Here is a 68,549-nt window from a genome sequence, read left to right on the forward strand (position 1 = left end):
TCCTGGACCAGTAACACCAAATCAGTGACAAAAAGAGCTCGGCAGTGACTGCATTTCAAGAGACGACTGAAGAAGGTGCGCCTCCCCAAACCCATCCTTAACATCTTCTACAGGGGTACCATACAGTCTCATCCTGATGTACGGTCTGCCACATATTTCTGCAGAGCAGTTAAGCTCTGCAGCGCTTCATAGATGTCTCCTCCAGTCGTGTAGCCACCTGGAATAACGTGCAACGTGTCTCCAATCAGCTTACAGACTCCTCCTTGTGATGCTGTTATGAAGTCCAGGTTCAGCCAAACACAAAATACAGACGAGTCCTTGGTCCCCAGACCGTGACAAAGTCAGTTCATTCTTGAATAAAGACACTAATCAGACAGTTGTAAAATGTAGCCAATTGTGTTTATTAAAATATGGAGGAAATGGAGTGGGGGGGGAGGGGGGGTGTTGTAGAGAAGAGGGTAATGGAAAGGGATAGAAAGGAGCAAAGAGAAAGAGGAGAGAAAAGCCCAACAATCCCCTCTGAGCAAGCACTATGCGGAGAGGAGAGGGGAAAATTAAGCTGGAGCAGAGGTGGAGGAAGACGAGGTGACATCAGCAGTAGTTAAAGCAGGAGTGTCCCTCCTCCGGAAGAAGCAGAAGCGTTTTTTCTTCTTTTGCAGCAGCTTTTCGACGAGCACTTTTTTTTCTAGGATCAGGGTACTCAGCTCATCGATTGTTTCTCTATTTTGCTGCTCAAGTTTCTTGCAAGTTTTGTCCACTGCTTCTAATTTGGCGTCTTTTTCGTCCAACCTTTCTTTCAGTTGTTTAGATGTTGCCTCCTCTTTTTCCTTTTCTGCTGCCAGTTCTGTTGTTTTGTTTTTCATGTTGTTATAAAGTTCTTGCAGGCTTTTGTTTTTCCTCTCAAAGTCCTGGAGAAGAAGTTTCTCTTTTTTCTGCTTTATGACCAGCTGTTCTTTCTCTTCAAAGATTTCTTGATGTTTCTGCAGAGCTTCGGCAAGCTTTTCTTGCAAGCCTTCGCTGTGTTTCTTAGCGCTCTGAAGCTTGCAGTCCATTTCTTTATCTTTGATCTCCTGTTGCTTTTTTGCTTGAAGCAACTCCTCAGATTTTAGGAGTGTGTTATTAAGCATTGCCCGCAGCATCCTTTCTTCTCCCTGCATCTGTTGGAGTTGGTACTGTGTGTCTTTCTGCTTCCTTTCCAGCTGTTTTTTGTCTTGGATGATTTCTTCATTTTTTTGCAGCGCTTCGTCAAGCTTTCCTTGCAAGTCTTGGTGTTTTTTCTCGGTGGTCTGAAGCTTGAAATCCATTTCTTGTTGTTGGATCTCATGTTGCCTTTTCTCTTGCAGCAACTCCTCATAGTTGTGCAGTGTCTTATCAAGCCTTGGCTGCAGCATCCTGTCTTTTTCCTGTATTTGTTGGAGTTGGCACTCCATGTCTTTCTGCTTGCAAGCCATTTCTTTTTGCTTGATCTCATGTTGCCTCTTCTCTTGACGAAGATCTTCATTTGCTTTCAGGTGGTAATCAAGCCTTGCTTTTAGCACTCTGTGTTGTATCTGCGTGTTTTGGAGTTGAAACTTCATGTCTTTCTGCTTTCTGTCCTCTTGTTTCTTCTGTTGGAGGATTTCTGTATTTTTCTGCAGAGCTTCATCAAGCTTTGCTTGGAGCTCTTGGATCTTTTTGTCCTTATCTAGGAGTTCCCATTGTTTCTCATCAATAACAGCTTCCTTATCTTGAAGCTGGTAGGACAGCTTTTTAAATTCGGCTCTTTTTTTCTCATTTTCTTGTGTCAATAACACAATCTTCTCTCTGTTGAGGAGATTTTCATTCTCTAATTCTTCCAAGCGCTTGTCCTCTACTTCTAACTGTTCACACCAAGGAAGAGAGGAGAGGTAAGGGTCTAGTGGTTGATCCCAGGGAAGAGCGTAAGGGTCAACTTCTTGTCCGTTTGGATCTTCTCTTTGAGACATGTTGAGGTCTGGATGCACTGACTTTGCAAAGGATCCAAGAGTTTTTGACCAAAAGCTCCTTTGACCAAAAGTTTTGAAATGCTTCTCTGGCAAAGATTCGAATGCTGCGAACTTAAATGCTGCCAATAACGGACTAAAAGTGGTTGCACTTCACCCCTAATTATGGGTTTTAAGGATCAAAGGATCAAAGGATCAGAATGGTGGTATGATTCTAAATGTGTGTGATGTCATCATTCTTTTAGCCAATGAGTGTGTCACATGACATTTGGTATGATTCTAAATGTGTGTGATGTCATCATTCTTTTAGCCAATGAGTGTGTCACATGACATTTGTGGAAGAGGGCATTTTTTAACTTGGACAAATTATCAGAAAAGTTTCAATCTCTGTTATTTACCATAGAGTCTGCACAGTATGGTGACATATTAAAACTGAAGAATATGTTGTACTTGTAGTGTTTCATCATGGGTCCAGTTTTTACCCAGGTGCTTAAAGCCCTCCTTTACCCTCATGTAACACAACAGTCATTTCCAACCACTGTTTCCTGTTCCTGTCACTCAAACAAACAGGCGACAAACATCTTCTATAAACTGGAATCATTTCAGTTTATCGGATTAGAAAACATCTAATCTAGCGTTGATATTACACTAGGGATCCACTGATACCACTTTTTTGCAAACGAGTACGAGTACTTGCCTTTCAGTACTCACCGATACCGATACCGATACTGAGTACTTAATAAAAACATGATTTAAATTTACAGGTAACAGCTTTAGTCCTATAATTTAACAAAAAAACAACAACAAGGGACTAGTTTGGAATTAAGAACATTTATTTAAAATGAAAAGCATGTTGTATGCAACAAATTACAGAATAAACAATTGTGGAAAAAAAATTAAACAGTGACAGTGCAACTCTAGTATTGTTTTCAGTTTATTGTAAACTCTGCCGCTTTCAACAACACAAGGGGCATTAATAAACATCTTTGCTATTTAGTGCACAATATTTGAATAAACTAACAACATCCACCAACATAGAACTATGGCAGTCAGTGCAACTGAGGTAGGTATTAACATCAAGTCTAAGATGACTCACTTAATGGAGAGAAAAAGTGAGTGGCAGGGTTTTTTTTTTTTTTAAAGAAAAGTAGCTTTTCTGCATTATCAGCAGTCAGACTGTTTCTGTTTTCATCTATAATGTGTGACACTGAGCTACAAAGCCTTTCACTTTCCACACTGCTACATGGGGCTGAGAGGTATTTACTCGTCTGTTTCTCTGTTTAGAAGTCTCACAAGCACAGTCACAGCTGGGATGACATCAGAGGCTAGTGCGTCGTAGCTGATCACTTTTTTAGTTAGTTCCTCAAAGGGGGCGAGGATGGCAACAGTCGTCTCTATAAGAGCCCATTGGTGAGCGGTGAGATAGTCAGGGAATTCGTGCTCGGACACATACACGCCCAGCCCTCGCTTTTGCTCAATGAGGGACTGGAGCATGTAATACGTGCTGTTCCAGCGTGTCTGTACGTCCTGCTGCAGTCTCTTTTATTGGCTGGTTGAGCTGTCCCTGAATGTCCTCGAGGCGGGAGTAGGCTAAGGCGGAATGTTTAAAGTGCCCAACTATTTTCTGTCCCACTGCTATAGCCTCAGCTATGCTCCTCTGTGCTAATAAGCGTGGGTAAATAAGCGTGGGTAAACTCTTTGTATTCGTTGTCGTGTTGGGATTTTGGTGCTTGATTAAATTACTTGTGTTAAATGCGCTACCTTTTGAGCCTCCTCTGGACAATTTCGCTGAGCACAATTTGCAGTCTGTCTTTGTTTTTGCGTCTTCGTTCACTTTGAAATAGTTCCACACGGCTGACTTGTCTCGCCTGCCCTTCTCTTAGCTCTGAGCTGCAGCCGGGGCCTGGTGGCGGGCACTCGGCGCGGGCACTCGGCGCCTGTGATTAACCCCTTACATGCCGCTCAAACATAGACAGATCTCAGACCGTGGTATCGGTCCCCGGTATCGGGGGACTTTTAATGAGTACGAGTACTTTAGAAAATGTGGTATCGAGGCCGATACCCGATATCGGTATCGGTGCATCCCTATATTACACTGCTGTTTAGTGTCTCGCTAATCTCAGTGTCACCAAAATATCCACCCTACATGTCAAACAATGAGAGAACTTGAAACAGTACCATCACCTAGCAGCTTATGTTAATTAGTGCTAACGTTTTGTTTGCTGGCTAACATTGCTATTATTGTAGTCCCAGTTAAATGACTTTGAATAGCTTTATTTCAAAAGGAACTTTGCAATTTCTCGGCCATTTAGCTGTGTTAACTGTACATGCTGTAGGTCATAAGGCATGCTGGGATCATTTTTATAATCAGCCTCTTATGTCATTGGGTGGAATTCATTTCTGTTCTGGGATTGAATAATTGGTTGATCACACCAGTACCGATGACAACCCCCTGGTCCCTTCTCTCCTAGCCTCCACCACCCAACAAACAGTCTGTCCTTCCAAGTGTTACCTAGTGTCTTTGTATGAAAACTTAATAAATTGGTATTAGTATGTACAACCTGATGTGTTTGTCTGGCGCTAGAGCATTTTTGTTGTAAAGTAGCATTTTCGTACTTTTTTCACTGTGTATATATTGTCCACTGCAGCAGCCTGGTAGGGTTGAGAAGTCATTTCTGTTGACTCAGTTTTCTCCTGTTTTTCACTTACAAGGTCAGGTAAGTAAATTGTCTTTTGGTTTAATTTTTTTTTTTAATCAGGAAGCTTGGGTACCTTTTAGGGATTTTTTTGTTTGTTATTTTTGCATTGCTCACTGGCGATGTAAATAAATGGCTGCATAGCGCTTTGAAAAGTACATTGTTTTTGCTCTTTCTTGGGTGGTGGGTTTGTGGGGGCGGGCATAACAAAAGCAAACGACATTATCAAGCTTGCAGATGACACCACAGTGGTGGTACTCATCAGGGATGATGATGATGCGGCATACAGGGAGGAGGTGCAGCGGCTGGTGCTTTGGTGGCAGGATAAGAATCTATGTCTCAATGTTGACAAGACAAAAGAGCTGATTGTTGACTTTAGGAAAACCGAGGCTGTCCATGTCTCGCTCAGCATTGCTGGTGTCACTGTAGACGGAGTGAAGAGCACCAGATTCCTCAGTGTTCACTTCATAGAGGACCTGTCCTGGACCAGTAACACCAAATCAGTGACAAAAAGAGCTCGGCAGTGACTGCATTTCAAGAGACGACTGAAGAAGGTGCGCCTCCCCAAACCCATCCTTAACACCTTCTACAGGGGTACCATACAGTCTCCTCCTGATGTATGGTCTGCCACATATTTCTGCAGAGCAGTTAAGCTCTGCAGCACGTCTCACCCAGTCGTGCAGCCACCTGGAATAACGTGCAACGTGTCTCTCCAATCAGCTTACAGACTCCTCCTTGTGATGCTGTTATGAAGTCCAGGTTCAGCCAAACACAAAATACAGACGAGTCCTTGGTCCCCAGACCGTGACAAAGATAGTTCATTCTTAAATAAAGACACTAATCAGACAGTTGTAAAATGTAACCAATTGTGTTTATTAAAATACGGAGGAAATGGAAAGGGGGGGGGGGGGGGGTGTTGTAGAGAAGAGGGTAATGGAAAGGGATAAAAGGAGCAAAGAGAAAGAGGAGAGAAAAGCCCAACAATCCCCTCTGAGCAAGCACTATGCGGAGAGGAGAGGGGAAAATTAAGCTGGAGCAGAGGTGGAGGAAGACGAGGTGACATCAGCAGTAGTAAAAGCAGGAGTGTCCCTCCTCCGGAAGAAGCAGAAGCGTTTTTTCTTCTTTTGCAGCAGCTTTTCGACGAGCACTTTTTTTTCTAGGATCAGGGTACTCAGCTCATCGATTGTTTCTCTATTTTGCTGCTCAAGTTTCTTGCAAGTTTTGTCCACTGCTTCTAATTTGGCGTCTTTTTCGTCCAACCTTTCTTTCAGTTGTTTAGATGTTGCCTCCTCTTTTTCCTTTTCTGCTGCCAGTTCTGTTGTTTTGTTTTTCATTTTGTTATAAAGTTCTTGCAGGCTTTTGTTTTTCCTCTCAAAGTCCTGGAGAAGAAGTTTCTCTTCTTTCTGCTTTATGACCAGCTGTTCTTTCTCTTCAAAGATTTCTTGATGTTTCTGCAGAGCTTTGGCAAGTTTTCCTTGCAAGCCTTCGCTGTGTTTCTTAGCGCTCTGAAGCTTGCAGTCCATTTCTTTTTCTTTGATCTCCTGTTGCTTTTTTGCTTGAAGCAACTCCTCAGATTTTAGGAGTGTGTTATTAAGCGTTGCCCGCAGCATCCTTTCTTCTCCCTGCATCTGTTGGAGTTGGTACTGTGTGTCGTTCTGCTTCCTTTCCAGCTGTTTTTTGTCTTGGATGATTTCTTCATTTTTTTGCAGCGCTTCGTCAAGCTTTCCTTGCAAGTCTTGGTGTTTTTTCTCGGTGGTCTGAAGCTTGAAATCCATTTCTTGTTGTTGGATCTCATGTTGCCTTTTCTCTTGCAGCAACTCCTCATAGTTGTGCAGTGTCTTATCAAGCCTTGCCTGCAGCATCCTGTCTTTTTCCTGTATTTGTTGGAGTTGGCACTCCATGTCTTTCTGCTTGCAAGCCATTTCTTTTTGCTTGATCTCATATTGCCTCTTCTCTTGACGAAGATCTTCATTTGCTTTCAGGTGGTAATCAAGCCTTGCTTTTAGCACTCTGTGTTGTATCTGCGTGTTTTGGAGTTGAAACTTCATGTCTTTCTGCTTTCTGTCCTCTTGTTTCTTCTGTTGGAGGATTTCTGTATTTTTATGCAGAGCTTCATCAAGCTTTGCTTGGAGCTCTTGGATCTTTTTGTCCTTATCTAGGAGTTCCCATTGTTTCTCATCAATAACAGCTTCCTTATCTTGAAGCTGGTAGGACAGCTTTTTCAATTCGGCGCTCTTTTTCTCATTTTCTTGTGTCAATAACACAATCTTCTCTCTGTTGAGGAGATTTTCATTCTCTAATTCTTCCAAGCGCTTGTCCTCTACTTCTAACTGTTCACACCAAGGAAGAGAGGAGAGGTAAGGGTCTAGTGGTTGATCCCAGGGAAGAGCGTAGGGGTCAACTTCTTGTCCGTTTGGATCTTCTCTTTGAGACATGTTGAGGTCTGGATGCACTGACTTTGCAAAGGATCCAAGAGTTTTTGACCAAAAGCTCCTTTGACCAAAAGTTTTGAAATGCTTCTCTGGCGAAGATTCGAATGCTGCGAACTTAAATGCTGCCAATAACGGACTAAAAGTGGTTGCTTTTCACCCCTATTTATGGGTTTTAAGGATCAAAGGATCAAAGGATCAGAATGGTGGTATGATTCTAAATGTGTGTGATGTCATCATTCTTTTAGCCAATGAGTGTGTCACATGACATTTGTGGAAGAGGGCATTTTTTAACTTGGACAAATTATCAGTAAAGTTTCAATCTCTGTTATTTACCATAGAGTCTGCACAGTATGGTGACATATTAAAACTGAAGAATATGTTGTACCTGTTGTAGTGTTTCATCATGGGTCCAGTTTTTACCCAGGTGCTTAAAGCCCTTCTTTACCCTCATGTAACACAACAGTCATTTCCAACCACTGTTTCCTGTTCCTGTCACTCAAACAAACAGGCGACAAACATCTTCTATAAAGTGGAATCATTTCAGTTTATCGGATTAGAAAACATCTAATCTAGCGTTGATATTACACTGCTGTTTAGTGTCTCACTAATCTCAGTGTCACCAAAATATCCACCCTACATGTCAAACAATGAGAGAACTTGAAACAGTACCATCACCTAGCAGCTTATGTTAATTAGTGCTAACGTTTTGTTTGCTGGCTAACATTGCTATTATTGTAGTCCCAGTTAAATGACTTTGAATAGCTTTATTTCAAAAGGAACTTTGCAATTTCTCGGCCATTTAGCTGTGTTAACTGTACATGCTGTAGGTCATAAGGCATGCTTGCATCATTTTTATAATCAGCCTCTTATGTCATTGGGTGGAATTCATTTCTGTTCTGGGATTGAATAATTGGTTGATCACACCAGTACCGATGACAACCCCCTGGTCCCTTCTCTCCTACCCTCCACCACCCAACAAATAGTCTGTCCTTCCAAGTGTTACCTAGTGTCTTTGTATGAAAACTTAATAAATTGGTATTAGTATGTACAACCTGATGTGTTTGTCTGGCGCTAGAGCATTTTTGTTGTAAAGTAGCATTTTCGTACTTTTTTCACTGTGTATATATTGTCCACTGCAGCAGCCTGGTAGGGTTGAGAAGTCATTTCTGTTGACTCAGTTTTCTCCTGTTTTTCACTTACAAGGTCAGGTAAGTAAATTGTCTTTTGGTTGGATTTTTTATTGTATTTTTTAATCGGGAAGCTTGGGTACCTTTAGGGATTTTTTTGTTTGTTATTTTTGCATTGCTCACTGGCGATGTAAATAAATGGCTGCATAACGCTTTGAAAAGTACATTGTTTTTGCTCTTTCTTGGGTGGTGGGTTTGGGGGGGGACAAAAGCAAACGACATTATTAAGCTTGCAGATGACACCACAGTGGTGGTACTCATAAGGGATGATGATGATGCGGCATACAGGGAGAAGGTGCAGCGGCTGGTGCTTTGGTGGCAGGACAAGAATCTATGTCTCAGTGTTGACAAGACAAAAGAGCTGATTGTTGACTTTAGGAAAACCGAGACTGTCCATGTCTCGCTCAGCATTGCTGGTGTCACTGTAGACGGAGTGAAGAGCACCAGATTCCTCAGTGTTCACTTCATAGAGGACCTGTCCTGGACCAGTAACACCAAATCAGTGACAAAAACAGCTCGGCAGTGACTGCATTTCAAGAGACGACTGAAGAAGGTGCGCCTCCCCAAACCCATCCTTAACACCTTCTACAGGGGTACCATACAGTCTCCTCCTGATCTACAGTCCGCCACATATTTCTGCAGAGCAGTCAAGCTCTGCAGCGCTTCATAGATGTCTCCTCCAGTTGTGTAGCCACCTGGAATAACATGCAACGTGTCTCTCCAATCAGCTTACAGACTCCTCCTTGTGATGCTGTTATGAAGTCCAGGGTCAGCCAAACACAAAATACAGACGAGTCTTTGGTCCCCAGACAGTGACAAAGACAGTTCATTCTTGAATGAAGACACTAACCAGACAGTTGTAAAATGTAGCCAATTGTGTTTATTAAAATATGGAGGAAATGGACGGGGGGTGTTGTAGAGAAGAGGGTAATGGTAAGCGATAGAAAGGAGAAAAACCTCAGGAAAGCAAAGAATCACGGGCCCAGAGTTAATTCATGTACATGGACGATTGCCTGACACGTTCCGTCGACTACAGAAACGTGTAGGCAAAGCGCGCCAGGCATCTGGTCAGACTTTATTATATACTGCTTACTCATGTAACACTCATGGGTGGAGTACAAGTTAGGAAAAAACAACTTCTTATCTGCTGCTTGCATACGAGGCTGCACAGGATGCAGCCTTGCAAGACGAAGAGGAACAAGTTGATTAACGATCTTGTAGTGGGTTAAAACAATACATGTGGGTGTTGTCTAAACTTGAGCAGACACTTTGTTCCAGCTAAAGAATTTGCTGACACGCTATATACAGGCATTACTGTGCAATTCAAATAAAGCTAAACATAAACAATTATCACAGTTGAATAAAGATAATAAAGTAATATAATTCAAAATCTTTCAACATTCCCTTCTGTTTTTAGCAATTTGAATTGTGCAGCAAAACACATATCATTTATCAGGACATAACTTCTTACAACATGTATTTTCAGTTAGTTCGTCATAAAATGCATTTGCTGATTTTTATTGGCAACTTAGACACTTGTATCAGAGTCTACATCATAGTCATCAGTAAGTAACTACTTGTCTTTCACATTTTCAGTTACTACATAATTAGTTGCACTTCATCTTCATTTAACAAATAGAAAAAGAAGTCTTCATGATCTTCATCGGTTTGTGGTACATCTGCGTATGTTGTGAGTGATAAACTCATCATCTGTGAAATTACAGCCTTTAAACAAGGTATAACACAAGTAAAGAAAAGCAAAATAAAATAAAATATAATAAAGTAAAATAAAACCAGGAAAACTCCAACGCCGATCAACAGTCTCTTTAGAATCTGAAGCCATGTTTAAAGAATGTACATTATCTGGTATGTAGGTGCAGCACATGGTGTTGAATAAGACACACAATCCTCCTTTCTCAGCCAGGATCATGTCCAGTGCTACACGATATTGCATTACAGCAATTCAGAGAGCGTCCATTTCTTGGTTATGTCCCTCGTTGACCTTGCAGGATGCATTGAGGAACAAGCCGAATCTATAGTCCAGTGTCTCACTTCCGAGAGCATGTTTTCCAGTCCCTACCCATGGGAATAGGGCGTGGAGAACTTTCTGTCCTGTGATAGGAATACTTATGACTCTTCTACTGCAGAAAAAACCCCTCTGTGGAAAGGGTGCTGGGTCCAGTTATCTTACTGCTGTTATGATCCCAGCAGTCTTCAGAGTGTCATCGTATGCACAGTACAGTGACACAGCATTAGGTGATGTTCATAGGAAACTGCTGTCATCACCACCATAGCTTCTGGTTCCTGTGCTTTTCACAGAATCATGATGTCATCCTCGGACTCCCCCTGCGCTGTCGATGGAGCTTGGCACGCTCCCCTCATCCTTCAGGTGCCCGTCTGTTGTCCAAAATCTCCTCTGTTGGCCTCTGGAAATCCCCCTCGGCACAGTTCTCATTCCAACGCAGCTTCGTGGTCCTTGCTGCGGCTCCAAAGTCTAATTTCATGATGGGCCCCAATCAGCTCGACCTTTGACCTCAACCACTGCCTGGGCTGTCAGCTATGCCTGGAATGGTTCTTGCTTCTCACCGGGCCTCTGAAGATTTCTCAGGAGATGACTGCTGCACCTGTATTTCCTTGCTAGGAGGAAAAACTTCTATTTGGAGAGCATGTCAACAATCATCAAACCACATTCTTTAGTTCAGTGAACCTCACTTATAGGCCATCAAAGCCTCATCTGAACATGGATGCACCACATGCATAGGTTTGATACCCGTTGAATGAACTGTTAATCACACAAATCGCTGCAAAAATCATATAAAATATAGTTTAATGTTAATTCATTGTTTCATGTTAATCCTGGGCCCCTCCTCTTGACGCATGGACACTCCCATGAGTCAACTCATCAAAACCAAACCTGTCTTAAAGAAAAAGGTTAGCTAGATCACGTCCCTGGCAACATCAGGGCATCTCCTACTCTGGAGCAGCACCACCTCGGACCTATAATCCTGCAGTAAAAGATGTTAGTGTGATTTGCATATTAAGTTTGCTTAAAAACTGGCTCCGCCAGGAGCCTGCATACACACCATCATGGCCTGAAAAACAAGATCTGGAAGTGAAATCAAAATAACCTTCACATTTTTCCCAAAACACAGTGTAACAGCATCACCAACTCATAACCTGTAAACACAGTTTCTTCACACATAAACCCAGAAATCCTGTAGTAGAAAAACATTAACTAGTTGTTCTGGTATAAATCACATGATCAAATCACAAGAAGAACTGTAATGCTGTAGAAAAGAAATATAAATGTTAGCGCTGCGCAGGTGTATACACTCTTTCTCACAGTAATCTCTGTGAACAACACAAACCCATGAATAACACACCCCTGGTAGATTCATAAACACAGAAAGTGGCATTTAAAAGTTAAATCGGTATGCAACCTCGAATGTTGCTGTCATCTTTCTGCTCCTGTAAAAGAAACACATAAATTCATCCACCCTTTTGGCCTGTCTAGGTGGAGGTTAACTTTGAGTCGTGGTCAAGTCTTGTCAGCTTTTACCAGTCAGTCAGTTTGTTTTTATTTCCATTCATTCATTCATCCATTTTTTCTTTGCTGATAGTGGAAACTATCGCCGCATTTGATTTCCACCCTCAGCAAAATGACGTCATTTCAAAAGAAAAAAGAAGAATTTTAGATTGGATTACCTCGCTGAATCCTTTTTAGGCAGGGACTCTCATTTTCTAATCGTCCCATATAAGTGGCTTTCTCCTGAGCCCATTTTAATGTGGAGAAACTCACTTGTAACAATTTTCTTGACGACGTATCGTATAGCGCTTCTAATCGTGCAGATCTGCTCAAACAGAGATTATCGAACAAAACTTTCAGTGCACTGTGAAAGTATCAAAATAAAAAGGCCTTGTTACGTCATGACACAAGCTCCTCATCTCAGGAGGGTAAATCATACCATTAGCATGGTTTATCATACTATCATACTAATTGGCAGGCTCAACTTCACAACAAAAGAAAAATCATCAGCTAGATTCACTCCGAACCAACCATCAGCTGCACAACACACAACATAACCCTAATATGTTATTAGCTATGAGTTTAATCCCCAGATCTGTGCTTCTCACTCATTTAGGCCACACGCACCCATTTTATTCAGTTTTCCTTTTTTCCCGTCATCATAAAACATGTGACATGTTGTCATGCACTTCACAAAAGAAGTTTGTTCTGACGTATTCAGAGTTGTGTATCTAGGTACAGGATACACTCGCACATCAAAACAGGAAACTCAGTGTTTTAGAGTCTCCACTCTAACAAACTCCAACACATCTCATTCACTCATGCTAGAATTCAGTCACCTTTCATTAATCTAAGAACGATAAACTAATTTGCATATCAGCTATTAACCCACTAAGATAACAGGACAACAGAAATGCATGTTCAAAATGTTATCACAAAAATAGAATTTCCCTCATACAGTAAATTACTTGTGCTGCATCAATCAAGCAGGAAGCATCTCCCAATTTACTGTATTAACAACTAAATTTATTGTCTGATCACTGGTTGGTCAAACCAGAATCTTTTTTCCCACAAAAGTTAAACTGTTGTCCTGCAACCTAGAGAGTCAAATTTTTTGCATTGGATAAATTCAGCATTTGATAACAAGTGTCTGTTAAATTCACACTATTTTAACACTGATGAGAGATAACAAGCTAATTTTCATTGCATGTGTGTTTGTGTTATTAGGCAGGTTTAATGCATGTCTGTGGAGCTGCATCTCCAGCAGGGCATGTTCTTAAAGCTGCCTGTCCTACACATTTCTCTGCTATTATTTAATCATTTTGTAACTGATGTGCTATGAGTCCATTGATCTTTGCATCACTTCTCATCACACTAAGTGACTTGGACAAGATGGTAAACAGACTCACATGCTTAAGATATTGTCTAATCTTCATGAGTACTCTTGTATTTGGAGGTGTTAGTAGGGTTAATGCATGTTCTGCTTGTGTGTGTGTGATTTTGTATGTTTCTTTTTGCAGTGTTTCAGACTCCTTCACAATTTTCCCACTTAAGCAGTCAGTTTTGTTTTTCCCAGGTTTGCTAACCCAAATTTTGATTTCCCACATTAAACACCAGCTTTCTCACTTACTCTCACTGTTGTCCTCTCCCACTTCAACAGTCCAATAGCAGGCAGTTCTCTTTCAGCTTTGTCCTTTGTCCTTGTTTCACTGTCTCTTCTTGCCATTTTCTCCAAAGGTGGCAAATGTCAAACTCCAACAGTCTCCTCAGTTCTCCTCAAACGTTCTTTTCACCTGCACAGTGAATTTGCAGCTTGTTGGGAACACAGTGCCATTCATCCAATCAGGCAGGATGATGGGTTTGCTCTTCTTCTCTGATGCTGTTTGTCCACACTGCTGCTGCTTGCTGGGACTCTTTGCTCAGGACTTTGCTGCTGTCTCTTTATCTGCCATGTTATTGCTCTTTGGAGCTGCATTCCTTGTCTTCAGGGAGGAGTGAGAGCTCGCTTGTGAGTTTGAGAGACACATGGTGCTGTAAATAAGTTAGCCAGAAACTTGGCCTGAATGTTTCTAATGATGTTAAACTATAACTTTCTTCCGACCGCTGCATGTGGAAAATTGATTCAGGTCTGCTTGTCACCTGAAAGTGACAAACTAAGACATTTTCATTATTATTATCACTGCTTAATCAACACACATCTCTCTCTCTCTGTTTTTGTGAACAGTCCTTTCTTAAAAGCAGAAAATGAGATTGTAGTTGTTCTTGGCTGATCAACACAAAACCTTTTTCCTATGATTGTTTTTCATCTACAATATAAATTTTGTCTCTTTTTCACTCTTTTTTTTTTCTTTACAATAGCTGGTGACCTGCAGAATCACCGCTCTCACAATCAGATGCAATTACTTTTACACAGCGCACAAAAACACTGTGACGTCAGACACATTCACACTCACTTTTTTCATCTGCGTAAATAAATCATTTGGCCAATGGCATGTGCCATCGTGATCCATAAATATGATCACAAGTTTATTTAACTATTTTTCAACCCACCAAAACAAATAAACAAAAACATGATGCTGATGCTATGAACACTCCACACACATGAGTCAAGATGCAGGAAAACTGCTCACGGAAACTCTGCACATTCCAGTTATCACAGTTATCACAGTTATCATAGTTCTGTTTCCCTCTCTTTGAAGAGTTCTCAGCCAGCTCCTGATCTGATAATGTGTAGCTTGCTCATCAGCTCAGAAGAGACCTTAACGTAACCTCGCAGTGGTTTCATATTCAATTCAGCTTCTCCATCATGTAGTTTTCAGCTGTGTCATACAGGGTTCAGCATATTAGTTGTTTTCATAGGTGTGCTCTATATCTCAACAATGGCTCATATTAGGATGACAGTTTTTCAAACAGGTCAAGTGCCTCTATACACGTAATTAGTTAAAATATTTACCTATTTTACTTCATATGTCATTGTACTGAATTTGAGCAACCCTAAGCTTAATGCAGATTGCTTTCAACAATTATCCACCTCACATCATAACTGACTGAGGTGCCTCTTCATATTAATATTATTTCATCATTAATACCAGTTTACAGGTTGTTATCCTTGCTATTATTAGTATGAATACATTAAAGATAAGTTGTAATTTAGCCTTTTGTTTATTTTACTTTATTCCTCTTGTATTTATATCTATTCAGTCGGGTCTGTTTCCAACCCTTTTTAAACTACTTTAAACTACTTTGATCTCTAATTTTCACTTGGTGAGGGATTATTACGTTCTTCCTTGTCTGAACTGCTCTCTTCACCTGAGCTGCTATCCTATTCTGAGTTACTGTCTTCTTTGTTTCTTACAGTCACGTACAAAATGTCCCTCTTTTCCACACCTCCAGCATGCAGTGCTAAAGCCACTGTTTGGTGTGTGTGTAGCTCTGCCTCTACCTCTTGCTCTTCCACTATGCATTCCTCTCCCTTTCTTTTGCATTATTCCTGCTCCGGCTTGTTGTTTTTCTAAACATTTCTCATCAGGTGTTAATTTCGCTTGTTTATTCTCCATTTTCAAAGATTTTGCTGGGCCGTCGCTGGCACGCTTGACTTCAGAGTGGTTTACTGATACGGCCTTCGACTTCACCCTAACAGTGAAGCGGTATCAGTTTTATGAGATGAAACTCAACCGTTCTCCTTTGTCACCAGTACTTGAGCCTCAGCAAAGAAAACAAAAATGGAAGTAGTTCAGCAGCTTATTGTGCTGTAAAATCAATTATTACTTCCAGACACACACACACATATAGACATTTGCGCGCTAATTTGTCACGAAGTATTTCACGGCTACCTCTAAACCCAGTCTAAACACAGTTCCTTTTGGCGAACTTAAACCTATTTTAATTTCTCTGTCTCAACGTGTTTTCATTTGCTTAAACGTATTTTAATTTGTCACGAAGTAATTTCAGCTACCTCTAAAACTAGTCTAAACACAGTTCCTTTTGGCGAACTCAACCTATTTTATCACGTGACTTTTAAACCTTTGCGGCCGTTTTATATACCAAAATAGTGTTTCTCACCCTCAGACATCTCACTGGTGGTTCGGATCATCAGACTGAATCCCAGTGCCGTGGACCAGGCCACTGGCCCAGACCCGAATTCACGTCCTGGGGCTCTCTCCTCGTCTAAGAGGGCTGTGCACAGGCTTCAGTGCTGGCTCCACACGGCGTCAGGAATCAGTGCTGGATCTTGGAACAGAGTCACAGATAACAGTTCTGATGTTTTCTGCTCCGGCTACGAAGGACCAAATAATGTTAAGAGATATATTCTAAAACACTTCTTCAGCAGAGAATCAGAGAGGAGAAACACACAGATTTTCTTGCTAGCAAGGGCAGCCTAGAGTGAGACTCAGAGACCCGCCCTGAGGACTTGCCCTGGTCCTTTATTTATGCACTTCAGTGAGCGTTTGTTCCATACATTGAAATGTGGAGGTGTATGTGTGTGTGTGTGTGTGGGTGTGTGGCCAGAGTGTGACCCCATGAATGACTTCCCTAAAACTGCTGGTCTGGAAAGTCCAGCAGTCCACCTAAACAAAAAGCACTTAAACTAGAAACAGATATAACTACGTTAATCCTACCGTAAAACAATAAAACAAGGTACGAACTTTCCCATGCTCCTAGGATGTGGTGGTGAAAGCCAGAACACCCTGGAATGTTACAGACTTCCTAGGATGAGACATCCTTTCAATAAACACAAATGGTTACATGTAGTATTCTACCATATACAAACTTATATCATTAAAAGATTATACTGACTACTAAGTACAATTTTCCATTGACAGTGACAAAGACAGTTCATTCTTGAATAAAGACACTAATCAGACAGTTGTAAAATGTAGCAAATTGTGTTTATTAAAATATGGAGGAAATGGAAAGGGGGGGGGGGGGTTGTAGAGAAGAGGGTAATGGAAAGGGATAGAAAGGAGCAAAGAGAAAGAGGAGAGAAAAGCCCAACAATCCCCTCTGAGCAAGCACTATGCGGAGAGGAGAGGGGAAAATTAAGCTGGAGCAGAGGTGGAGGAAGACGAGGTGACATCAGCAGTAGTAAAAGCAGGAGTGTCCCTCCTCCGGAAGAAGCAGAAGCGTTTTTTCTTCTTTTGCAGCAGCTTCTCGACGAGCACTTTTTTTTCTAGGATCAGGGTACTCAGCTCATCGATTGTTTCTCTATTTTGCTGCTCAAGTTTCTTGCAAGTTTTCTCCACTGCTTCTAATTTGGCGTCTTTTTCGTCCAACCTTTCTTTCAGTTGTCTAGATGTTGCCTCCTCTTTTTCCTTTTCTGCTGCCAGTTCTGTTGTTTTGTTTTTCATTTTGTCATAAAGTTCTTGCAGGCTTTTGTTTTTCCTCTCAAAGTCCTGGAGAAGAAGTTCCTCTTCTTTCTGCTTTATGACCAGCTGTTCTTTCTCTTCAAAGATTTCTTGATGTTTTTGCAGAGCTTCGTCAAACTTTTCTTGCAAGCCTTCGCTGTGTTTCTTAGCGCTCTGAAGCTTGCAGTCCATTTCTTTTTCTTTGATCTCCTGTTGCTTTTTTGCTTGAAGCAACTCCTCAGATTTTAGGAGTGTGTTATTAAGCGTTGCCCGCAGCATCCTTTCTTCTCCCTGCATGTGTTGGAGTTGGTACTGTGTGTCTTTCTGCGTCCTTTCCAGCTGTTTTTTGTCTTGGATGATTTCTTCATTTTTTTGCAGCGCTTCGTCAAGCTTTCCTTGCAAGTCTTGGTGTTTTTTCTCGGTGGTCTGAAGCTTGAAATCCATTTCTTGTTGTTGGATCTCATGTTGCCTTTTCTCTTGCAGCAACTCCTCATAGTTGTGCAGTGTCTTATCAAGCCTTGCCTGCAGCATCCTGTCTTTTTCCTGTATTTGTTGGAGTTGGCACTCCATGTCTTTCTGCTTGCAAGCCATTTCTTTTTGCTTGATCTCATGTTGCCTCTTCTCTTGACGAAGATCTTCATTTGCTTTCAGGTGGTAATCAAGCCTTGCTTTTAGCACTCTGTGTTGTATCTGCGTGTTTTGGAGTTGAAACTTCATGTCTTTCTGCTTTCTGTCCTCTTGTTTCTTCTGTTGGAGGATTTCTGTATTTTTATGCAGAGCTTCATCAAGCTTTGCTTGGAGCTCTTGGATCTTTTTGTCCTTATCTAGGAGTTCCCATTGTTTCTCATCAATAACAGCTTCCTTATCTTGAAGCTGGTAGGACAGCTTTTTCAATTCGGCGCTCTTTTTCTCATTTTCTTGTGTCAATAACACAATCTTCTCTCTGTTGAGGAGATTTTCATTCTCTAATTCTTCCAAGCGCTTGTCCTCTACTTCTACCTGTTCACACCAAGGAAGAGAGGAGAGGTAAGGGTCTAGTGGTTGATCCCAGGGAAGAGCGTAGGGGTCAACTTCTTGTCCGTTTGGATCTTCTCTTTGAGACATGTTGAGGTCTGGATGCACTGACTTTGCAAAGGATCCAAGAGTTTTTGACCAAAAGTTTTGAAATGCTTCTCTGGCGAAGATTCGAATGCTGCGAACTTAAATGCTGCCAATAACGGACTAAAAGTGGTTGCTTTTCACCCCTATTTATGGGTTTTAAGGATCAAAGGATCAAAGGATCAGAATGGTGGTATGATTCTAAATGTGTGTGATGTCATCATTCTTTTAGCCAATGAGTGTGTCACATGACATTTGTGGAAGAGGGCATTTTTTAACTTGGACAAATTATCAGTAAAGTTTCAATCTCTGTTATTTACCATAGAGTCTGCACAGTATGGTGACATATTAAAACTGAAGAATATGTTGTTGTAGTGTTTCATCATGGGTCCAGTTTTTACCCAGGTGCTTAAAGCCCTTCTTTACCCTCATGTAACACAACAGTCATTTCCAACCACTGTTTCCTGTTCCTGTCACTCAAACAAACAGGCGACAAACATCTTCTATAAAGTGGAATCATCTCAGTTTATCGGATTAGAAAACATCTAATCTAGCGTTGATATTACACTGCTGTTTAGTGTCTCACTAATCTCAGTGTCACCAAAATATCCACCCTACATGTCAAACAATGAGAGAACTTGAAACAGTACCATCACCTAGCAGCTTATGTTAATTAGTGCTAACGTTTTGTTTGCTGGCTAACATTGCTATTATTGTAGTCCCAGTTAAATGACTTTGAATAGCTTTATTTCAAAAGGAACTTTGCAATTTCTCGGCCATTTAGCTGTGTTAACTGTACATGCTGTGTAGGTCATAAGGCATGCTTGGATCATTTTTATAATCAGCCTCTTATGTCATTGGGTGGAATTCATTTCTGTTCTGGGATTGAATAATTGGTTGATCACACCAGTACTTAACCACCAGATGACAACCCCCTGGTCCCTTCTCTCCTAGCCTCCACCACCCAACAAACAGCCTGTCCTTCCAAGTGTTACCTAGTGTCTTTGTATGAAAACTTAATAAATTGGTATTAGTATGTACAACCTGATGTGTTTGTCTGGCGCTCGAGCATTTCCGTTGTAAACAGTTGTAAGTAGCTTTGTAAAGTAGCATTTTCGTGCCTTTCGTGCATAACAAAAGCAAACGACATTATCAAGCTTGCAGATGACACCACAGTGGTGGTACTCATCAGGGATGATGATGATGCGGCATACAGGGAGGAGGTGCAGCGGCTGGCGCTTTGGTGGCAGGACAAGAATCTATGTCTCAATGTTGACAAGACAAAAGAGCTGATTGTTGACTTTAGGAAAACTGAGGCTGTCCATCTCTCGCTCAGCATTGCTGGTGTCACTGTAGACGGAGTGAAGAGCACCAGATTCCTCAGTGTTCACTTCATAGAGGACCTGTCCTGGACCAGTAACACCAAATCAGTGACAAAAAGAGCTCGGCAGTGACTGCATTTCAAGAGACGACAGAAGAAGGTGCGCCTCCCCAAACCCATCCTTAACACCTTCTACAGGGGTACCATACAGTCTCCTCCTGATGTACGGTCTGTCACATATTTCTGCAGAGCAGTTAAGCTCTGCAGCGCTTCATAGATGTCTCCTCCAGTCGTGTAGCCACCTGGAATAACGTGCAACGTGTCTCCAATCAGCTTACAGACTCCTCCTTGTGATGCTGTTATGAAGTCCAGGGTCAGCCAAACACAAAATACAGACGAGTCCTCGGTCCCCAGACAGTGACAAAGACAGTTCATTCTTGAATAAAGACACTAATCAGACAGTTGTAAAATGTAGCCAATTGTGTTTATTAAAATATGGAGGAAATGGAGTTGGGGGGGAGGGGGGGTGTTGTAGAGAAGAGGGTAATGGAAAGGGATAGAAAGGAGCAAAGAGAAAGAGGAGAGAAAACCCCAACAATCCCCTCTGAGCAAGCACTATGCGGAGAGGAGAGGGGAAAATTAAGCTGGAGCAGAGGTGGAGGAAGACGAGGTGACATCAGCAGTAGTAAAAGCAGGAGTGTCCCTCCTCCGGAAGAAGCAGAAGCGTTTTTTCTTCTTTTGCAGCAGCTTTTCGACGAGCACTTTTTTTTCTAGGATCAGGGTACTCAGCTCATCGATTGTTTCTCTATTTTGCTGCTCAAGTTTCTTGCAAGTTTTCTCCACTGCTTCTAATTTGGCGTCTTTTTCGTCCAACCTTTCTTTCAGTTGTTTAGATGTTGCCTCCTCTTTTTCCTTTTCTGCTGCCAGTTCTGTTGTTTTGTTTTTCATTTTGTTATAAAGTTCTTGCAGGCTTTTGTTTTTCCTCTCAAAGTGCTGAAGAAGAAGTTTCTCTTTTTTCTGCTTTATGACCAGCTGTTCTTTCTCTTCAAAGATTTCTTGATGTGTTTGCAGAGCTTCGTCAAGCTTTTCTTGCAAGCCTTCGCTGTGTTTCTTAGCGCTCTGAAGCTTGCAGTCCATTTCTTTTTCTTTGATCTCCTGTTGCTTTTTTGCTTGAAGCAACTCCTCAGATTTTAGGAGTGTGTTATTAAGCATTGCCCGCAGCATCCTTTCTTCTCCCTGCATGTGTTGGAGTTGGTACTGTGTGTCTTTCTGCTTCCTTTCCAGCTGTTTTTTGTCTTGGATGATTTCTTCATTTTTTTGCAGCGCTTCGTCAAGCTTTCCTTGCAAGTCTTGGTGTTTTTTCTCGGTGGTCTGAAGCTTGAAATCCATTTCTTGTTGTTGGATCTCATGTTGCCTTTTCTCTTGCAGCAACTCCTCATAGTTGTGCAGTGTCTTATCAAGCCTTGCCTGCAGCATCCTGTCTTTTTCCTGTATTTGTTGGAGTTGGCACTCCATGTCTTTCTGCTTGCAAGCCATTTCTTTTTGCTTGATCTCATGTTGCCTCTTCTCTTGACGAAGATCTTCATTTGCTTTCAGTTGGTAATCAAGCCTTGCTTTTAGCACTCTGTGTTGTATCTGCGTGTTTTGGAGTTGAAACTTCATGTCTTTCTGCTTTCTGTCCTCTTGTTTCTTCTGTTGGAGGATTTCTGTATTTTTATGCAGAGCTTCATCAAGCTTTGCTTGGAGCTCTTGGATCTTTTTGTCCTTATCTAGGAGTTCCCATTGTTTCTCATCAATAACAGCTTCCTTATCTTGAAGCTGGTAGGACAGCTTTTTAAATTCGGCGCTCTTTTTCTCATTTTCTTGTGTCAATAACACAATCTTCTCTCTGTTGAGGAGATTTTCATTCTCTAATTCTTCCAAGCGCTTGTCCTCTACTTCTAACTGTTCGCACCAAGGAAGAGAGGAGAGGTAAGGGTCAAGACAAAAGAGCTGATTGTTGACTTTAGGAAAACTGAGACTGTTCATCTCTTGCTCAGCATTGCTGGTGTCACTGTAGACGGAGTGAAGAGCACCAGATTCCTCAGTGTTCACTTCATAGAGGACCTGTCCTGGACCAGTAACACCAAATCAGTGACAAAAAGAGCTCGGCAGTGACTGCATTTCAAGAGACGACTGAAGAAGGTGCGCCTCCCCAAACCCATCCTTAACACCTTCTACAGGGGTACCATACAGTCTCCTCCTGATGTACGGTCTGCCACATATTTCTGCAGAGCAGTTAAGCTCTGCGGCGCTTCATAGATGTCTCCTCCAGTCGTGTAGCCACCTGGAATAACGTGCAACATGTCTCTCCAATCAGCTTACAGACTCCTCCTTGTGATGCTGTTATGAAGTCCAGGGTCAGCCAAACACAAAATACAGACGAGTCCTCGGTCCCCAGACAGTGACAAAGACAGTTCATTCTTGAATAAAGACACTAATCAGACAGTTGTAAAATGTAGCCAATTGTGTTTATTAAAATATGGAGGGGGGGGGGGGGGGGGGGTGTTGTAGAGAAGAGGGTAATGGAAAGGGATAGAAAGGAGCAAAGAGAAAGAGGAGAGAAAAGCCCAACAATCCCCTCTGAGCAAGCACTATGCGGAGAGGAGAGGGGAAAATTAAGCTGGAGCAGAGGTGGAGGAAGACGAGGTGACATCAGCAGTAGTAAAAGCAGGAGTGTCCCTCCTCCGGAAGAAGCAGAAGCGTTTTTTCTTCTTTTGCAGCAGCTTTTCGACGAGCACTTTTTTTTCTAGGATCAGGGTACTCAGCTCATCGATTGTTTCTCTATTTTGCTGCTCAAGTTTCTTGCAAGTTTTCTCCACTGCTTCTAATTTGGCGTCTTTTTCGTCCAACCTTTCTTTCAGTTGTTTAGATGTTGCCTCCTCTTTTTCCTTTTCTGCTTCCAGTTCTGTTGTTTTGTTTTTCATTTTGTTATAAAGTTCTTTCAGGCTTTTGTTTTTCCTCTCAAAGTCCTGGAGAAGAAGTTCCTCTTTTTTCAGCTTTATGACCAGCTGTTCTTTCTCTTCAAAGATTTCTTGATGTTTTTGCAGAGCTTCGTCAAGCTTTTCTTGCAAGCCTTCGCTGTGTTTCTTAGCGCTCTGAAGCTTGCAGTCCATTTCTTTTTCTTTGATCTCCTGTTGCTTTTTTGCTTGAAGCAACTCCTCAGATTTTAGGAGTGTGTTATTAAGCATTGCCCGCAGCATCCTTTCTTCTCCCTGCATCTGTTGGAGTTGGTACTGTGTGTCTTTCTGCTTCCTTTCCAGCTGTTTTTTGTCTTGGATGATTTCTTCATTTTTTTGCAGCGCTTCGTCAAGCTTTCCTTGCAAGTCTTGGTGTTTTTTCTCGGTGGTCTGAAGCTTGAAATCCATTTCTTGTTGTTGGATCTCATGTTGTCTTTTCTCTTGCAACAACTCCTCATAGTTGTGCAGTGTCTTATCAAGCCTTGCCTGCAGCATCCTGTCTTTTTCCTGTATTTGTTGGAGTTGGCACTCCATGTCTTTCTGCTTGCAAGCCATTTCTTTTTGCTTGATCTCATGTTGCCTCTTCTCTTGACGAAGATCTTCATTTGCTTTCAGGTGGTAATCAAGCCTTGCTTTTAGCACTCTGTGTTGTATCTGCGTGTTTTGGAGTTGAAACTTCATGTCTTTCTGCTTTCTGTCCTCTTGTCTCTTCTGTTGGAGGATTTCTGTATTGTTTTGCAGAGCTTCATCAAGCTTTGCTTGGAGCTCTTGGATCTTTTTGTCCTTATCTAGGAGTTCCCATTGTTTCTCATCAATAACAGCTTCCTTATCTTGAAGCTGGTAGGACAGCTTTTTCAATTCGGCGCTCTTTTTCTCATTTTCTTGTGTCAATAACACAATCTTCTCTCTGTTGAGGAGATTTTCATTCTCTAATTCTTCCAAGCGCTTGTCCTCTACTTCTAACTGTTCACACCAAGGAAGAGAGGAGAGGTAAGGGTCTAGTGGTTGATCCCAGGGAAGAGCGTAGGGGTCAACTTCTTGTCCGTTTGGATCTTCTCTTTGAGACATGTTGAGGTCTGGATGCACTGACTTTGCAAAGGATCCAAGAGTTTTTGACCAAAAGCTCCTTTGACCAAAAGTTTTGAAATGCTTCTCTGGCGAAGATTCGAATGCTGCGAACTTAAATGCTGCCAATAACGGACTAAAAGTGGTTGCTTTTCACCCCTATTTATGGGTTTTAAGGATCAAAGGATCAAAGGATCAGAATGGTGGTATGATTCTAAATGTGTGTGATGTCATCATTCTTTTAGCCAATGAGTGTGTCACATGACATTTGTGGAAGAGGGCATTTTTTAACTTGGACAAATTATCAGTAAAGTTTCAATCTCTGTTATTTACCATAGAGTCTGCACAGTATGGTGACATATTAAAACTGAAGAATATGTTGTACTTGTAGTGTTTCATCATGGGTCTAGTTTTTACCCAGGTGCTTAAAGCCCTTCTTTACCCTCATGTAACACAACAGTCATTTCCAACCACTGTTTCCTGTTCCTGTCACTCAAACAAACAGGCGACAAACATCTTCTATAAAGTGGAATCATTTCAGTTTATCGGATTAGAAAACATCTAATCTAGCATTGATATTACACTGCTGTTTAGTGTCTCGCTAATCTCAGTGTCACCAAAATATCCACCCTACATGTCAAACAATGAGAGAACTTGAAACAGTACCATCACCTAGCAGCTTATGTTAATTAGTGCTAACGTTTTGTTTGCTGGCTAACATTGCTATTATTGTAGTCCCAGTTAAATGACTTTGAATAGCTTTATTTCAAAAGGAACTTTGCAATTTCTCGGCCATTTAGCTGTGTTAACTGTACATGCTGTAGGTCATAAGGCATGCTTGGATCATTTTTATAATCAGCCTCTTATGTCATTGGGTGGAATTCATTTCTGTTCTGGGATTGAATAATTGGTTGATCACACCAGTACCGATGACAACCCCCTGGTCCCTTCTCTCCTAGCCTCCACCACCAAACAAACAGCCTGTCCTTCCAAGTGTTACCTAGTGTCTTTGTCTGAAAACTTAATAAATTGGTATTAGTATGTACAACCTGATGTGTTTGTCTGGCGCTCGAGCATTTCCGTTGTAAATAGTTGTAAGTAGCTTTGTAAAGTAGCATCTTCATGCCTTTCTCACTGTGTATGTATTGTCCACTGCAGCAGCCTAGTAGTGGTATGAACCCCTTTCTGCTGACTCAGTTTTCTCTTTTGGTTGGATTTTTTTGTTGTTTTTTTTAATCAGGAAGCTTGGGTACCTTTAGGGATTTTTTTGTTTGTTATTTTTGCATTGCTCACTGGCGATGTAAATAAATGGCTCTATAGCGCTTTGAAAAGGACATTGATTCATCAGAAATCAAGATGCCGCCAGTGTGTACGGCTTGCTGTCTGATTCTTTTTGTACTAGTGTTTTATTTTTACTTTGTTTTAAAACATGCTAACACTCTTCTTGTATATGATCGCCAAATGCTGCTGGCTTTAAGATCCTCACAGTTAAAAACTCTTTATTGCAATCGTGGATATCAGGAAACCTTCTCCCCACCACTGCTGTCAGGAGTTCCAGCTTGTCTCCGTTGCGTTCCACCCTACATGTCAAACAATGAGAGAACTTGAACCAGTACGATCACGTAGCAGCTTATGTTAATTAGTGCTAACGTTTTGTTTGCTGGCTAACATTGCTATTATTGTAGTCCCAGTTAACTCTTTCTTTACTCTCTATAACTCTTTATTGTCATTGCACTGTCATACATAGTACAGTAGTACAATGAAATTGGAAAACTGTCCTACGTCGGAACTACATATAACACAACACGACACGATATGACACATCACAACGCAACACAAACAACACAACACAGTATAATAACTTAGTAATAAAAAAAGAAGAAGAAGTGTATTTGTTTTGCACACTGTTATTATTGCACATTAATTATTATTGCACCTTGTTATAAATATAAATATTATTATTGTTATTGTTTTAAACATTGTTACCTCCCCCCCAAAAAAATTCCAGGGAGGTAGCCAGTCAGGTCAGCTATTTGCATTGATCAGGGCTGTTGCCCTGTTGTAAAAGCTGTCCTTGAGTCTATTTGTCCGGGACCTCAGCAGCCTGAACCTCCTGCCAGACGGCAGCAGCTTAAACACCCGGTGTCCAGGTTGTGTACAGTCCTGTAGGATGCTGCGGGCCCTCTTGAAACAGCGAGTGCTGTACAGGTCCTTCAGGGAGGGAAGAGGATGTCCAATGATTTTTTGGGCCATATTGATAACCCTCTGCAGTGCCTTTCTGTGTGCTGTGGTGCAGCTGGAGAACCACACACCGATGCAATATGTCAGCACACTTTCAATGGAGCAGCGGTAGAAGACGGTCAGCAGCTCCTTCTTCAGGTCCATTTTTCTGAGGATTCTCAGAAAGTGGAGACGCCGTTGGGCCTTCTTTAAGACCGCAGAGGTGTTAGAACTCCATTGAAGGTCTGTGTCTATGTGCACACCCAGAAACGTGAAACTGGAGACCCTTTCCACGCACTCCCCGTTGATGCTGACAGGCTGCAGCTCGGACTTCCTCCTTCTGAAGTCAACTACCAGTTCTTTTGTCTTGGTGGTATTAAGGTCCAGGTTGTTATCTACACACCAATCTGACAGCCAGTAGCGGTTTTAGATACGGGCGACACGGGCAGTTGCCCGGGGCGGCATTGTGGTGGGGGGCGGCATCACGGGCATCGGCAAAAAAAAAAATAAAAAAAATGCTCGTACTCATGCTGCCCCGACGTCAGCCAGCGCATATTGGGAATGGTACAGGCACCGATCGGTTTTCTATCGCCCATTTGCTGGGAGTAAGGACGCCCTTCGTTTGCGAGGTGCACCTGCTGCTTGCGACACAGGGAGGAGAGGGCGGGTGGCGGGGGATTCTCTGGCTGGCTGGAGCAGCGTCTAAAAACCAACTTGTAAAACATGAACATGTTTTCAAACATGAAAACACCAGACATTATAATGCAGACTTATAATTTGCACCGATGTTTTTTCGAAATTCTATACACGAAAAGTGAGCGCGAGAGCCCTCGGTGCGCCTGCTTGCTGCTGAAGTCAAAGTAAACTTTATTGTCATCTCTGCTACATACAGTCCAGTATATAGAGACGAGACGACGAGGCTCCAGTTACAGCAGTGCAAGTAAACAAACAATAAATATAAGAAGAGTAAGAAAATAAATATACACTTTAGGACCAGGGGTAAAGGGATCAATAACAATTTAAAATTTACAGTTTGATGATTTAAAGTCTCACACACAACCCGTCGAAAGGGGAGGGGCCGGCTGCTTCCAAATAGAGCACATTTCATTTATAATGTTGTAAATCCAAGCCCATTATGTATTCATGATTTGAATCCTGGGTTGTGTGAAATCTCAGAAATAAGCCCTAGACAAAGTGAATCTGTGAACTAAGGTGTAGGTCTGTTAGATCATGTTGTGATGATCCTCGGGTTGGGGGATTTGTGTTCATACTGGAGTGCAAAATTAAAACCAATGGAAGATGGACAAGAAAAGTTCAAAGCCATCTGGTCCTCAGTTTAGAAAAAAGAGAAAACAAGAGGAGGAGAAACGAGCAAAAGATGCAGGTAAGCAGATGTGTCATTGAATAATGGCAGGTTATCCTGAAACAATCAGAATCAGAATACTTTATTAATCCCTAAGGAAATTATGTGAGTTACAGTTGCTCCAAGAAGAAATGGTAAAAATAGCAACAGTAACAGACTAAACTCCAAACAATACAATGTTACAGATTTTAATATTAATTAGTCATTGTCAATTGTTGATTTGTCCTGTTCTCATTGTATGACGAATTATGATGGCTGTTTGGTAGCCGTTTGCATACAATGCATACTCTCTCTCTTCATATGTGTGTGTGTGTACAACAGTTTTATGTTAATGTACAATCCTTAATATGTTGTGTGTGTGTGTGGGGGGGGGCGCGCCAGAGGGAGTGTTCGCCCAGGGCGCCAAACAGGCTAGGACCGCCACTGCTGACAGCCTCTGAACTATAGCTCTGTACGCCGTCTCATCTCCCCCTGAGATGAGCCCCACCACGGTGGAATCATCTGCAAACTTGATGACTGTGTTGTCTGGGTGGGAACTAACACAGTCATGTGTGTACAGAGTGTACAGTAGGGGACTCAGTACACAGCCTTGTGGAGAGCCGGTGTTGAGGCTGAGGGCTGAGGAAAGATGAGGCCCCACTCTAACTCTCTGTACACGGTGTGAGAGGAAGTCTCTGATCCAGCGGCAGGTGGTAGAAGGAAGTCCGATTTCCATGATTTAAATGACTTTGAATAGCTTTATTTTAAAAGGAACTTTGCAATTTCTCGGCCATTTAGCTGTGTTAACTATACGTGCTGTGTAGGTCATAAGGCAGGCTTGGATCATTTTTATAATCAGCCTCTTATGTCATTGGGTGGAATTCATTTCTGTTCTGGGATTGAATAATTGGTTGATCACACCAGTACTTAACCACCAGATGACAACCCCCTGATCCCTTCTCTCCTAGCCTCCACCACCCAACAAATAGTCTGTCCTTCCAAGTGTTACCTAGTGTCTTTGTATGAAAACTTAATAAATTGGTATTAGTATGTACAACCTGATGTGTTTGTCTGGCGCTCGAGCATTTCCGTTGTAAATAGTTGTAAGTAGCTTTGTAAAGTAGCATTTTCGTGCCTTTCGTGCATAACAAAAGCAAACGACATTATCAAGCTCGCAGATGACACCACAGTGGTGGTACTCATCAGGGATGATGATGATGCGGCATACAGGGAGGAGGTGCAGCGGCTGGCGCTTTGGTGGCAGGACAAGAATCTATGTCTCAATGTTGACAAGACAAAAGAGCTGATTGTTGACTTTAGGAAAACCGAGGCTGTCCATGTCTCGCTCAGCATTGCTGGTGTCACTGTAGACGGAGTGAAGAGCACCAGATTCCTCAGTGTTCACTTCATAGAGGACCTGTCCTGGACCAGTAACACCAAATCAGTGACAAAAAGAGCTCGGCAGTGACTGCATTTCAAGAGACGACTGAAGAAGGTGCGCCTCCCCAAACCCCTCTGCAGCACTTCATATATGTCTCCTCCAGTCGTGTAGCCACCTGGAATAACGTGCAACGTGTCTCTCCAATCAGCTTACAGACTCCTCCTTGTGATGCTGTTATGAAGTCCAGGGTCAGCCAAACACAAAATACAGACGAGTCCTCGGTCCCTAGACCGTGACAAAGACAGTTCATTCTTGAATAAAGACACTAATCAGACAGTTGTAAAATGTAGCAAATTGTGTTTATTAAAGTATGGAGGAAATGGAGGGGGGGGGGGGGGGGGGTGTTGTAGAGAAGAGGGTAATGGAAAGGGATAGAAAGGAGCAAAGAGAAAGAGGAGAGAAAAGCCCAACAATCCCCTCTGAGCAAGCACTATGCGGAGAGGAGAGGGGAAAATTAAGCTGGAGCAGAGGTGGAAGAAGACGAGGTGACATCAGCAGTAGTAAAAGCAGGAGTGTCCCTCCTCCGGAAGAAGCAGAAGCGTTTTTTCTTCTTTTGCAGCAGCTTTTCGACCAGCACTTTTTTTTCTAGGATCAGGGTACTCAGCTCATCGATTGTTTCTCTATTTTGCTGCTCAAGTTTCTTGCAAGTTTTGTCCACTGCTTCTAATTTGGCGTCTTTTTCGTCCAACCTTTCTTTCAGCTGTTTAGATGTTGCCTCCTCTTTTTCCTTTTCTGCTGCCAGTTCTGTTGTTTTGTTTTTCATGTTGTTATAAAGTTCTTGCAGGCTTTTGTTTTTCCTCTCAAAGTCCTGGAGAAGAAGTTTCTCTTCTTTCTGCTTTATGACCAGCTGTTCTTTCTCTTCAAAGATTTCTTGATGTTTCTGCAGAGCTTCGGCAAGTTTTCCTTGCAAGCCTTCACTGTGTTTCTTAGCGCTCTGAAGCTTGCAGTCCATTTCTTTATCTTTGATCTCCTGTTGCTTTTTTGCTTGAAGCAACTCCTCAGATTTTAGGAGTGTGTTATTAAGCGTTGCCCGCAGCATCCTTTCTTCTCCCTGCATGTGTTGGAGTTGGTACTGTGTGTCTTTCTGCTTCCTTTCCAGCTGTTTTTTGTCTTGGATGATTTCTTCATTTTTTTGTAGCGCTTCGTCAAGCTTTCCTTGCAAGTCTTGGTGTTTTTTCTCAGTGGTCTGAAGCTTGAAATCCATTTCTTGTTGTTGGATCTCATGTTGCCTTTTCTCTTGCAGCAACTCCTCATAGTTGTGCAGTGTCTTATCAAGCCTTGCCTGCAGCATCCTGTCTTTTTCCTGTATTTGTTGGAGTTGGCACTCCATGTCTTTCTGCTTGCAAGCCATTTCTTTTTGCTTGATCTCATGTTGCCTCTTCTCTTGACGAAGATCTTCATTTGCTTTCAGGTGGTAATCAAGCCTTGCTTTTAGCACTCTGTGTTGTATCTGCGTGTTTTGGAGTTGAAACTTCATGTCTTTCTGCTTTCTGTCCTCTTGTTTCTTCTGTTGGAGGATTTCTGTATTTTTCTGCAGAGCTTCATCAAGCTTTGCTTGGAGCTCTTGGATCTTTTTGTCCTTATCTAGGAGTTCCCATTGTTTCTCATCAATAACAGCTTCCTTATCTTGAAGCTGGTAAGACAGCTTTTTCAATTCGGCGCTCTTTTTCTCATTTTCTTGTGTCAATAACACAATCTTCTCTCTGTTGAGGAGATTTTCATTCTCTAATTCTTCCAAGCGCTTGTCCTCTACTTCTAACTGTTCACACCAAGGAAGAGAGGAGAGGTAAGGGTCTAGTGGTTGATCCCAGGGAAGAGCGTAAGGGTCAACTTCTTGTCTGTTTGGATCTTCTCTTTGAGACATGTTGAGGTCTGGATGCACTGACTTTGCAAAGGATCCAAGAGTTTTTGACCAAAAGCTCCTTTGACCAAAAGTTTTGAAATGCTTCTCTGGCGAAGATTCGAATGCTGCGAACTTAAATGCTGCCAATAACGGACTAAAAGTGGTTGCTTTTCACCCCTATTTATGGGTTTTAAAGATCAAAGGATCAAAGGATCAGATTGGTGGTATGATTCTAAATGTGTGTGATGTCACCATTCTTTTAGCCAATGAGTGTGTCACATGACATTTGTGGAACTTTGCAATTTCTCAGCCATTTAGCTGTGTTAACTGTATATGCTGTGTAGGTCATAAGGCATGCTTGGATCATTTTTATAATCAGCCTCTTATGTCATTGGGTGGAATTCATTTCTGTTCTGGGATTGAATAATTGGTTGATCACACCAGTACCGATGACAACCCCCTGGTCCCTTCTCTCCTTGCCTCCACCACCCAACAAACAGTCTGTCCTTCCAAGTGTTACCTAGTGTCTTTGTATGAAAACTTAATAAATTGGTATTAGTATGTACAACCTGATGTGTTTGTCTGGCGCTCGAGCATTTTTGTTGTAAAGTAGCATTTTCGTACTTTTTCACTGTGTATATATTGTCCACTGCAGCAGCCTGGTAGGGTTGAGAAGTCATTTCTGTTGACTCAGTTTTCTCCTGTTTTTCACTTACAAGGCCGGGTAAGTAAATTGTCTTTTGGTTTAATTTTTTTTTTTTAATCAGGAAGCTTGGGTACCTTTTAGGGATTTTTTTGTTTGTTATTTTTGCATTGCTCACTGGCGATGTAAATAAATGGCTGCATAGCGCTTTGAAAAGTACATTGTTTTTGCTCTTTCTTGGGTGGTGGGTTTGGGGGGGGTGACAAAAGCAAACGACATTATCAAGCTTGCAGATGACACCACAGTGGTGGTACTCATCAGGGATGATGATGATGCGGCATACAGTTCAATTCAATTCAATTCAATTTTATTTATATAGCGCCAAATCACAACAAAAGTCGCCTCAAGGCGCTTCATAGATACAGAGAAAAACCCAACAATCATATGACTCCCTATGAGCAAGCACTTTGGCGACAGTGGGAAGGAAAAACTCCCTTTTAACAGGAAGAAACCTCCGGCAGAACCAGGCTCAGGGAGGGGCGGGGCCATCTGCTGCGACCGGTTGGGGTGAGAGAAGGAAGACAGGATAAAAGACATGCTGTGGAAGAGAGACAGAGGTTAATAACAGATATGATTCAATACAGAGAGGTCTATTAATACATAGTGAGTGAGAAAGGTGACTGGAAAGGAAAAACTCAATGCATCATGGGAATCCCCCGGCAGCCTACATCTATTGCAGCATAACTAAGGGAGGATTCAGGGTCACCTGGTCCAGCCCTAACTATATGCTTTAGCAAAAAGGAAAGTTTGAAGCCTAATCTTAAAAGTAGAGATGGTGTCTGTCTCCCGAATCCAAACTGGAAGCTGGTTCCACAGAAGAGGGGCCTGAAAACTGAAGGCTCTCCCTCCCATTCTACTTTTAAATACTCTAGGAACAACAAGTAGGCCTGCAGAGCGGGAGCGAAGTGCTCTAATAGGGTGATATGGTACTACAAGGTCATTAAGATAAGATGGGGCCTGATTATTTAAGACCTTGTATGTGAGGAGCAGGATTTTGAATTCAATTCTGGATTTAACAGGAAGCCAATGAAGGGAAGCCAAAACAGGAGAAATCTGCTCTCTCTTTCTAGTCCCTGTCAGTACTCTTGCTGCAGCATTTTGGATTAACTGAAGGCTTTTCAGCTATTTTTTTGGACATCCTGATAATAATGAATTACAGTCGTCCAGCCTGGAAGTAATAAATGCATGAACTAGTTTTTCAGCGTCACTCTGAGACAGGATATTTCTAATTTTAGAGATGTTGCGCAAATGGAAGAAAGCAGTCTTACATATTTGTTTAATATGTGCGTTGAAGGACATATCCTGGTCAAAAATGACTCCAAGGTTCCTCACAGTGTTACTGGAGGCCAAGGTAATGCCATCCAGAGTAAGAATCTGGTTAGATACCATATTTCTAAGCTTTTCAGTGCCGAGTACAATGACCTCAGTTTTATCTGAATTAAGAAGCAGAAAGTTAGCAGCCATCCAGGTCTTTATGTCTTTAAGACATTCCTGCAGTTTAACTAATTGGTGTGTGTTATCTGGCTTCATGGACAGATAGAGCTGGGTGTCATCTGCATAGCAGTGAAAATGTATGCTATGTCTTCTAATGATGCTGCCTAGGGGAAGCATGTATAATGTAAACAGAATTGGTCCTAGCACTGAACCCTGTGGAACTCCATAATTAACCTCAGTGTGTGAAGAGGACTCTCCATTTACATGCACAAATTGGAGTCTATTAGATAGATATGATACAAACCACTGCAGTGCAGTACCTGTAATACCTACAGCATGTTCTAATCGCTCTAATAGGATATTATGGTCAACAGTATCAAATGCTGCACTAAGGTCTAGCAGGACAAGCATAGAGATGAGTCCACTGTTCAGAGGCCATAAGAAGATCATTTGTAACCTTCACTAAAGCTGTTTCTGTGCTGTGATGAACTCTGAAACCTGACTGAAACTCTTCAAATAAACCATTCCTCTGCAGATGATCTGTTAGCTGTTTGACAACTACTCTTTCAAGGATTTTTGATATGAAAGGAAGGTTGGAGATTGGCCTATAATTAGCTAAGACTGCTGGGTCTAGACATGGCTTTTTGAGTAAAGGTTTAACTGCAGCCACCTTGAAGGCCTGTGGTACATAGCCGATTATTAGAGATAGGTTGATCATATTTAAGATCAAAGAATTAATTAATGGCAGGACTTCTTTGAGCAGTTTTGTAGGAATGGGGTCTAAAAGACACGTTGATGGTTTGGAGGAAGTAATTATTGAAGTTAACTCAGAAAGATCAATTGGAGAAAAAGAGTCTAACTTAACATCAATGGTACTAAGAGTAGCTGTAGATAATATTACATCTGTGGGATGATTATTGGTAATTTTTTCTCTAATGATAAAAATTTTATTTGTGAAGAAGTTCATGAAGTCATTACTAGTTAACGTTAAAGGGATGGTTGGCTCAAAGGAGCTCTGACTTTTTGTCAGCCTGGCTACAGTGCTGAAGAGAAACCTGGGGTTGTTCTTATTTTCTTCAATCAGTGACGAATAGTAAGATGTTCTGGCTTTGCGGAGGGCTTTCTTATAAAGCAACAAACTATTTCTCCAGGCTAAATGATGATCCTCTAAATTTGTGACACGCCATTTCCTCTCCAGATTACGAGTCATCTGCTTTAGGGTACGTGTTTGAGAATTATACCACGGAGTCAGGTACTACAGTATCCAGAGTCGTACGTAGTGAGGAGGTGAAATTATTAACAAGATAATCGACCTCTGTTGGGGTAGCGTTCAGATAGCTGCTCTGCTCTGTGTTGGTACAGGGCATTGACGATGATAACAGTGGCTGGATTATATTCTTAAACTTAGTTACAGCGCTTTCAGAAAGACATCTACTTTGATAAAGTCCACTCTCCACTGCTGCGTAATCAATTATTGTAAATGTAAATGTTATCAAGAAATGATCAGACAGGAGAGGGTTTTCAGGAAACACTGTTAAATGTTCAGTTTCTATGCCATATGTTAAAACAAGATCTAGAGTGTGATTAAAGTGGTGGGTGGGATCTTTTACATTTTGAGAGAAACCAATTGAGTCTAACAACAGATTAAATGCCATGTTGAGGCTGTCATTTTTAGCATCTACATGGATGTTAAAATCACCCACAATAATTATTTTATCTGAGCTCAGAACTAAATTAGATATAAAGTCTGAGAAATCAGACAGAAACTCTGTGTAAGGCCCAGGTGGACGATAGATGATAACAAGTAAGACTGGTTTCTGAGTTTCACAGCTGGGGTGGACAATGTTAAGCATCAGGCTTTCAAATGAATTAAAAGTCTGTCTTGGTCTTTCATTAATTAATAGACTGGTGTGAAAAATTGCTGCCACACCGCCCCCTCGACCTGCGCTTCGAGATTTCTGGTAGTTAGAATGACTCGGGGGTGTTGATTCATTTAAACTAACATAATCATCCTGCTGCAACCAGGTTTCTGTAAGGCAGAGTAAATCAATTTGTTGATCAATTATTAAGTCATATACTAACAGAGACTTGGAGGAGAGAGACCTAATATTTAATAATCCACATTTCACTGTTTTACTCTTTGGTTCAGATGTGGATACTGTATTGTTCTTTCTTTGTAATTGTTTATGTTTAAGTTGTTTGTTGCTGGTTTTTAGTTTGTTTTTTGTCTTTTTGGAAGCTGACACAGTCTCTATGGAGGTGGGTTTTTTTTTTTGGGGGGGGGGGGGGGGGTAGCAGGAGGAGAGAAGCTGCAGAGAGGCGTGTAAGACTGCAACTCTGCTTCCTGGTCCCAACTCTGGATAATCATATTTTGAGGGGTTTAATAAATTTGTCCATATTTCTAGAAATGAGAGCTGCTCCATCCAAAGTGGGATGGATGCCGTCTCTCCTAACAAGACCAGGTTTCCTCCAGAAGGTTTGCCAATTATCTATGAAGCCCACATCGTTTCTGGGACACCACTCAGACAGCCAGCAATTTAAGGAGAACATGCGGCTAAACATGTCACTCCTGGTCTGATTGGGGAGGGGACCAGAGAAAACTACAGAGTCCGACATTGTTTTGGCAAAGTTGCACACCGATTCAATATTGATTTTAGTGACCTCCGATTGGCGTAACCGGGTGTCATTACTGCCGACGTGAATTATGATTTTACTGAATTTACGTTTACCCTTAGCCAGCAGTTTTAAATTTCCTTCAATGTCGCCTGCTCTGGCCCCTGGAAGACAATTGACTATGGTTGCCGGTGTCTCTAGCTTCACATGTCTGAGAACAGAATCACCAATTACCAGAGTTTGACCCCCAGCGGGTGTGTCGCCGAGTGGGGAAAAACGGTTAGACACATGAACGGGTTGGTGGTGTACCTGGGGCTTCTGTTTAGGACTATGCTTCCTCCTCACCGTCACCCAGCCGCAGCTGCTTGGGATCTGCCAGGGAACAGCTAGCGGGGCCTACGCTATCTTCGGCTGCACCAGCTACAGGGGCCTTGCTAGCTAAGGGTGAGTGAAGGGTGCGAAGCCGAGTCTCCAATTCAGTAATCCTGGCCTCCAGAGCTGCAAATATGCTACATTTGTTACAGATATCATTACTGCTAAAGGAGGCCAAGGAGTAACTAAACATCTGACACAATGAGCAAGAAAGTGCAGGAGGGACAGGTGAAGTAGCCATGGTGCTAACGAGTTGGCTACGAGCTAAGCTAAGCTAGCGAAACAGTACAGAGACAATACTTTGGCTATAAATTAGGTAGTGAGTACACAGAAAGTGTGCTTCAGATGAAGCACGTGAAGATTATACTCTGAAAAAAGAATGTATTTAAAAGTTGTTAATTAAATTGCTAAGCAAATAAGCTACTCAGAAACACCACTGTGTTTGAGCAGGAACAGGAAGTGATACTCTACCACAGAGCGAGCGAACACCAAGTGACAGCGCCACCAAGGAGGAGGTGCAGCGGCTGGCGCTTTGGTGGCAGGACAAGAATCTATGTCTCAATGTTGGCAAGACAAAAGAGCTGATTGTTGACTTTAGGAAAACCGAGACTGTTCATCTCTCGCTCAGCATTGCTGGTGTCACTGTAGATGGAGTGAAGAGCACCAGATTCCTCAGTGTTCACTTCATAGAGGACCTGTCCTGGACCAGTAACACCAAATCAGTGACAAAAAGAGCTCGGCAGTGACTGCATTTCAAGAGACGACTGAAGAAGGTGCGCCTCCCCAAACCCATCCTTAACACCTTCTACAGGGGTACCATACAGTCTCCTCCTGATGTACGGTCTGTCACATATTTCTGCAGAGCAGTTAAGCTCTGCAGCGCTTCATAGATGTCTCCTCCAGTCGTGTAGCCACCTGGAATAACGTGCAACGTGTCTCTCCAATCAGCCTACAGACTCCTCCTTGTGATGCTGTTATGAAGTCCAGGTTCAGCCAAACACAAAATACAGACGAGTCCTCGGTCCCCAGACCGTGACATCATTTCTGTTCTGGGATTGAATAATTGGTTGATCACACCAGTACCGATGACAACCCCTGTAAGGAGAAAAACCTCAGAAAAGCAAAGAATCACGGGCCCAGAGTTAATTCACTGTAAAAAAAATCCGTAAAAATACAGTACAATCTACTGTATAAACGTGAAGGAATTTTCCGTATTAATAATTTACGGGTATTTTTCTGTATTTCTCAACTACTGCAATGCATTGTGGGAAAAATAACCCGAAAAGGAGGGAAAAGTAAGCGCAAGAGCAGCCATTAGGCTTCTTTCAGGCTTCATCTGGATTTTGGACTCTGAAGTTGGAGAAACTGCCTTCAAATTTCTGTGGTAAGTATTAAAACTCATGTTTCCTTATATTAAAATAATGTTTTTTAAAAGACTCCACGTTTTTATTTAGAAAGAAATGTTAATTTATTTGTTAACTGGTTTCGGCTGTCTCCAGACAAGTCAGGAATATTTTGCTGACTCATTTTTTAAAATAATTGTTATTTAGGTTTAACATGACTTAAGCTTTCCATTTTAGTTAATGTTAAAATTATTTTTACTGTGATACCGCCAGTTTTGCCCTTCAGTGGCTGAACAAGTTTTCATATTATAGTTAGCTGTCTGTGTCTCTCTGGGTATTACACAGCTGTGACTGCTAACTAGCTAATTAGCGAAAGTCAGCGATGTGGATAACTGGGAAAAGTGAGAAATTTATGGTTCTAGAAATTATTCTAGGACTCTAATAAGTACTGTATCAATACCTGTGTTTTACAGTTGGCTCTACTGTACACTTTAAAGGGTTTCAGGCAAAGTTACACTAACCCTAGTTTAAGCCTCAGACCTTCCTGGCTGACGCTAGCAAATGCTAATGTTAGCCTCTGATTTGGGCTGCTAAAGTAAATACTTTTAGCTAGCTGACCAGCATAGATTATTTCGGTGGTTAACAGACTGTCGTGGTAATATTATTGAAAGTATAATTTCACCTCAGCACATTTACAATTATGTCTATTTTGTAGCACATAGAAATGTTTAGTTAATATTTACAGACACATTTTCCCTGTAACTGTGTTTTTACTCCAACATTTGTTGAAAATGTAATTTATGAAATGCTGAGCAGCATTTCTAGTATGTGGAATATTTTTGTCACCCACTGTGCTAATGTGATTAAATACTAATAATTATTACTAAAAAAAATTCAATAATAAATCAATAATAACTATTTCTTGATTGAACTATAATGTAAGCGCAGTGCTGGTGTGCAGGGTATTTATATGCCTTGTGGGGGATGCTGACATATTATAAACTTTTGTGTCTATATCAAGCTTTTAGCCAAATATAAGCAGAGATATTTGTATCTTTCTTAAAAATCCAGATCCTTATAGATTATTTGAGAAATGGATCAACAGCTATCACTACTTGAAGCACTCTAAGTCCTGCAGTGGAAAAATATCCCTTATTTCACCTTTGATCACACACTTTGGTTTTCCAGTGCAGAGCAATGGCCAAGAAAAGGAAAGACTTCCCCGAGTGGAAAAAAAAGATGAAGATACAAGCTGGTGATGATCGAGAGCAGCTGGTCTCAGGAAATGAAGAAAAACCCTGATCACCTTCTCTACAGAAACAAGGTGAGTTTAATGTTGTGGTTAATTTAGTTTTTCAAGGTATGTATGTTACTTTAATTATAAACTGCTTTTGTTGCAACCGAATGGTGTTATATGTATGCAACTCTACGTGAATTATAATCCTTTGTAGGGCTGTGTGATATGACCAAAATCTCATATCCCAATATAAGACATTTCTCTCCTGATAACGATATATATCACAAAATAGTGCATTTTCTGTAAATTCTGTGATTCTCGGGCAACTCGACTTATGTGAAGTGTTTTCAGTTTGGCGTCGTGTACCTGGAGTTGAGTGTTTTGACCGAAGCGTGAAACTATACATATTTAGACATAAGTTTAAACGGCCGCCATTTTCTTTCCGAGTATTTATTACACGGCGTGCTGCGAGGAAAAGCCTGTTCTAACGTTTGAGTCTAAGGATCATTTTGAGCACCTGACAGCTCTTTTTTGCTTTTCATTCGTAAACTCTCTCAAAACTCTTTCATGTGATTCTTGTGTAGGTGGTTAAAGAGGTTTGTTGTGTTTGAGTGGTGGTGGGGACCAGTTTGTGGCATAATTTGCATAGTACAGTTTTCTGGGGCGTGTCAGACTTTTCATAACCAAACCATTTCCATTGCCCCTCGTTTAACAATAAGGTCCTTGATTTCTTTTGACTGGTCCTTCTGTTTGGAGCTAGCTGGTTCTGCCTCATCCTTGCTGGCCATGCTGGTATTCTCTGTGCCTTCATCTGCGTGGTGACTGTAAGCGCCATTTATAGTCACTTCATGTTTTTATTTGAGGTCATTTGTTTGATGCATATTCTGAAAATTTGTTTGAGAATAATGTATATCATTTCAGTTTATTTTGAAAAGTCTCAACAGAAACTTGAGCTTTATTGTGAAAGGTTTATGTGGAAAATAAACAAGCGGACAGTGGAGCCACACAATGGTTTTACCGTCATTGTTGGTAACGAAAGTACGTGTAAAAACAGTCACTTGTCCATCCATAGTGTGGTTATTGTAAGTATAAGAGAAAGAGAGAACTTTAAGAAATAATATAGCAACTACAGTGACCATCAAAATCATGAAAAAAATATTGCCGTAAAGAGTTTATTTTGCAACACCACAAAACAAACAATAGTGTATAATATGAAACAATAGACATTTTTATATCGTCATCTGATATATATCGTCATATCGCACAGCCCTAATCCTTTTTTGTTTATGTTGTTTATGTTCTAGGTAAAAAAAAATATAAAAATACAAACTTTTTAAAAATGTCTTGTTGTTTCTCTTTTTTTCCTCAGAATAAATTGCGACTAGTCTCAATGGCTGACATGGAGGAGCAACACAGCGACACGTTAACCCCGACTGCTGCAGTTCCTGTATGAACTGAGCAACTCTGAAAATCCAAGGAAAAGCTGAGTGTATTTTATTTAAAGGTCAGATGGACCTTGATGTACTAACATGCAGGCTGCATTCAGGACTTTGTCACACTGGTATATGAAGAGTGGTAACAAGACTTTGTAGTAATTTGTCTTACTATTGTCTTATTTGTTGTGATTTAGGGTCTGTGCGCACAAGCAGAGGTTTTTGTTTGTAACCGTAACCTTGTTTTCAGAGCCTTGTCTAACATCTAATGGTCATGAAATATGTCAGACTTTTTCCTCTACTTAAACAGCTAAGAGCATTTGAACACTGTGGAGAAAAAGGTGTGCATTAAGGATTTTGAACTATGATGTTTAAGTGTTGTCACTGCTGAGGATTCGTGGACACAGATCCTTATTCACTACGCTGCTGTTTACAGTTTAACTTTTCATCAGAACAAGCACTACTAATTGTACTTTGCTCCTCACTGACAAAACAAGTCCAGTAAATACACTTTTCTCTTTAAGTTTGGGACAGTAATCTGTCTTAATTTATTTTGTGTTTTAGTTATCATATGGGGAAAAGTCCTGTGGTTATCCATCCGTCCTGTTCGAATAAACCCAAAGTTCAGGAACATCTTCTTTAGATCTGTTCAGTTTTGGCACCACTTAAACAGTCAACAAATTTTGACTCAAGTATGTTATAGTATGTAAGGTAAAGACCCCAAAGAGTTAATCTCAGACAAATGTTCACACAAATGTGAATTACATTCACTTCATTAATGAAGTGAATGTAATTCAGTAATCAAAGGTGTTTGGCTATAACTGACTACATGTGTATACTGTATCATAAGTGGACAGACATGGATGTAAACCACACCTTAACCATTTGGCTGAGGCAAAACTACCACAAGGCAGTGATTCTAACTAAAAGGTACTCTGGATATTATTAAATATGAACATATCGTTAAATATGAAATTTTTTGTTTGTCAGGTGTCCTGTTTGAAGAAAACACTTGGTAGACACACTAACACTTGAATGAATGTAAATAAACACATTTACATGAGGGCAACCTGATTCCAAGGAAATAAAAATGCTCAAATTTGAAAACTTGTGAGTTATTTTGTTCATGTATCAGCTGTTTAGTCGTTTTATGACAAGATGGATGCTGTCATTATATTTTATAATGTGTTTGAGTTAAGGAGAATAAAAGAATATTTAACATTCATTGTACCAATGTTGTTGTGTACGAAGCACAAATTAATTTAAGTTTTAATTTGTAAATTTTTGAGTACATGGTGTACTAGGTTGTAATTGCATAGAAATATACGTTTAAGGATATAAAGAACTATATTTAATGAGGTACAGTGAAAAGAAGTGCTTGGAAATAGTAATATAAACAGAAATTTCAATTTTTCTATTAACGGAAAATATCAGTTAATGATACAGAAAATATACTGTGAATAAACGGAATTTTCCATTTTATAGCTGAAGGAAATGTCCGTAAATAGTACAGAGTATACTGTAAATCTACAGAATCTTCCGTTTTATCATTTACAGAAAACTCCGTCAAACGTCCGTAAAAAAACAGAAAATGTACTGGCAGAAAATTACCAGGACATTTTCCGTTTTTCTACGGAATTGTTTTTTACAGTGTTCATGTACATGGGCGAATCCTGTGCAGGAATGCGCCCAGGCATCTGGTCAGACTTTATTATATACTGCCTTACTCATGTAACACTCATGGGTGGAGTACAAGTTAGGAAAAAACAACTTCTTATCTGCTGATTGCATTCGACGCTGCACAGGATGCAGCCTTGCAAGACGAAGAGGAACAAGTTGATTAACGATCTTGTAGTGGGTTAAAACAATACATGTGGGTGTTGTCTAAACTTGAGCAGACACTTTGTTCCAGTTAAAGAATTTGCTGACACGCTATATACAGGCATTACTACACAATTCAAATAAGGCTTAAACATAAACAATTATCACAGTTGAATAAAGATAATAAAGTAATATAATTCAAAATCTTTCAACATTCCCTTCTGTTTTTAGCAGATTTGAATTGTGCAGCAAAACACATATCATTTATCAGAACATAACTTCTTACAACATGTATTTTCAGTTAGTTCGTCATAAAATGCATTTGCTGATTTTTATTGGCAACTTAGACACTTGTATCAGAGTCTACATCATAGTCATCAGTAAGTAACTACTTGTCTTTCACATTTTCAGTTACTACATAATTAGTTGCACTTCATCTTCATTTAACAAATAGGAAAAGAAGTCTTCATAATCTTCATCGGTTTGTGGTATATCTGCGTATGTTGTGAGTGATAAACTTATCATCTGTGAAATTACAGCCTTTAAACAAGGTATAACTCAAGTAAAGAAAAGCAAAATAAAATAAAATATAATAAAGTAAAATAAAACCAGGAAAACTCCAATGCCGATCAACAGTCTCTTTAGAATCTGAAGCCATGTTTAAAGAATGTACATTATCTGGTATGTAGGTGCAGCACATGGTGTTGAATAAGACACACAATCCTCCTTTCTCAGCCAGGATCATGTCCAGTGCTACACGATATTGCATTACAGCAATTCAGAGAGCGTCCATGTTAGGTTTTGTAATGTTGATTGTCATTTATGCTTAGAAATATCTACTTATATATGCTTAGAGTTTTATAATTAGTTTTAGATTGGTAGAGGTGTATAATCGATTGTGTAGTGATAGGATGTGTGATCCTTAATAGTCTGCAAAGGCTTGGTGCGCATTCCAGAGTGTTCTGGAATCCACACCTACATCCTGTGAGCATGGGAAAAGGTCGTACCTTGTTTTATTGTTTTATGGTAGGATAAACGTGGCTATATCTGTTTTAGGCTAAGTGCCATTTGTTTACATGAACTGCTGGACTTTCCAGACCAGTAGGTTTAGGGAAGTCATTTATGGGGTCACGCTCTGACCACACACACACACACACACACACACACACACACAATCCTTTGTTCACATGTATACCTATGTAAGATGTTATATGTTAATGACCCTATGCATATTCATGTTACCACAATAAAAGGAGTGCTATGGGGAACCTGGCTGAGAGTCTGCCGGAGGTCAAGTGGTGGAACGACACTTGGCTCCAGGCAGGTCTCCCTCATGCATGAGTAACATGAAGAACTTTGCCTACTTCGTGTCTTGCTTTGCTGTGTAATTATATTGTCTTCAACGTTCCAGCGAATAGGTTTAAGCTACAAACCTATCAGTCCATTTCTTGGTTATGTCCCTCGTTGACCTTGCAGGATGCATTGAGGAACAAGCCGAATCTATAGTCCAGTGTCTCACTTCCAAGAGCATGTTTTCCAGTCCCTATCCACGGGAAAAGGGCGTGGAGAACTTTCTGTCCTGTGATAGGAATACTTATGACTCTTCTACTGCAGAAAAAACCCCTCTGTGGAAAGGGTGCAGCACCACCTCGGACCTATAATCCTGCAATAAAAGATGTTAGTGTGATTTGCATATTAAGTTTGCTTAAAAACTGGCTCCGCCAGGAGCCTGCATACACACCATCATGGCCTGAAAAACAAGATCTGGAAGTGAAATCAAAATAACCTTCACATTTTTCCCAAAACACAGTGTAACAGCATCACCAACTCATAACCTGTAAACACAGTTTCTTCACACATAAACCCAGAAATCCTGTAGTAGAAAAACATTAACTAGTTGTTCTGGTATAAATCACATGATCAAATCACAAGAAGAACTGTAATGCTGTAGAAAAGAAATATAAATGTTAGCGCTGCGCAGGTGTATACACTCTTTCTCACAGTAATCTCTGTGAACAACACAAACCCATGAATAACACACCCCTGGTAGATTCATAAACACAGAAAGTGGCATTTAAAAGTTAAATCGGTATGCAACCTCGAATGTTGCTGATATCTTTCTGCTCCTGTAAAAGAAACACATAAATTCATCCACCCTTTTGGCCTGTCTAAATGGAGGTTAACTTTGAGTCGTGGTCAAGTCTTGTCAGCTTTTACCAGTCAGTCAGTTTGTTTTTATTTCCATTCATTCATTCATCCATTCTTTCTTTGCTGATAGTGGAAACTATCGCCGCATTTGATTTCCACCCTCAGCAAAATGACATCATTTCAAAAGAAAAAGAAGAATTTTAGATCGGATTACCTCGCTGAATCCTTTTTAGGCAGGGACTCTCATTTTCTAACCGTCCCAAATAAGTGGCTTTCTCCTGAGCCCATTTTAATGTGGAGAAACTCACTTGTAACAATTTTCTTGACGACGTATCGTATAGCGCTTCTAATCGTGCAGATCTGCTCAAACAGAGATTATCGAACAAAACTTTCAGTGCACTGTGAAAGTATCAAAATAAAAAGGCCTTGTTACGTCATGACACAAGCTCCTCATCTCAGGAGGGTAAATCATACCATTAACATGGTTTATCATACTATCATACTAATTGGCAGGCTCAACTTCACAACAAAAGAAAAATCATCAGCTAGATTCACTCCGAACCAACCATCAGCTGCACAACACACAACATAACCCTAATATGTTATTAGCTATGAGTTTAATCCCCAGATCTGTGCTTCTCACTCATTTAGGCCACACGCACCCATTTTATTCAGTTTTCCTTTTTTCCCGTCATCATAAAACATGTGACATGTTGTCATGCACTTCACAAAAGAAGTTTGTTCTGACGTATTCAGAGTTGTGTATCTAGGTACAGGATACACTCGCACATCAAAACAGGAAACTCAGTGTTTTAGAGCCTCCACTCAACACACAACAAACTCCAACACATCTCATTCACTCGTGCTAAGATTCAGTCACCTTTCATTAATCTAAGAACGATCAACTAATTTGCATATCAGCTATTAACCCACTAAGATAACAGGACAACAGAAATGCATGTTCAAAATGTTATCACAAAAATAGAATTTCCCTCATACAGTAAATTACTTGTGCTGCATCAATCAAGCAGGAAGCATCTCCCAATTTACTGTATTAACAACTAAATTTATTGTCTGATTACTGGTTGGTCAAACCAGAATCTTTTTTCCCCACAAAAGTTAAACTGTTGTCCTGCAACCTAGAGAGTCAATTTTTTGCATTGGATAAATTCAGCATTTGATAACAAGTGTCTGTTAAATTCACACTATTTTAACACTGATAAGAGATAACAAGCTAATTTTCATTACATGGGTGTTTGTGTTATTAGGCAGGTTTAATGCATGTCTGTGGAGCTGCATATCCAGCAGAGCATGTTCTTAAAGCTGCCTTTCCTACACATTTCTCTGCTATTATTTAATCATTTTGTAAATAATGTGCTATGAGTCCATTGATCTTTGCATCACACTAAGTGACTTGGACAAGATGGTAAACAGACTCACATGCTTAAAATGTTGTCTAATCTTCATGAGTACTCTTGTATTTGGAGGTGTTAGTAGGGTTAATGCATGTTCTGTTTGTGTGTGTGTGATTTTGTATGTTTCTTTTTGTTTCAGACTCTTTCACAATTTTTCCACCTAAGCAGTCAGTTTTGTTTTTCCCAGATTTGCTAACCCAAATTTTGATTTCCCACTTTAAACACCAGCTTTCTCACTTACTCTCACTGTTGTTCTCTCCCACTTCAACAGTCCAATAGCAGGCAGTTCTCTTTCAGCTTTGTCCTTTGTCCTTGTTTCACTGTCTCTTCTTGCCATTTTCTCCAAAGGTGGCAAATGTCAAACTCCAACAGTCTCCTCAGTTCTCCTCAAACGTTCTTTTCACATGCACAGTGAATTTGCAGCTTGTTGGGAACACAGTGCCATTCATCCAATCAGGCAGGATGATGGGTTTGCTCTTCTTCTCTGATGCTGTTTGTCCACACTGCTGCTGCTTGCTGGGACTCTTTTCTCAGGACTTTGCTGCTGTCTCTTTATCTGCCATGTTATTGCTCTTTGGAGCTGCATTCCTTGTCTTCAGGGAGGAGTGAGAGCTCGCTTGTGAGTTTGAGAGACACATGGTGCTGTAAATAAGTTAGCCAGAAACTTGGCCTGAATGTTTCTAATGATGTTAAACTATAACTTTCTTCCGACCGCTGCATGTGGAAAATTGATTCAGGTCTGTTTGTCACCTGAAAGTGACAAACTAAGACATTTTCATTATTATTATCACTGCTTAATCAACACACACAACTCTCTCTCTCTCTGTTTTTGTGAACAGTCCTTTCTTAAAAGCAGAAAATGAGATTGTAGTTGTTCTTGGCTGATCAACACAAAACCTTTTTCCTATGATTATTTTTCATCTACAATATAAATTTTGTCTCTTTTTCACTCTTTTTTTTCTCTTTACAATAGCTGGTGACCTGCAGAATCACCGCTCTCACAATCAGAGGCAATTACTTTTACACAGCGCACAAAAACACTGTGACGTCAGACACATTCACACTCACTTTTTTCATCTGCGTAAATAAATCATTTGGCCAATGGCATGTGCCATCGTGATCCATAAATATGATCACAAGTTTATTTAACTATTTTTCAACCCACCAAAACAAATAAACAAAAACATGATGCTGATGCTATGAACACTCCACACACATGAGTCAAGATGCAGGAAAACTGCTCACAGAAACTCTGCACATTCCAGTTATCACAGTTATCATAGTTATCATAGTTCTGTTTCCCTCTCTTTGAAGAGTTCTCAGCCAGCTCCTGATCTGATAATGTGTAGCTTGCTCATCAGCTCAGAAGAGACCACAACGCAACCTCACAGTGGCTTCATATTCAATACAGCTTCTCCATCATGTAGTTTGCAGCTGTGTCATACAGGGTTCAGCATATTAGTTGTTTTCACAGGTGTGCTCTATATCTCAACAATGGCTCATATTAGGATGACAGTTTTTCAAGCAGGTCAAGTGCCTCTATACACGTAATTAGTTAAAATATTTACCTATTTTACTTCATATGTCATTGTACTGAATTTGAGCAACCCTAAGCTTAATGCAGATTGCTTTCAACAATTATCCACCTCACATCATAACTGACTGAGGTGCCTCTTCATATTAATATTATTTCATCATTAATACCAGTTTACAGGTTGTTATCCTTGCTATTATTAGTATGAATACATTAAAGATAAGTTGTAATTTAGCCTTTTGTTTATTTTACTTTATTCCTCTTGTATTTATATCTATTCAGTCGGGTCTGTTTCCAACCCTTTTTAAACTACTTTAAACTACTTTGATCTCTAATTTTCACTTGGTGAGGGATTATTACGTTCTTCCTTGTCTGAACTGCTCTCTTCACCTGAGCTGCTATCCTATTCTGAGTTACTGTCTTCTTTGTTTCTTACAGTCACGTACAAAATGTCCCTCTTTTCCACACCTCCAGCATGCAGTGCTAAAGCCACTGTTTGGTGTGTGTGTAGCTCTGCCTCTACCTCTTGCTCTTCCACTATGCATTCCTCTCCCTTTCTTTTGCATTATTCCTGCTCCGGCTTGTTGTTTTTCTAAACATTTCTCATCAGGTGTTAATTTCGCTTGTTTATTCTCCATTTTCAAAGATTTTGCTGGGCCGTCACTGGCACGCTTGACTTCAGAGTGGTTTACTGATACGGCCTTCGACTTCACCCTAACAGTGAAGCGGTATCAGTTTTATGAGATGAAACTCAACCGTTCTCCTTTGTCACCAGTACTTGAGCCTCAGCAAAGAAAACAAAAATGGAAGTAGTTCAGCAGCTTATTGTGCTGTAAAATCAATTATTACTTCCAGACACACACACACATATAGACATTTGCGCGCTAATTTGTCACGAAGTATTTCACGGCTACCTCTAAACCCAGTCTAAACACAGTTCCTTTTGGCGAACTTAAACCTATTTTAATTTCTCTGTCTCAACGTGTTTTCATTTGCTTAAACGTATTTTAATTTGTCACGAAGTAATTTCAGCTACCTCTAAAACTAGTCTAAACACAGTTCCTATTGGCGAACTCAACCTATTTTATCACGTGACTTTTAAACCTTTGCGGCCGTTTTATATACCAAAATAGTGTTTCTCACCCTCAGACATCTCACTGGTGGTTCGGATCATCAGACTGAATCCCAGTGCCGTGGACCAGGCCACTGGCCCAGACCCGAATTCACGTCCTGGGGCTCTCTCCTCGTCTAAGAGGGCTGTGCACAGGCTTCAGTGCTGGCTCCACACGGCGTCAGGAATCAGTGCTGGATCTTGGAACAGAGTCACAGATAACAGTTCTGATGTTTTCTGCTCCGGCTACGAAGGACCAAATAATGTTAAGAGATATATTCTAAAACACTTCTTCAGCAGAGAATCAGAGAGGAGAAACACACAGATTTTCTTGCTAGCAAGGGCAGCCTAGAGTGAGACTCAGAGACCCGCCCTGAGGACTTGCCCTGGTCCTTTATTTATACACTTCAGTGAGCGTTTGTTCCATACATTGAAATCTGGAGGTGTATGTGTGTGTGTGTGTGTGGGTGTGTGGCCAGAGTGTGACCCCATGAATGACTTCCCTAAAACTGCTGGTCTGGAAAGTCCAGCAGTCCACCTAAACAAAAAGCACTTAAACTAGAAACAGATATAACTACGTTAATCCTACCGTAAAACAATAAAACAAGGTATGAACTTTCCCATGCTCCTAGGATGTGGTGGTGAAAGCCAGAACACCCTGGAATGTTACAGACTTCCTAGGATGAGACATCCTTTCAATAAACACAAATGGTTACATGTAGTATTCTACCATATACAAACTTATATCATTAAAAGATTATACTGACTACTAAGTACAATTTTCCATTGACAGTGACAAAGACAGTTCATTCTTGAATAAAGACACTAATCAGACAGTTGTAAAATGTAGCAAATTGTGTTTATTAAAATATGGAGGAAATGGAAAGGGGGGGGGGGGGGGTTGTAGAGAAGAGGGTAATGGAAAGGGATAGAAAGGAGCAAAGAGAAAGAGGAGAGAAAACCCCAACAATCCCCTCTGAGCAAGCACTATGCGGAGAGGAGAGGGGAAAATTAAGCTGGAGCAGAGGTGGAAGAAGACGAGGTGACATCAGCAGTAGTAAAAGCAAGAGTGTCCCTCCTCCGGAAGAAGCAGAAGCGTTTTTTCTTCTTTTGCAGCAGCTTTTCGACGAGCACTTTTTTTTCTAGGATCAGGGTACTCAGCTCATCAATTGTTTCTCTATTTTGCTGCTCAAGTTTCTTGCAAGTTTTGTCCACTGCTTCTAATTTGGCGTCTTTTTCGTCCAACCTTTCTTTCAGTCGTTTAGATGTTGCCTCCTCTTTTTCCTTTTCTGCTGCCAGTTCTGTTGTTTTGTTTTTCATTTTGTTATAAAGTTCTTTCAGGCTTTTGTTTTTCCTCTCAAAGTCCTGGAGAAGAAGTTCCTCTTCTTTCAGCTTTATGACCAGCTGTTCTTTCTCTTCAAAGATTTCTTGATGTGTTTGCAGAGCTTCGTCAAGCTTTTCTTGCAAGCCTTCGCTGTGTTTCTTAGCGCTCTGAAGCTTGCAGTCCATTTCTTTTTCTTTGATCTCCTGTTGCTTTTTTGCTTGAAGCAACTCCTCAGATTTTAGGAGTGTGTTATTAAGCGTTGCCCGCAGCATCCTTTATTCTCCCTGCATGTGTTGGAGTTGGTACTGTGTGTCTTTCTGCTTCCTTTCCAGCTGTTTTTTGTCTTGGATGATTTCTTCATTTTTTTGCAGCGCTTCGTCAAGCTTTCCTTGCAAGTCTTGGTGTTTTTTCTCGGTGGTCTGAAGCTTGAAATCCATTTCTTGTTGTTGGATCTCATGTTGCCTTTTCTCTTGCAGCAACTCCTCATAGTTGTGCAGTGTCTTATCAAGCCTTGCCTGCAGCATCCTGTCTTTTTCCTGTATTTGTTGGAGTTGGCACTCCATGTCTTTCTGCTTGCAAGCCATTTCTTTTTGCTTGATCTCATGTTGCCTCTTCTCTTGACGAAGATCTTCATTTGCTTTCAGGTGGTAATCAAGCCGTGCTTTTAGCACTCTGTGTTGTATCTGCGTGTTTTGGAGTTGAAACTTCATGTCTTTCTGCTTTCTGTCCTCTTGTTTCTTCTGTTGGAGGATTCCTGTATTTTTCTGCAGAGCTTCATCAAGCTTTGCTTGGAGCTCTTGGATCTTTTTGTCCTTATCTAGGAGTTCCCATTGTTTCTCATCAATAACGGCTTCCTTATCTTGAAGCTGGTAGGACAGCTTTTTAAATTCGGCGCTCTTTTTCTCATTTTCTTGTGTCAATAACACAATCTTCTCTCTGTTGAGGAGATTTTCATTCTCTAATTCTTCCAAGCGCTTGTCCTCTACTTCTAACTGTTCACACCAAGGAAGAGAGGAGAGGTAAGGGTCTAGTGGTTGATCCCAGGGAAGAGCGTAAGGGTCAACTTCTTGTCTGTTTGGATCTTCTCTTTGAGACATGTTGAGGTCTGGATGCACTGACTTTGCAAAGGATCCAAGAGTTTTTGACCAAAAGCTCCTTTGACCAAAAGTTTTGAAATGCTTCTCTGGCGAAGATTCGAATGCTGCGAACTTAAATGCTGCCAATAACGGACTAAAAGTGGTTGCTTTTCACCCCTATTTATGGGTTTTAAGGATCAAAGGATCAGAATGGTGGTATGATTCTAAATGTGTGTGATGTCATCATTCTTTTAGCCAATGAGTGTGTCACATGACATTTGTGGAAGAGGGCATTTTTTAACTTGGACAAATTATCAGTAAAGTTTCAATCTCTGTTATTTACCATAGAGTCTGCACAGTATGGTGACATATTAAAACTGAAGAATATGTTGTACCTGTTGTAGTGTTTCATCATGGGTCCAGTTTTTACCCAGGTGCTTAAAGCCCTTCTTTACCCTCATGTAACACAACAGTCATTTCCAACCACTGTTTCCTGTTCCTGTCATTCAAACAAACAGGCGACAAACATCTTCTATAAAGTGGAATCATTTCAGTTTATCGGATTAGAAAACATCTAATCTAGCATTGATATTACACTGCTGTTTAGTGTCTCGCTAATCTCAGTGTCACCAAAATATCCACCCTACATGTCAAACAATGAGAGAACTTGAACCAGTACCATCACCTAGCAGCTTATGTTAATTAGTGCTAACGTTTTGTTTGCTGGCTAACATTGCTATTATTGTAGTCCCAGTTAAATGACTTTGAATAGCTTTATTTCAAAAGGAACTTTGCAATTTCTCGGCCATTTAGCTGTGTTAACTGTACACAGCAAAATCGCCAGTGTAAAATTGACACTGTGAGTGTTAAATTTAACACTAGAAAAGTGTCTATATGTGTCCACTCTTTTGAGTGTTACATTAACACTTTTCAAAGTGTTATATTTTTAACAATGACCTAGTGTTATTTTAACACTGTACAGAGTTAAAGATTAACGCTGACTAACACTGACCAGTGTCAACAATATTCTACAGTGGTGTTAAGTGTTAAAAATTAACACCAAATAGTGATGGTAGTACTTTACACTCTACCCAGTCTACAGGATATTTGCACCTCACTCTGCATTGGGATAGCCACTAGCATCATGGCTGTCCAACATCAGCCCTCCCGCCAACTGTTTACTCCCCTATGCCGCAGTAGATGACTGCGGCAGAAGGAGCAAGTCAGCGAGATTGTCCAGTAGCATTTACTAGTGCTAGCCTGCTTGAAGCTGACGCTCCGGTGCGTTTGTCAAAAAAATCAACACACTGCTTCAGAAACACTGTGTCAAGGCTTGATTCGTTTTGCCAGAGTCACGTGATCAGTGACATCTGAAGCTTCGTTTAGAACGTAACTGCTTCAGTGGTTGAATCATTCGCAGGATTTGTGGAGTTTTTTGATGGTGAGAGAGTATTTACAGTTGATTTTGGTCGGTCGGGTGAGTTTATCAGCTTTGTGTTCTTGTTGTTTGCTTTTGTTTTGTGCGTGTTTATTTTATCTGAAAACGTGAAAAACTTAAAATGTCAAAAATCTACTTCATAATATAAATATCATTAAATAACTTTAGACAGACTTCCATTTGACTCTTTACATTTAATGTTATAAAAAATATATTTTATTTTTAAAATAATCTTAAAATGGTATTCTACAAAATGTGCAGCAATTTACTTTATTTATTCTTTTTAGGTGATAGTCTGTGAGACCCAGGAAGACCGTATACCTGCATCTCTACAGTTTCTGTGCACTCCAGCCTCTTCTGTTCCATGTGAGGGAAAGGCAGGGGAAATTATCTCCATGAAAAGAAACAGATTCGGCCATCGCACAGTGGAACAAATTCTTAAATAAAATTGAAAAGGGGTTTCCTTAAATGCATCATGTTTTTAATTTGCAAGTTTATAAGCATTTTCCCTTTGCAGTTCACAATCAATTCTACCCCCAGGTCAAAAATATGTATAAGAAAATTGGCCTAATATAATATTATATATAAACATACCTCTCCAGCTGTCCAGTGATTAATTGCATTAGTACATGGAGGCAGGATCTCACAGCAGAAGCATACTCCATAATCTGTTGTACATTATTACGTGTATATTATATGTGTTTTTCAATTACTGTATTTACCGACATCAAGAAGTCACAAGTAAAGAAAGACAACACCGTGGCACGTTTAAACAAGGAAAGTTTATGTATCAAAATTGTTTATTAAACAAATAAACAACATTTTTTTTCACCCAAAAAAATACATGTTCAAAGCAACACAACGGTGGCCCAATATCAGACAGAAGTGTGAACTCTACGCTCAGTGTTGGGAAAGTTACTTTTAAAATGTATTCTATTACAGAATACAGAATACATGCCCCGAAATGTATTCTGTAACGTATTCCGTTACGTTACTCAATGAGAGTAACGTATTCTGAATACTTTGGATTACTTAATATATTATCATGCTGTTTACAACTACATGAATGTACTATTGCTGTGATTTATTACTGTTACTGAAGGTCCGCGGCTCCGAACCGTAGTAAAGGGACCTCTGACTAATACGGTGGGTTCTGTGTCGGCTCGTAGCCGAAAAATAGCTTTACTTTGTTGTCTGGGTCAACTTTGCTAGCGAGAGACAGAGAGAGGCGTTGAAAGGCTGCTCCAACGGAACTTATTGTTTCGGAGGAAAACACGAACACGGTGTACAGTCGAGTCTTAATAGCTTACTTACAACTGGGCTCGTCAGGCACTCTTCTTGGCTGCAGTGGTTATTATTATATTTACATGCTTCCAGCTCCCGTTTCTGCTCGATGACAGCTCGTACTTTTCCTTTTTCTCCCTCCCTCGCTCACAGACACATAACGTGTATGGCAGTCCATTCTCCCTGCAGCACGGACTACACTGCCTATGATGCTACATTCTTTAGAGCTATACCGGTAGCATTCTGCCTATTACAACAACAACAAAAAGGCACTCTCTCACCCAGGAAACACACAGAGAGAGCGTCACCCTGTAACCATGGCAACCGTAACGCTGCAGCCTGGAACTACAGAACGTAGCTGTCAAAACCCAAACAGGCCTGACCCGTCACAATATGAAACAGGGGAAGTACCACCGTGAAATCCATTTATTTCAACAAAGTAACTGTATTCTAAATACCACCTTTTTAAACGGTAACTGTAACAGAATACAGTTACTCATATTTTGTATTTTAAATACGTAACGGAGGTACATGTATTCCGTTACTCCCCAACACTGCTTATTAATGTATAGTTGTATGTATATTTAAAATTTTTCATTTTATCTTTACACTGTGCACCTTTGATCCAGGAGGGCGATATTTCGTCCTACTGTATACTTGAGTGCATATTGTTATGTTGACAATAAAACGCTTCTTGACTTGAATTAAACTTGTGCATGAATGAATGAGGAAACGCTCGATAGCTCAATCGATTCATGTAAATAATAAAAGAAGCAAACAAATAAACAAACACAAATCATTAACTTTTTATCTCATTCGCCGCACTAATGTCGATCTCAACTGAGTTTTGAACAATAACCTACCGACATAAAGGTGACCGACAGGTGTCTCACCATCAGTAACCAAATTATGTAAATGTTAATTTTCCCTTTGAAGCTTTGTCGCACATACGGAACCATAGTTTAGAATAAGGAGATCATGACGACGGACCGTGAAGATGGACGTACAGTGACATTTTTGTCTAACGTACATTACGGACTTCTCGAGGATTGTAGTCTGACATTTAATTACCTTTTACGACCCACACACCAATTATCTTATTAACACACCGGATAAGCGCCTGAATTGACTTAAAGATAAAAACTATTTACCTCTTTTCGAGCTTCCTCTATGTTTGAAACAAACTTACTAGTATGTAGCAACACTTCACAAGAGTGAAACGTTTTTCCGGGTTTCATTAGCGTCAGGAACTTGAAACAGGGAGTGACTCCTCTTGATACTAAGACATCTTTGGCTCCACATGATATCTGTACCAGAATGACAATTCACTCGAGGTAGTTAGCACTCGTGCTGTATCTTACTGAGTAAAAAGGGACTTTTGACACTATGTTAGTTTTTAGCTTGCGGCAAAAGTAGCTAACTAAAATACATAGTCGCTCATTTCCATTTACACCCGATAGGGAATTACGAAGCCTTTGCTCTTGTGGTTAGCTAAGCATGGAGTACCTCAGGACTTTAAAACCCATATTTACAGTAACCCAACACTGGCCACCTCTCAGCCGCATCCAGGCTAGATACTGTTGTAAACTGGCTAGCGCTGTTGACACTGTGAGAGAAAAGAAGAAGACTGTAGACAAGTTCAAGAGTCGGCTATCATCTGGTCCAAGTTTTCAGGATTTCGTTAAAGGGCTTCCAGCTAACAGGAGCCGTGCTGCAGATGAAGAACCCTCAGAAAATCATGATTATCTCTCTGAAGGCTTGTTGATGGGAAACTCAAGGAAAGGTCGGTGAAAGCCATTTGTTTACTTAGCTTTGAATGCTTGTGGTGATGCTAAAGGGGTTCTTTGGCTTATTGTTGCAGTTTATTTTGAAACCTATGGATGTCAAATGAATGTGAATGACACAGAGATAGCCTGGTCCATACTGCAGAAGAAGGGCTATCAGCGCACAGCTCATCTAAGCGAGGTACAGCTGACTTCTGGTTTTATTTTATGAATCTAGCAGAAGTAATTTTAATGCAGTTTGATTAAGATGTGCGTGTACTTGCAGGCAGATGTTGTTCTTCTGGTAACGTGCTCTGTAAGGTAGGAGCAAAGATCAAACTCATGAAAAGTTTTGAAATCTAGTGCTAGGTGATGGCAGCTTTGCAACCTAATCTCTTTTCTTAACAGAGAAAAGGCTGAGCAAACAATATGGAATAGACTGCAACAACTAACAGCTATGAAGAGGAAACGATTAAAGACCCACACACCAATGAAAATTGGAATTTTAGGTGAGTAAGCTCTCATGCAGATGATGGAGGTCACATTAAGGGTACGTTCATGGGTGTGTTTGTCTCAGGCTGCATGGCGGAGAGGCTGAAGATGGAGCTTCTGGAGCGAGAGAAGCTCGTAGATGTCCTCGCTGGTCCAGATGCATACCGGGACCTTCCGCGTCTCTTGGCTGTATCTGATGGAGGTCAGCAGGCGTGCAATGTGCTGCTCTCTTTAGAGGAGACCTATGCTGACGTCATGCCCGTCCACCACGCGCCTCGGGGGCACAGTGCTTTTGTGTATGTTGTTTATCAAATGGTTATCCACCTTTTCCTGTAACAACGCATCTTCACACTGAATCTGCTGATGGTTTTGTGTACCGGCAGGTCCATCATGCGAGGCTGTGACAACATGTGCAGTTACTGCATTGTTCCCTTCACTCGAGGGAGAGAGAGGAGTCGACCCGTCCGCTCTATCCTGGAGGAAGTTCGTATGCTCTCTGATCAGGTAAGCTGTAACAGTGGGAAGGAAAAACTCCCTTTTAAACAAGAAGAAACCTCCAGCAGAACCAGGAAGCGACAGCTATCTGCTGTAACTGGTTGGGGTCGAGGGGAGACAAGACTGAAAACATATGCCATGTTCCTTTCAATAAAGGTTGAAACTATTGATTAAGACCATAATCTCATCATGAAAGTGTTTATTGAGGTCATGCAATAAGGAAGTCGATGAAATTCTGTACAACCAGTCATTTTTTGATAAGAACCCATAAATCATAGACCTCCTGCCATTATAAAAATGGTTGTAGCTTCTAAGTCTGAAAAATGAAGTTTATGAAAAAGTACATGAAACCTTTAATTCTTATTATGGCCAGCAGGGGGCAACAATGCCTCTTATCATTAAAAAGATGTATGCATCTATAAGCAGGGCTGCACATAAGTGGTCCGCAGTTGCGCTTGCGCTGTCAAAATAAAAGACACGCACCAGATAAGAAGTTGCAATATGTGGCATATTCTGCACCACCTCTCTGTGCGTTCATCATTTGTTTGAAGCCAGCTCATCTCCTGCAACCACTTTTCCGAGAATACGCGCTTCTTTTGTGGTTCGGACTCCTTCTGACATTTCTTTGGAGGAACACCAAAGTAATTGCTTAGTTCTAAACAAATGTCTGTCCTCCTTCAGAAAATCTTATGTACACAAACGCGCGTTGCAACTTCTTATCTGGTGCGCGTCTTTTATTTTGACAGCGCAAGCGCACCTGCAGACCACTTATGTGCAGCCCTGTCTATAAGTCAACTCACCTGATCTGTCACCTCAGCAATTGCGTTACTTGTCAGTTTGAGGTCTCAGTTGTTACTTTCAAGTCCATTTAATACAGTATGATGTTCATTCTCTAATATAAACTGTCCAGTAAAGTAAAAAAGGAGCTAAAGCAGGGTATGCTTTACCATCTCATTAACAAATCGTTGGGCTGTGAGCTTGGAGCATCCCTCTGTTTCTCAGTCAGATCCACCCCTAACTGGTCTGGTATGGATAAAAGAAGCTAATGTGATGACAGTGAAAACCCTAACATTATCCCTCTTTTCTACACAGTAAATGCAATCTCCCTCTTGCTCTGAACATAGACTGTTGTACTGAAGGAATCCAAAGCTTGAATATGATTGGTCAGAGAGCTCTCAGTGCCCAGATATCATCCACCTTGTTTATAGATTCTCCAAATTCATATGTAGATTTGTGTTTATACAGTTTGCACTCTATAGGCAGTAGGCGAGAGCTTTAATAATTATGTCTGGTTCTCTGGTGCTGATTTTGATCCTTTTCTTCTGAATTATTCATGTGTCTGACACTGCTGCAAATTTGTCGTCCTTTGAGTTCAGCGCTCTAAAATGAACACTTGAGTGTGCCTGACGAGTGTGTGCTGGGTGCTTCTGTCAGGGTGTGAAGGAGGTGACGCTGCTGGGTCAGAATGTGAACAGCTACAGGGACATGTCAGACGAGCAGTTCTGTGGTTCAGATGTGACCAAGCTCAGCCGTGGCTTTAAGACCGTCTACCAGACAAAGCGGGGAGGTCTGCGCTTCTCTGACCTGCTCGACCAAGTGTCACGCATCGATCCCGACGTGAGGATCAGATTCACATCACCTCACCCCAAGGATTTTCCTGATGAGGTATTTGCTTTAATATGCTTTTCTTCCTTTGGATAAACACTTGGTTCAGTGAGCCCTGCTCACCTGGTCTGTGTGTCGATCTTTACAGGTTTTGCATCTGATTGCGGAGCGAGGGAACATTTGTAAGCAGATCCACCTTCCAGCCCAGAGTGGAAGCAGCCGGGTCCTTAAAGCAATGCGTCGCGGGTAAGAGATTAGTTCACTAGCATATGACTTTGTGAAATTAAACTTAAACACCACTAATTGTCCTCATAACATGTTGTTTTCCTCCTAATATGTACAGCTACACCAGAGAGGCCTACCTCGATCTTGTGAGGAACATAAAGCAGATCATCCCAGGTACTAAAATCAGGTTTCTCCTTCAATTTGTCACCTGTCTCTGGGTACGATTATTACATTTAAACATTCATTTTACTACCTGAGTATCTTTCACTTGTATGTAGAACGAATGTAAAGAGATCTTGGTGTTGTCCATTCATTTTTAGCAAAACTTTCTCCTTTTTCCAGGAGAATCCTGAATCTATCTGTAAAATTACAAAATACACTAAGAAATAAGAAAAAGCACCTTCTGTCCTCTTTAACCGCCGTCTGTTTTACATAATTTCTGTTCGTGTGTCAGACGTGAGTCTCAGCAGTGACTTCATCTCAGGCTTCTGTGGTGAAACTGAGGACGACCACCAGCAGACTTTGTCTCTAATCAGAGAGGTGGGCTACAATGTGGGATTCCTTTTTGCTTACAGTATGAGAAAGGTGAGTTCTTCTTACTCTAGAACTCACTTACTTTCTTTTCTCCCGTCCTTTAAATGATATGTGATGTAATTGTTTTTCCATGTCCATGTCATTCAGAAGACGCATGCCTTCCACCGGCTCCAAGATGACGTCCCAGTGGAGGTGAAGCAGCGAAGGCTGGAGGAGTGCATCACCGTGTTCAGAGAAGAAGCTGAAAGGGTCAACGCTGCTCTCATTGGCAGTACACAGCTTGTCCTGGTGGAGGGAGTGAGTAATACACACAGAGTTTACCAGTGTGTTATCAAAATTGTTTTTAAATATATTTTGACCTTCAAATAGCACGATTGCAGGTGGTAGAGCAGTGAACAGTAACTACGTCAGCCACACCCTTGAACCACAGGCCGTATGTAAAGGATGGTGTAGCTGTTGTGATGTCACCCATTGGTTTTGGACATTTTGAGCTATATGAGTAAAAGACAAACACAAACGTGCACAATTACTGCACAAACTGAAGCACACTTTGTACCTGGTAACAGCCCCATTATATGGCTATTCCATTAAAGAGGCACCAACAGCACATCGTCGAGAGGTCCAGTTCATTGAGTTGTATTAGCCCCCCTAACTTCAAGCTTTGCCAGTGTCCAAATGTACGTCTGTAAACGATGCATGACAGACCCGACCACATATTTGCACTTGTCACTACACCTCTTTATTGCGGCTGTCGATTTACATACTCGGCTGCAGCTTTTCAGCTGAAGCCTACACACAACAACAACAACAGGACATAGTTCATGTTTTAAGCCGGCGAGACCACGTCCCACCACAATGACATAGTAAAACAAAGTAACAGACTGTAGTCATGCTTTTTAGTGCTGTTTAGTTAGATATTTTGACATGGAGGTTTGTGGTGGTTTACTTGCTGAGGAACTAAGTTTTTTGGCACTTCATTGTGGGCTTAAGGCCTGGATGTTGCTTCTTGACTGGAACTTAAATTGCTTTGAGTAGAAAGAAACTGAATTGGCTGCTTTTGATTTTTATTCAGGAAAGTAAAAGATCTGCCGAGGACCTGTGTGGAAGAACTGATGGCAACATGAAAGTGATTTTCCCCAAAGAGGATGTTCATGTTCAGCCTACAGCATTCAGCACTGTACCCATCAGTGCTGGAGACTATGTGCTGGTGAAGGTAGGATATAATTGATATAGACGGAGGCAACTTTAAAGAATATCTGTTGTCTTCTAAAAAAACACGATTTATATGAGCAACATGTTTGGCAGATTGAATGAATGTTAGGCCACTACATGAAATAGTCAAAGCCAAGTTTTAAGGGATCCTTTAGTGAATATATCATGTGTTTATGATGTTTCATCATGTCAGCGGTTTAATGTTTCTGCTGTAAGAATTGGTTGATCCAACTTTAAATGCTGGGTACACTGTCACCAGTCAGGAAAGTGACTGGGAAAGTGTTTCAGGAATATTGATTATCTTGAATGTATAAATACGGTTCCTGTATTCAGTCTTTTATTCTCTGGCATCTTCTTTTGTCTTGTTTTAGATCTTGTCTGCCAACTCCCAGAGCCTGAGAGGTCAAGCTCTCAGTCTCAGCTCCCTGAGAGCCAGAGAAGTGCACTGTAGGACTCCACCTGAGGACCAGCGTGATGAACATGTAGCTCAAACTCAACCGTGACTTAAACATGTCACTGATTGATGGACACGGATGATACCACATCGAACAGACTGCTACATTTCCTTCATCACTTGTTTGACGTTTTTGACAAATGGAGGATGCTTTCAGGTGGACTGTTGCAACAAGCTGTGAAAGTTTCACTTGTAAACATTGAACTACGGAAGTTTATTAAAAGCTGTTTGAACGATGCCTGACGGTGTTCTGTGTGATACATAAAGTGGCATTTTTTAAGATCATTGAATCATAAGGAGACACATTGTCTTTTATGTGACTTTGTCATTTATTAAGCACTCTAAATTGCCAATGTCTGAACATGCTGTAAGGTAACTTACAAAAAGCAAACAGGGAAGCAAGCGTTAGCTAATATTAGCCGGCTGACACGCTAAGGTAAATTCTACAGTCCAATTCTAATCCCAACTAAGGTAAATTCCAAGCTGACTTATATGTCAAAATGTAGTCTTGAGAGAAAAAGGTTAACTCAGACTGCAGGGCTGAAGTAGTAGCTTAGCTTTCCTTTGCCAAAATACTTATTGTTGCAAATGAATCATGTCATATTTGTGCAGCTAGCTTGGCTACAGCTAGCTTGGCTACAGCTAGCTTGGCTACAGCTAGCTTGGCTACAGCTAGCTTGGCTACAGCTAGCTTGGCTACAGCTAGCTTGGCTACAGCTAGCTTGGCTACAGCTAGCTTGGCTACAGCTAGCTTGGCTACAGCTAGCTTGGCTACAGCTAGCTTGGCTACAGCTAGCTTGGCTACAGCTAGCTTGGCTACAGCTAGCTTGGCTACAGCTAGCTTGGCAACTGTATCCTGGTTGCTAAGATTAATGTCATGTAGCTTCACCCATAAAACCATGTGGAAGTAGTTTATATTTATATTCTTTTAATCTCTACCAACCACAGAGTGATGTATGCAGTTGCAAAAAGACTAGCAGTCCTAAAGTGGTCTACAGACTGGAGCTCAGAAGACATTTAGCTGATGAGTGTGCTGATGATGTCCTTGGCAACTCATTTCACTCATATTAAAAAAGTCCATACGCACTAAATATAGAAATGGTTAACTTCAGAGGAGAACCAATACATAGAAAACACAATATTCTGACTGCTGTCAAAAGTAATACTTATTTAGCTGTTTTCTTGGGGATTTCTACCAGATTATCGTACTCTGACTGTAATTGTGTCTTCATGGAAGGACGCCAGAATGCAGAAAAGAATCTGGGAGTTTTCAGGAGTGCAGTTCAGCTGAACTGAACATCTGTCCCAATCAGGATGTAGTCCTAGAAGGAACAGTTCACAGCTTTGAGTTAAAAAAAATCTGCTCATTCCTTAGAAATGTCAAGATTTCTTAATTAGATCTCATGTCATATACAAGAAGCAATACGCTCACATGCATGAAATAGATTGATTTAAAAAACAACAGCAACATATTATCAGTATCTTTGACCTTCAGCACATCAAGCTGGGTGTTCATAAGCTTCATCTTTCCAATTGTGGGCAGTGGGTATCCCTTAGCAAGTTGGACTGCAAAATGAGATTCATAATTTTAGATCACAATTTCACAAATGTGGCAAAATGTCATAATGATATTATAGATGTATTACATAGCATACTGACATCAATAAAATTAAAATACAATTTAAAAGAAAACAATGGAATGTGTTAAAGTAAGGTCTCTGATGAACTTCATTCATTTAAACTGTTAGAAAATAGACTCCCACAGTGCATATTAAAAACAGCAGACTTATTAGAAGTGGTAAAGATGCACAGGGAGATGACCCTGAAGGTGATTCAAAGGTATATATCTTTGGAACATTTTATGATTTCCCCAATAAGAAAATGGGGTCGAATCTTAAAATAAATGGTAAAATATTCAGAAGACCAGTACAAGCTGTATTCACTAGCTGGGCCCACGTGCCCATTTTAGGTTTGACAGCGTTTTAGTAGATGAAGGTGAATGGCTTGGACATGAATTGAGCTCCGGTTTGGGGAAGGCCTCGAAGAGGGCTGGTGGCGGGCCTGGCAGATCCCCATGCACTAAACAGAAGTGAAGAAGTTAAAGAATTGAAAAGTGGAGGGAGGGTGAGGCACGTAAATGAGAACGAACAGCTGTTAGAACTGTGGGAACTATATAGATGAGAACCGGGAGGAGCATATTTAGAGGCGTGGTCCCACTCCTGAAATTCCCGATATTTTATCTCCAGTAAAAGCAGGTGTGAAGGTAGGTGAGTACAGTTCCTGTACTGTGGTGGAAGTATTCTGGATTCTTGTAAATTACTTGAATAACTTTATCTTTTATGTTTTAAATTTTTAACAACACCTGAGAGGTAAATAATGAACTTCTTCAGATTTCATAAACTTATTGACTTTATAAAATATGAGCTGATAGTGTAAATTAAACCAACAGAAAGAAAGAAATGGAATGAGAATAGTTTCCATATAAGCAAGAGCTGGGGGTCTGTTTTACACAATACAATATTAATAATTATCCAGACATATGTAGTTAAAAATAATAATCCTGCTGGTCCCTCGTGTTGTTTGTCTAATATTCCCTGGAACTTTGGAGCTGCTGTGAAAATGCAAATGGAAATCCTTTTTGGAGATTTTGGTGGGGAAAAAAAACTCTTTAAAATTCAAAGTGAGGATGAACTCACCATTAACAGCAGGTATCACCACCAATTTGAAGATCCCTTGTAAGATGCTATTGAGGGTGCTGACCTGTAGGTTAGATGTAGGGTTAGTTTGAGTTGCTGATGGTTCAGACTGTTATTGTATAAAAACGCACTTCTTACCTGAAAGTCTCCCACATTACTTTTGTCCAGGGTCAGATCCATTCTGTGCAAATTAGACTAAATTAGAACGTGATGTTCATCTTAACAAAGACCAACAAAACTTTCTCCTTTTTCCAGGAGAATCCTGAATCTATCTGTAAAATTAAAAAATACACTAAGAAATAAGGAAAAGCACCTTCTGTCCTCTTTAACTGCAGTCTGTTTCACATAATTTCTGTTCGTGTGTCAGACGTGAGTCTCAGCAGTGACTTCATCTCAGGCTTCTGTGGTGAAACTGAGGACGACCACCAGCAGACTTTGTCTCTAATCAGAGAGGTGGGCTACAATGTGGGATTCCTTTTTGCTTACAGTATGAGAAAGGTGAGTTCTTCTTACTCTAGAACTCACTTACTTTCTTTTCTCCCGTCCTTTAAATGATATGTGATGTAATTGTTTTTCCATGTCTGCCACACATTCAGAAGACGCATGCCTTCCACCGGCTCCAAGATGACGTCCCAGTGGAGGTGAAGCAGCGAAGGCTGGAGGAGTGCATCACCGTGTTCAGAGAAGAAGCTGAAAGGGTCAACGCTGCTCTCATTGGCAGTACACAGCTTGTCCTGGTGGAGGGAGTGAGTAATACACACAGAGTTTACCAGTGTGTTATCAAAATTGTTTTTAAATATATTTTGTCCTTCAAATAGCACGATTGCAGGTGGTAGAGCAGTGAACAGTAACTACGTCAGCCACACCCTTGAACCACAGGCCGTATGTAAAGGATGGTGTAGCTGTTGTGATGTCACCCATTGGTTTTGGACATTTTGAGCTATATGAGTAAAAGACAAACACAAACGTGCACAATTACTGCACAAACTGAAGCACACTTTGTACCTGGTAACAGCCCCATTATATGGCTATTCCATTAAAGAGGCACCAACAGCACATCGTCGAGAGGTCCAGTTCATTGAGTTGTATTAGCCCCCCTAACTTCAAGCTTTGCCAGTGTCCAAATGTACGTCTGTAAACGATGCATGACAGACCCGACCACATATTTGCACTTGTCACTACACCTCTTTATTGCGGCTGTCGATTTACATACTCGGCTGCAGCTTTTCAGCTGAAGCCTACACACAACAACAACAACAGGACATAGTTCATGTTTAAAGCCGGCGAGACCACGTCCCACCACAATGACATAGTAAAACAAAGTAACAGACTGTAGTCATGCTTTTTAGTGCTGTTTAGTTAGATATTTTGACATGGAGGTTTGTGGTGGTTTACTTGCTGAGGAACTAAGTTTTTTGGCACTTCATTGTGGGCTTAAGGCCTGGATGTTGCTTCTTGACTGGAACTTAAATTGCTTTGAGTAGAAAGAAACTGAATTGGTTGCTTTTGATTTTTATTCAGGAAAGTAAAAGATCTGCCGAGGACCTGTGTGGAAGAACTGATGGCAACATGAAAGTGATTTTCCCCAAAGAGGATGTTCATGTTCAGCCTACAGCATTCAGCACTGTACCCATCAGTGCTGGAGACTATGTGCTGGTGAAGGTAGGCTATAATTGATATAGACGGAGGCAACTTTAAAGAATATCTGTTGTCTTCTAAAAAAACACAATTTATATGAGCAACATGTTTGGCGGATTGAATGAATGTTAGGCCACTACATGAAATAGTCAAAGCCAAGTTTTAAGGGATCCTTTAGTGAATATATCATGTGTTTATGATGTTTCATCATGTCAGCGGTTTAATGTTTCTGCTGTAAGAATTGGTTGATCCAACTTTAAATGCTGGGTACATTGTCACCAGTCAGGAAAGTGACTGGGAAAGTGTTTCAGGAATATTAATTATCTTGAATGTATAAATACGGTTCCTGTATTCAGTCTTTTATTCTCTGGCATCTTCTTTTGTCTTGTTTTAGATCTTGTCTGCCAACTCCCAGAGTCTGAGAGGTCGAGCTCTCAGTCTCAGCTCCCTGAGAGCCAGAGAAGTGCGCTGTAGGACTCCACCTGAGGACCAGCGTGATGAACATGTAGCTCAAACTCAACCGTGACTTAAACATGTCACTGATTGATGGACACGGATGATACCACATCGAACAGACTGCTACATTTCCTTCATCACTTGTTTGACGTTTTTGACAAATGGAGGATGCTTTCAGGTGGACTGTTGCAACAAGCTGTGAAAGTTTCACTTGTAAACAAACTATGGAAGTTTATTAAAAGCTGTTTGAACAATGCCTGACGGTGTTCTGTGTGATACATAAAGTGGCATTTTTTAAGATCATTGAATCATAAGGAGACACATTGTCTTTTATGTGACTTTGTCATTTATTAAGCACTCTAAATTGCCAATGTCTGAACATGCTGTAAGGTAACTTACAAAAAGCAAACAGGGAAGCAAGCGTTAGCTAATATTAGCCGGAAGACACGCTAAGGTAAATTCTACAGTCCAATTCTAATCCCAACTAAGGTAAATTCCAAGCTGACTTATGTCAAAATGTAGTCTTGAGAGAAAAAGGTTAACTCAGACTGCAGGGCTGAAGTAGTAGCTTAGCTTTCTTTTGCCAAAATACTTATTGTTGCAAATGAATCATGTCATATTTGTGCAGCTAGCTTGGTTACAGCTAGCTTGGTTGGTTACAGCTAGCTTGGTTACAGCTAGCTGGACAACTGTATCCTGGTTGCTAAGATTAATGTCATGTAGCTTCACCCATAAAACCATGTGGAAGTAGTTTATATTTATATTCTTTTAATCTCTACCAACCACAGAGTGATGTATGCAGTTGCAAAAAGACTAGCAGTCCTAAAGTGGTCTATAGATTGGAGCTCAGAAGACATTTAGCTGATGATGTGCTGATGATGTCCTTGGCAACTCATTTCACTCATATTAAAAAAGTCCATACGCACTAAATATAGAAATGGAAATTCAGAGGAGAACCAATACATAGAAAACACAATATTCTGACTGCTGTCAGAAGTAATACTTATTTAGCTTTTTCTTGGGGATTTCTACCAGATTATCGTACTCTGACTGTAATTGTGTCTTCATGGAAGGACGCCAGAATGCAGAAAAGAATCCTGGGAGTTTTCAGGAGTGCAGTTCAGCTGAACTGAACATCTGTCCCAATCAGGATGTAGTCCTAGAAGGAACAGTTCACAGCTTTGAGTTAAAAAAAATCTGCTCATTCCTTAGAAATGTCAAGATTTCTTAATTAGATCTCATGTCATATACAAGAAGCAATACGCTCACATGCATGAAATAGATTGATTTAAAAAACAACGGCAACATATTATCAGTATCTCTGACCTTCAGCACATCAAGCTGGGTGTTCATAAGCTTCATCTTTCCAATTGTGGGCAGTGGGTATCCCTTAGCAAGTTGGACTGCAAAATGAGATTCATAATTTTAGATCACAATTTCACAAATGTGGCAAAATGTCATAATGATATTATAGATGTATTACATAGCATGCACTGGAATCATTCCACCTAATGTAGCTTCATACACAAATTCAATTAAGGAAAATACTGACATCAATAACATTAAAATACAATTTAAGAGAAAACAGTGGAATGTGTTAAAGTAAGGTCTCTGATGAACTTCATTCATTTAAACTGTTAAAAAATAGACTCCCACAGTGCAAATTAAAAACAGCATTATTAGAAGTGGTAAAGAGATGCACAAGGAGATGACCCTGAAGGTGATTCAAAGGTATATATCTTTGGAACATTTTATGATTTCCCCAATAAGAAAATGGGGTAGAATCTTAAAATAAATGGTAAAATATTCAGAAGACCAGTACAAGCGCTATTCACTAGCTGGGCCCACGTGCCCATTTTAGGTTTGGGGAAGGCCTCGAAGGGGGCTGGTGGCGAACCTGGCAGATCCCCATGTACTAAACAGAAGTGAAGAAGTTAAAGAATTGAAAAGTGGAGGGAAGGTGAGGCACATAAATGAGAACGAACAGCTGTTAGAACTGGGGGAACTATATAGATGAGAACCGGGAGGAGCATATTTGGAGGCGTGGTCCCACTCCTGAAATTCCCGATATTTTATCTCCAGGTGTGAAGGTAGGTGAGTCAGTTCCTGTACTGTGGTGGAAGTATTCTGGATTCTTGTGAATTACTTGAATAACTTTATCTTTTATGTTTTAAATTCTTAACAACACCTGAGAGGTAAAGAATGAACTTCTTCAGATTTCATAAACTTATTGACTTTATAAAATATGAGCTGATAGCGTAAATTAAACCAACAGAAAGAAAGAAATGGAATGAGAATAGTTTCCATATAAGCAAAAGCTGGGGGTCTGTTTTACACAATACAATATTAATAATTATCCAGACATATGTAGTTAAAAATAATAATCCTGCTGGTCCCTCGTGTTGTTTGTCTAATATTCCCAAGGACTTTGGAGCTGCTGTGAAAATGCAAATGGAAATCCTTTTTGGAGATTTTGGTGAAAAAAGCTCTTTAAATTTCAAAGTGAGGATGAACTCACCATTAACTGTGGGTATCACCACCAATTTGAAGACCCCTTGTAAGATGCTATTGAGGGCCCTGACCTGTAGGTTAGATGTAGGGTTAGTTTGAGTTGCTGATGGTTCAGACTGTTATTGTATAAAAATGCACTTCTTACCTGAAAGTCTCCCACATTACTTTTGTCCAGGGTCAGATCCATTCTGTGCAAATTAGACTAAATTAGAACGTGATGTTCATCTTAACAAAGACCTCTCGGCCCTATTTTTCTTTGCCAGTTAACTCACTTGTTGAGGGTGACAGCTGCAGCCAATTTCATTTCACTGACAAACATACGGACACTCACGCTGGCCTCCTGTCAAGGCAATGGTGGTTCATTTCAGATGGTTTTCTAAAACCACAAAGACAATTTAAAATCATATCAGTTGGGTAACTTACCAAGTTCAGGACAAAAAGAGGCGACAGAGTAGAGCTGGGCTGGATGGCAAAGGCCGTCACTGTGGTGGTGGCCTGGACTATTGCGTTGTTGGGCTCAAAGGTCAGTGTGGGGGGTTTCTCCATCTTCACCAGCAGCTTCATCATCAGACCTGGGAACTGCTTAGCAATCTGGCAAAAAAAAGAATTTCATGTGAAAAACTGCCAAGAATGCGCCACATAAAATGACTGGGATGTGTTGTCACCTGTGGGATAATGACTCCAAATGTTTTGGTGTTGAGTCGGATTGGAGAGCTTTTTGGTATCTGGCACGACAAAGTGAGAAAGGTTAGATCAGTTTGATGTCCTGAAAAGAAGGTATGAGACTCAGGAGGCAGCAGTTTACCATGTCGTCAGTGATGGACAGGCTGAGGACTCCAGCATTGTTGTAGACGAAGGCTGCAGAGTTGACAGTAAAGGCAGACATGCCGATGTACAACATGTTGTTGTTCTGGGGTGGCAGGTTAAAGGCCGCTGGTGAGAACGGAGGCTCCTGATGCTTCCCGATGTTGTAAAATTCCCCCTGAGAAAGAAGACCCAGAAAACAATGCTCCAGATTGTTTTTAAATAATAAAATGATATCTTTAGATTCCTGTAAAAATGTAGTGTTGCATAATTCTTTACCTTCAAGCTCAGATCTATCGAGGACTTTAAAACAGTCGGTGACGATACCATGGAATATTCAATCTCTGCATACTTGTCCACCTTGGCTAAGACTGCATAGAGACAGAAGCTCACTCATATGTTCATCACCAGTGAAACAGCTGACTGACTAACTAAACAGGATACTTTACCATTGAGAGTTTTCAGCTGAGGGTTTAAATCAGATACCACAGTGGTGGCCCGAGGGCAGATCTGCAAAACGGAAGAAATCTGGTATTAGACTTTGATTTGTATTGGAGAAAGTCATCATTAAAGGCTCACAAAGACATTTCAAAATTAAACATTTGGTGAACAAAAGAGCAGATGTTAAATAATCGCTTAATCGCTTCTCTTAATGGATATCCATGAGCAACATGGATATCCATTAAGAGAAGCTCACAGTTCTCCATGTAGAAGCTTAAAAGAACCTAATGAAAAAACATACACAAGATTTTCTGAGAAAAAAAAAATCCTTCTAACTGGGAAAGCAAAGAGATGATGATGTGTTTGTTTAATGATAAACTTAATGCTGCTGCAGCTGAACTTTTCATTCCACATACAGCTTGTTTCATGATTTCCATTAGGCTACATTATTAGTGTAGTTT

The 68,549-nt window shown here is 40.7% G+C and overlaps 10 protein-coding genes and 1 long non-coding RNA gene across 13 annotated transcripts in view; 3 read left to right on the plus strand and 8 right to left on the minus strand.

Annotated features, from left to right (window-relative positions):
• Nucleotides 1-258: 258 nt before the first annotated feature.
• LOC148102688 (uncharacterized) lies at nt 259-2,205 on the minus strand. The gene has a single exon (XM_087841257.1). It carries the CDS (start codon nt 1,962-1,964, stop codon nt 555-557), a length of 1,410 nt encoding a protein of 469 aa, XP_087697383.1. The 5' UTR covers nt 1,965-2,205; the 3' UTR covers nt 259-554.
• A 3,408-nt stretch (nt 2,206-5,613) lies between these two features.
• Nucleotides 5,614-7,546, minus strand: LOC148102689 (uncharacterized). The gene has a single exon (XM_087841258.1). The coding sequence runs from the start codon at nt 7,090-7,092 to the stop codon at nt 5,683-5,685; it is 1,410 nt and encodes a 469-aa protein (XP_087697384.1). The 5' UTR covers nt 7,093-7,546; the 3' UTR covers nt 5,614-5,682.
• A 9,150-nt stretch (nt 7,547-16,696) lies between these two features.
• Nucleotides 16,697-18,620, minus strand: LOC148102690 (uncharacterized). The gene has a single exon (XM_087840505.1). It carries the CDS (start codon nt 18,249-18,251, stop codon nt 16,842-16,844), a length of 1,410 nt encoding a protein of 469 aa, XP_087696631.1. The 5' UTR covers nt 18,252-18,620; the 3' UTR covers nt 16,697-16,841.
• Nucleotides 18,621-20,043: 1,423 nt separating this feature from the next.
• Nucleotides 20,044-21,911, minus strand: LOC148102691 (uncharacterized). The gene is made up of 2 exons (XM_087841188.1): nt 21,818-21,911; nt 20,044-21,677 (listed from the first exon to the last, which is right to left on the minus strand). Exons 1-2 carry the CDS (start codon nt 21,909-21,911, stop codon nt 20,206-20,208), a joined length of 1,566 nt encoding a protein of 521 aa, XP_087697314.1. The 3' UTR covers nt 20,044-20,205.
• A 191-nt stretch (nt 21,912-22,102) lies between these two features.
• LOC148102692 (uncharacterized) lies at nt 22,103-24,009 on the minus strand. Its single transcript, XM_087841259.1, has one exon. The coding sequence runs from the start codon at nt 23,631-23,633 to the stop codon at nt 22,224-22,226; it is 1,410 nt and encodes a 469-aa protein (XP_087697385.1). The 5' UTR covers nt 23,634-24,009; the 3' UTR covers nt 22,103-22,223.
• Nucleotides 24,010-28,937: 4,928 nt separating this feature from the next.
• On the minus strand, nt 28,938-31,043 carry LOC148102693 (uncharacterized). Its single transcript, XM_087841260.1, has one exon. It carries the CDS (start codon nt 30,495-30,497, stop codon nt 29,088-29,090), a length of 1,410 nt encoding a protein of 469 aa, XP_087697386.1. The 5' UTR covers nt 30,498-31,043; the 3' UTR covers nt 28,938-29,087.
• A 5,839-nt stretch (nt 31,044-36,882) lies between these two features.
• Nucleotides 36,883-40,820, plus strand: LOC148102694 (uncharacterized). Its single transcript, XR_015719072.1, has 3 exons — nt 36,883-36,982; nt 38,130-38,265; nt 39,548-40,820. It is a non-coding gene; the product is annotated as an uncharacterized LOC148102694 (long non-coding RNA).
• A 7,680-nt stretch (nt 40,821-48,500) lies between these two features.
• On the minus strand, nt 48,501-50,491 carry LOC148102695 (uncharacterized). Its single transcript, XM_087841261.1, has one exon. It carries the CDS (start codon nt 50,059-50,061, stop codon nt 49,240-49,242), a length of 822 nt encoding a protein of 273 aa, XP_087697387.1. The 5' UTR covers nt 50,062-50,491; the 3' UTR covers nt 48,501-49,239.
• Nucleotides 50,492-53,796: 3,305 nt separating this feature from the next.
• On the plus strand, nt 53,797-59,780 carry cdk5rap1 (CDK5 regulatory subunit associated protein 1). The gene is made up of 13 exons (XM_087840506.1): nt 53,797-54,545; nt 54,624-54,727; nt 54,812-54,846; nt 54,934-55,034; nt 55,103-55,313; nt 55,401-55,521; nt 56,947-57,177; nt 57,266-57,363; nt 57,461-57,516; nt 57,797-57,927; nt 58,024-58,173; nt 58,949-59,089; nt 59,460-59,780. Exons 1-13 carry the CDS (start codon nt 54,260-54,262, stop codon nt 59,589-59,591), a joined length of 1,797 nt encoding a protein of 598 aa, XP_087696632.1. The 5' UTR covers nt 53,797-54,259; the 3' UTR covers nt 59,592-59,780.
• A 605-nt stretch (nt 59,781-60,385) lies between these two features.
• The window catches only part of LOC148102696 (bactericidal permeability-increasing protein-like), a 9,918-nt gene continuing 1,754 nt past the window's right edge, over nt 60,386-68,549 (minus strand). Inside the window, exons 6-17 of one of the 3 annotated variants that reach the window (XR_015719026.1) lie at nt 68,097-68,157; nt 67,927-68,018; nt 67,649-67,825; nt 67,509-67,568; nt 67,267-67,434; nt 67,116-67,183; nt 66,989-67,031; nt 66,851-66,914; nt 65,659-65,735; nt 65,378-65,491; nt 62,768-62,972; nt 62,518-62,679 (exon numbers count right to left, since the gene is read on the minus strand). Coding sequence is in view for 2 of the 3 variants with exons in the window: in XM_087840509.1 (XP_087696635.1) it covers nt 60,826-60,864; nt 61,032-61,108; nt 62,239-62,302; nt 66,989-67,031; nt 67,116-67,183; nt 67,267-67,434; nt 67,509-67,568; nt 67,649-67,825; nt 67,927-68,018; nt 68,097-68,157 (849 nt within the window). In the remaining variant the exon portion in view is untranslated. Of the gene's footprint in view, nt 60,865-61,031; nt 61,109-62,238; nt 62,303-62,517; nt 62,680-62,767; nt 62,973-65,006; nt 65,492-65,658; nt 65,736-66,850; nt 66,915-66,988; nt 67,032-67,115; nt 67,184-67,266; nt 67,435-67,508; nt 67,569-67,648; nt 67,826-67,926; nt 68,019-68,096; nt 68,158-68,549 lie in introns of those variants that run through there. The other 2 variants (XM_087840509.1, XM_087840508.1) reach the window with 2 other exon arrangements.
• Nucleotides 62,449-64,572, plus strand: LOC102786326 (mitochondrial tRNA methylthiotransferase CDK5RAP1-like). The gene is made up of 5 exons (XM_087841176.1): nt 62,449-62,512; nt 62,606-62,736; nt 62,835-62,984; nt 63,760-63,900; nt 64,271-64,572. Exons 1-5 carry the CDS (start codon nt 62,449-62,451, stop codon nt 64,400-64,402), a joined length of 618 nt encoding a protein of 205 aa, XP_087697302.1. The 3' UTR covers nt 64,403-64,572.

This window comes from Neolamprologus brichardi, chromosome 5, assembly GCF_056152115.1.
Source record: "Neolamprologus brichardi isolate AB-2024 chromosome 5, ASM5615211v1, whole genome shotgun sequence".
Taxonomy (NCBI): Eukaryota; Metazoa; Chordata; class Actinopteri; order Cichliformes; family Cichlidae; genus Neolamprologus; species Neolamprologus brichardi.

Coding starts and splice junctions, on each gene's coding strand:
- LOC148102688 (XM_087841257.1), bottom strand. CDS start 1,964: ATGTCTCAAAGAGAAGATCCAAACGGACAAGAAGTTGACCCTTACGCT.
- LOC148102689 (XM_087841258.1), bottom strand. CDS start 7,092: ATGTCTCAAAGAGAAGATCCAAACGGACAAGAAGTTGACCCCTACGCT.
- LOC148102690 (XM_087840505.1), bottom strand. CDS start 18,251: ATGTCTCAAAGAGAAGATCCAAACGGACAAGAAGTTGACCCCTACGCT.
- LOC148102691 (XM_087841188.1), bottom strand. CDS start 21,911: ATGTTGCACGTTATTCCAGGTGGCTACACGACTGGAGGAGACATCTAT. Junction 21,678..21,817: donor GCAGAAATATGTGGCAGACC/GTACATCAGGAG, acceptor TTACTGGTCCAG/GACAGGTCCTCTATGAAGTG.
- LOC148102692 (XM_087841259.1), bottom strand. CDS start 23,633: ATGTCTCAAAGAGAAGATCCAAACGGACAAGAAGTTGACCCCTACGCT.
- LOC148102693 (XM_087841260.1), bottom strand. CDS start 30,497: ATGTCTCAAAGAGAAGATCCAAACAGACAAGAAGTTGACCCTTACGCT.
- LOC148102695 (XM_087841261.1), bottom strand. CDS start 50,061: ATGTCTCAAAGAGAAGATCCAAACAGACAAGAAGTTGACCCTTACGCT.
- cdk5rap1 (XM_087840506.1), top strand. CDS start 54,260: ATGGAGTACCTCAGGACTTTAAAACCCATATTTACAGTAACCCAACAC. Junction 55,522..56,946: donor TTCGTATGCTCTCTGATCAG/GTAAGCTGTAAC, acceptor TGCTTCTGTCAG/GGTGTGAAGGAGGTGACGCT. Junction 59,090..59,459: donor GAGACTATGTGCTGGTGAAG/GTAGGATATAAT, acceptor GTCTTGTTTTAG/ATCTTGTCTGCCAACTCCCA.
- LOC102786326 (XM_087841176.1), top strand. CDS start 62,449: ATGTTCATCTTAACAAAGACCAACAAAACTTTCTCCTTTTTCCAGGAG. Junction 62,985..63,759: donor AGCTTGTCCTGGTGGAGGGA/GTGAGTAATACA, acceptor ATTTTTATTCAG/GAAAGTAAAAGATCTGCCGA. Junction 63,901..64,270: donor GAGACTATGTGCTGGTGAAG/GTAGGCTATAAT, acceptor GTCTTGTTTTAG/ATCTTGTCTGCCAACTCCCA.